The sequence below is a fragment of the Rissa tridactyla genome, chromosome W, assembly GCF_028500815.1.
Source record: "Rissa tridactyla isolate bRisTri1 chromosome W, bRisTri1.patW.cur.20221130, whole genome shotgun sequence".
Taxonomy (NCBI): Eukaryota; Metazoa; Chordata; class Aves; order Charadriiformes; family Laridae; genus Rissa; species Rissa tridactyla.
Genome location: NC_071496.1, coordinates 27,008,833 through 27,068,488, shown reverse-complemented (window position 1 = coordinate 27,068,488; position 59,656 = coordinate 27,008,833). Strand labels below are relative to the sequence as shown.

Below are 59,656 nucleotides of genomic sequence, written 5' to 3'. Positions count from 1 at the left end.
ATATCTCTTTTTCTGTTGGAGTGTAGCGGGCTTCGGATCCTCTGTATCCCCGACTCCAAAACCCCGGGGGCTGACCTCGAGTCTCCCCTGGTGCTTTCTGCCAGAGGCTCCAGGTAGGGCCGTTCTCCCCGGCTGCAGTGTAGAGCACATTTTTAACATCTTGTCCCGACCAGACTGGCCCCAGGGCCACTGCATGGACTATTTCCTGTTTGATTTGTTCAGAACTTGTCGTTGCTCAGGACCCCATTTAAAGTCCTTCTTCTTCCGGGTTACTTGATACAGAGGGCTTAGAATCAGACTGTAATCTGGGATATGCATCCTCCAAAAACCCATAATGCCTAAGAAAGCCTGTGTTTCCTTTTTACTAGTTGGTGGAGACATAGCTGCTATTTTGTTGATCACATTCATTGGGATCTGACTGCGTTCATCTTGCCATTTTATTCCTAAAAACTGGATCTCCTGCGCAGGTCCCTTGACCTTACTTCGTTTTATGGCAAAACCAGCTTTCAGAAGGATTCGGACTATTTTATTCCCTTTCTCAAAATCTTCTTCTGCTGTGTTTCCCCATACAATGATGTCATCAATGTATTGCAGATGTTCTGGAGCTTCACCCTGTTCCAGTGCAGTCTGGATCAGTCCATGGCAAATGGTGGGGCTGTGTTTCCACCCCTGGGGCAGTTGATTCTAGGTGTACTGGATGCCCCTCCAAGTGAAAGCAAACTGTGGCCTGCACTCAGCTGCCGAAGGGAGTGAGAGGAATCAAAAAAAACCCCATGGTTTGGGTTGGAAGGGACCTTAAAGATCATCTAGTTCCAACCCCCCCTGCCATGGGCAGGGACACCTCCCACTAGACCAGGCTGCTCAAAGCCCCATCCAGCCTGGCCTTGAACATCTCCAGGGAAGGGGCATCCGCAACCTCCCTGGGCAACCTGTTCCAGTGCCTTACCACCCTGACAGTAAAGAATTTCCTCCTAATATCTAGTCTAAATCTACCATCTTTCAGTTCAAAACCGTTGCCCCTCATCCTATCGTTACACTCCCCAATAAAGAGTCCCTCCACATCTCTTCTATAGGCCCCCTTTAGGTACTGGAAGGCTGCTATAAGGTCAGTTTTCCGAGCTGCGTGCACACATTGCTGGTTCATGTTGAGCTTCTTGTCCACCAACATCCCCAAGTCCTTCTTCTCAGGGCTGCTCTCAAGCCATTCTCCACCCAACCTGTATTTGTGCTTGGGATCACCATGACCCAGGTACAGGACCTTGCACTTGGCCTGGTTGAACTTCATGAGGTTCACACGGGCCTACCTCTCAAGCCTGTCCAGGTCCCTCTGGATGGCATCCCTTCTCTCCAGCATGTTGACTGTGCCACACAGCTTAGTGTCATTGATAAACTTGCTGAGGGTGCATGATGATGGTGCGCTTTGTACCAACTTCTGCCATATGGGCCTTGTGCATTGGACCTCATCGGGATCTGTGGGTAAATGTGCATTGTTCAGGTCATAATAAATCATCTCCCCCATGGCTAATTCTCTCAGGTACTGGATACCTCTTTCCATGGTAGTCCACTTGCTTGGGTGACACATCTTCACTGAAGGGGTACCTTTCCCTCACTCTTGACAGGAGTTGCCTCCAGAGGCTGAGGGCTTGGGTCTTTTTCCCAATCACCTTGTCAATGCCGCATTCTGTAGACAGGGATTCCAGCTGCCTGGCTTCCCTACCCTCTAATTCCAAGCTACTGTCCCCGTTATCCCAGCACTGGAGCAGCCACGTGAAAATGTGCTCGCCTGGAAGTTGACTGAAATCTTTTCGCATATCCTGCAGCCTGCTCATGGATAGGGATCGGGTAATTATCTCTGGCTCTGCCTCTTCCTCCTGCTCTTGCGATGGCCCTGGTTCATTGTCATCCCTTATTAAGCGAACTGATTTCTTTATGTGTTTCTTCTTCTGTATAGGGGCAACTGATACCGGCAAGGGTTGGTTTTCTGGTTCGGCTGCACTGCCTGCCACCAGGGTTGGAGTAGCTCCAGCGTCTGTTGCTCTGGTTTCCCTCTTTTTCCCCTGAGGGTGCTGCACAATATTGAGCAGTGCTTGGGCCTAGGACAGTGCAGTGAGTTGTGCCTCTCTGAAATAGCCACAGCATTTTTCTTTCAAATATTCTACCACTTTATCAGGGTCCTGTTGTTCAGGGGTGAAGACCCAAACCATTGGAGGTGAGAAGCTCTCTAGATACCTGCCCATATTTTCCCACATGCTATGCCACCCGTGATTATCCAGCCTCGGGGCAGATCTCTGGGTGGTAGTCTTAAATAGTTGTTTAACCCTAAACAAGACCTTTAACACATTCAGGACACATAACAATAGGACCAGGCTGATTTGAGCATCCCAAGGATATCCAGAATTCTCAAAAGCTGTTGTACCTGGCCCAAAGGAGAAAAGGGAGGTAAAAGAGCTGGGGAAAGTATCCCCTCCTGTTTCCCCCATAGACTGGGTGTGATTATTAATAAATTCTGCAAGACAGTGCCCAGGGAATGGTCAGGACCGCAATGCCACATAAACACCCCAACGTAACCACCTGAACAGTGATGTTATCATAACATAAGTTGATATCACACAGGACAGCAAAATGATGATCCTGATCCCTCTCCCAGAGGTGATAAACAGCATCGTGGGGAGTACATAAGCCATATAGGAATTTACATAACACAGCCACAAGAACAAACAAAGCAACATGGTGACCAGTGACTATTTAACTAATATAATAAATGCACACAACTGTGTAAGGGATAATAGAGGATGGTCCGAGTGAGACACGACGGACAATTACTAGTTGAACCAAACCCAGTATACGTGCCGAGAAAAAGGACCTCAGTACTGTTGCTGCAAAAACTATGTGCGTATCCATGAGAACCTGACCTTCGAAGAAGAAGATAACAAGAAGGGAGTACAACAATGTAGTCACATATCAGACAGCCGCTGTTAGCAAAGCTGGATCATGAGTCTGGTGAGGCTCGCTGCATACGCTGGCCACACGTGCAGTGACTCTAGCCTGTACTTCTCCACTCAATCCGGTGCAGGATTTAAGGGGGCTGTTTCGGGCCAGGGAGGGAGAGAGAGACATGAGCGCACTTTGAAGATACAGGGGATGCCCTGAACAAGTGCTGTGCCTGCCTTCCCTCTGCTGTACCAATGTAGCTCCTTGTTATCCTGCTGCTCAGCAGTGCTACTACGGTCTATAGGTTGGTAAGACTCTCTGAAGTAACTTTTGGGACATTTGGGAACTGCTTAGCAAGGCTTCACAATAAAGCTGAATTCACTGCTTTTTTTTCTCTGTAGCAAGGCTTCACAATAAAGCAGAGTTAACCCCTTTTTTTTCCCTTTGTGTGGGCTCCGGTTTGTACGTTGGAATCTTTAAAAAAGAACCAGTTACAACAACAAATTCGTTTTAACAAGCTCTGGTCAGATTTGTCATTATCTCAACCCTTCGAGGGCTATGTTGGGCACCAAAAGGGACTGTTGTGGTTTAGCCTCAGATGGCAACAAAGAACCACTCTCTTGCCCTGCCCCCCCAGGCATGGGGGGAGAATTGAAAGAAAAAGGCAAAACTCATGGGTTGAGACAAAGGCAGTTTAACAGAACAGCAAAGGGAACAAGAAAACAACAATAACGCTGATAGAGGAATGTATAAACAGAATTACTGTACCACTGCTCACTGATCAGACCTGGGACACCCAACCCGCTCCAAGCAGTGATTTTTCTGCCCCCTCCCCGGGTATGGAATACCCGTGTCCCCTGCCAGATCCTGGGGAAAATTAACCCTATCCCTGCTGGAACCGGGACATCCTGTCACTCCAGAGATCCAGGGGAGTTCCGTGCCCCTATACCCTGATAGCACCCACTTACGCTGTGCACCAGTGTCTACCAAAGCCTTATACTTCTGTGGGTCTGATGTGCCAGGACATCGAATCCACACAGTCCAGTATACCCGGTCTTCCCTTTCCTCCTCCTGGCCGAAGGTCCTGTTCCTGGTCTTGCAGTGCTGGACCAGAAGCCCCCTCACCAGGATCAAGGGATGCGATCTCAGTCCTTCTATGTCTGGGAGATCACTGACTACCTTCTTGTGTCTCTACAGCAACTATGCTGACAGCCTTCTTGTGTGGCCCCTTCTTAACAGCTATCTTCCCTCGGTTTGTGTACATAAGCTTCCAGCTTAAAGGTGGGGTCACCATCCCACTTCCTCATGTCCTGCCCCTGGTCACACAGGAAGAACCAGAGCACACCAGGCAGCATGAGCCTGGGGTTCCCTTTCCCTCTGACCAGGTGTGGAATAATTACTAAATTGGCCAAGAATACAGCATTGTTCACAAATTAAGGAAAAGTATAAAATCAAGAGGCTTCTGAGGTAGAAAACAGCTGTGGCTGGCATGCAAAAAAATGCAACATCTGCGGTTTCCTGTATGATGCTTGTGAAGCTACATGAGATACGAGACTGAAGATAATTATTCCGTGGCCTTGTCTTATGCAGATACAGGAACGGGATGGTACCATGAAACAGATAAGCTGCCAATTAGCTACCTGCTCGCTACCCTGAGCCAACATTTTGTCAAATTTTGATGAAATGCTGTCCTTTGTGTGAACTTTGCTCATTATAATGTCATTATAATACGAAAACACACCTCCATCCCAAAGGCTACCTGCCTCCAAGGTGCGACCACTCCTTCTCGAGTCTGCGCCCTGAATTTCTCATAAACTATACCTTTAGTTGTGAAGCGAGAGAATTTTACACCAATCATGATAAAAGTATGTATGACTAAAGTCACTCAAACTCCACCTTGAAGATAACAAATAGTATAAAAATAGCCCGAGAGAGGGAGGATACCCAGGGAAGACACCATCGCAAAGAATTACATCACTGACTTCTGGGGTCAGTCGACGGGCTGAGCCTCTCTTCCCCCCTCCATAGGGACGCCTTTGGGTAAGACTTAGATTATACCGAGTGCTTCCTCAGGAAACTTAGAAATTTCTCTAGAGAATCTCTCTCCTACATTTATAGCCAGGCTGTATCATTTATAACTTTGTCGTGCGTTTTGTATATGTAACAATACTTTCATTTGCACGTGCTTTGCAGACAGTGTATTTATCACTAGCAATCCTAAGAACCTGTATATCTGTTGTTTAAATAAACTGCACTTTTTTAAGTAGCTAGTCGTTTCGGTTTCTCACTGAACGCGACCAAAGACTCGAGAGTGGCCGTGGTAGTTCAGGAGCACGACTAGACTGAAGGTGCAGTCCACTATTAGTGTATCCAAATCGTCATAGTTTAATACATATTAAACGCGATTGGACTGATAGTGCTGAATTGGGCATCACTCAGAATTTAAACCTAGCCGCACCTAGCCTCCCACCTCGGTGAGGAGGGTTAGAACGCAAGGGGGTTTATTTTCTGCCAAAACCGCTTTGTCCCCTTCCATGCAACACCAGGGCAGGAGAGGACTGATTTCTTGGGGCACCCCTGACAGACGAGGCACTGGCCCATAGGGATGAGGAGGGACAGAGATTTTCTTCAAAGTTTTGGAGCCAAGATGACGCTCTCTCCACAATTGGTATATCCATATCTGGGCAATACATTGTTGCTAAGCTATTAGAATATAACACTAGGGCATTTTGAATCACCTTTCTCCACATGGCCTGTATGTACAGGACATAATCTGGATCTTTGGAGACCTTGTCGTTGTCTAGATCACCATAGATGACTTCCAGCACCGCTAATTCTCTCAGGTATTGGATGCCTTCATCTGCAGCAGTCCATTTTCCTGGGGAGTTCACAAGATCTTCCTTGAATGGATATCTTGCCTCATACTTGAGAGGAGCCATTTCCAGAGACTGCAAATTGCTGCCTCTTTTCCAATTCCTCTCTCAGTTCCCTGGTTTCTAGCAAGGGATCCCAGCTGTTTGGCTTCCTTACCTTCTAGTTACTGACTGTCAGCCCCATTATCCCAGCATTGGAGCAGCCAGGCAGCAGTCCACTCACCTGGCTGGCAGCTGTAATCTTTCCGCATGTCTCGAAGTTCCGATGAGGTCAGGGATCGGGTAGTTTCTGCTTCCTGTCTGAATTCTCTCACTCCTTCCTCCCATTTCTTTGTCAAAGGACCATCTTTTTGATCAAACCCTTCCTCTTCTTCCTCCTCCCTTACTAATTGATGATATGGACCTGTTGACCTTCTTGTCCACTCTTTCTTTTTCACTACTGGGGCAATTACTGTAGTTGTTGTTTGGATCCCTATCTCCACCATGGTGTCCTCAGATGCAGTTTGGGTCCCTGCCTTGTAGGAATGTGTCAGAGAGAAAATGGTCACGTGAGCCAGCCTCCCTACTATGAGAGATTCGATTAAGGGCAAAACAGGTGGTAGAAGATGGAATTAGTACATGGGAAAAACGGGAACTGAGAAGGTAGAAAACATGTTGTGCTAATGACTAAGCAATTTACTATGTGAATTCTTGTAACCAATCTGATGTGTGAATGAACTGCATGGACAGCGCGTGGACAGTGTAACTAGCTAATCAGAAATAAGCGAGTCGCGTGTACGGCTACAACGCAGGGTATAAAAGATGATGATCTGTGCTTAATAAACGGCTTCTGTTGATTCACATTGGATCGTCTGGAGTCCAGTTATTTCTCCTCAGATGGTGACCCCGACGTGATACCGATCGGCACTTGGCTTGAGCAACGGAACGCGAGGGGCGGAAGACCCAGAAGGAGATCCACCGGCTGGAGGACGGCTCAGCTGGACTGAGACCGGGCGGATTGGGCGGCAATCCGGAATAGAGGAAACAGACGACATGGCCACGGACACCCAGAGAGAGGTGAGCAGCCGGGGCAGGAGATGGGGCAACAAGTAACAAAAGAAGAAGGGGCTATATTAAGACTTCTCCTGCATATCCTCTCTAAGAGAGGGGTGAAATACGATGAGCATATGCTCCGAAGGTTGTTAACCTGGTGCAGAGAGAACGGATTCGCACCAGAGCCCCAGACAGCTTTTAAACCAGAAATATGGGAGGCTGTTGGGAAAAAACTGTGGGAAGTGATAAGTAAAGGAGACAAAGAGGCATCACCGTTGGCGACGACATGGTGGTTAGTGTTATTGACCTTACAAGATATGAAGGCGGAGCGAGCCACGGCAGCCGGGGCTTTTGCAGCATTACAACCCACGGGAGGGGGATCAAACAGGCCAGGTCCAAAGGTCTGGGACAATCCCCTGCTGATCCCCTCTGCTCCACCTGAGGCCGAGGGAGGAGGCAGAATGTCAGCAGAGAAGGACAGAGCCGGAGCTGTTTGCTCCTGCCATTGCCCGCCTCGCCCCCTCCCCTCCCCAGTCGTCTCCCTGAGATAGAAGTGCTGGTTTTGTATGTCTGCTGTGTAAGTGTGTGTGGGCGCCAGCTTATACCTGCTGATCAGCATGTGTGCTACTGTTTGCTTTTTGTTGTGTGCAGTGTCGTTAGGTGACTCCCCTTGAGCAGGTGTTCTGCCCGGTGTGGTACTGTTCTCGTATGCAACTAGGGCTGACACTCTGTCAAGTGAAGAAGTTTGTATATACACAATGTTTAGACGTAAGGCGAGCGCGCCCCAGGTAGATACACCAGGATGGGCTGTAGAACCGATGGAAGTCCTGAAATATTGGGGGAGTTTTCATGAGCCGACATGCTTACACTCTCGGGAACGGCTCGCCCGTGCAGGGCGTATCGCTGGTTGTTTGTTGTTTGTCTATAAGATCATGGTTGATTGGGAAAAGGAGTTGAGCCAAAATCTATAGGATGCTCTGTAGGAAAATGAGAAACTTAAGGAAAAATGAGAAACTGAGCTCTTGTTGCAAAGGCAGACTTTTATGTCAGTCGTAAGTGATGAGAAAGAAAAAAAAAAAAGAAATAAAAGAGAAAAGAAAAAAAGAAAAAATGAAAAAGAGAAAAAAAAGAGAAAAAAGAGAAAAAAAGAGAAAAAAAAAGAAAAAAAAAGAAAAAAAAAGAAACCAAACAGGAACAATTAGATGGGAAATGTGCCACGTTAGCACAAAAGTATGCCATACGCATTACGAGAAAGCATCAGAAAAAGAGAAATAGGACACCTGATTCAAAGCAGTACCATAGAGATATGTTTTTGGTTTTTTCCTATATGTGTATATGTTATTGCATGCCTTAGTAGATTGCTCTGTGTTATACCCTGCGAGACTAAAATGAACCCCAGCAGAAGCGGTCTCTTGAGCAAGGGGGTGGAATATGGGGAAGCAACGGCAGATTGGCGAGGAGGACTGTAAATACACTCAAGGGACTCGCACCTGGGTGCTGGAAAACACAGATATCACACCAATTGTTATTCAGTCTCGGGTGCTGGCAAGAAAAACATTTGGATGACATAAGCCTGTAATGGACTCACGGACACCTTATCCAGCTGCTTGAGAATCTTGGCCTGTTGTGGAAGAAGATCAAAGCACAGTACCAGCAAGAACAGGGAGTCCACATGCGCTCTTGCTAACAAGGACTCTTTTGCTGCCAAGGATTCGTGATAACAAGGACTCTCTTGCTGCCAAGGCTAAGTTTAACAATGCTACTAGTACCGCTATTTCTGAGTTATTGCTAGATGTAGATAGTATTCAATATACAATGTTGCAAAACAGAACTGCTACTGATTTTTTGCTTTCAGCTCACAGACAAGGACTGTATTGTATGAATCTAAGTGACCACTCCAAATCCATCCATGCCCAGTTGCAAGAACTGCACTGACCGAACCAGCAACTTGTGGAGACCACTGGGTGAAATCTCTTTGCTGGATGGACTTGGGGGTGGGGTTGGTTGAAGCAAATTATACTCATTGCCTGTGGGGAAGGAATTTGTCTGTTATGTTTAGTATGCTGTTTGCCGTGTTTAATAAGCATTATACGATCAGTTGTAGATGCCACTTTGCATCGTACCCTTGTACGAGTTGTAGAATATGTTGCTCTAAAAACTATGTGTGTATCCATGAGAACCTGACCTTCACAGAAGAAGATAACAAGAAGGGATTACAACAATGTAGTCACGTATCAGACAGCTGCTGTTAGCAAAGCTGGATCATGAGTTTGGTGGGACTCGCTGCGTGCGCTGGCCACGTGTGCAGCGACTCGAGCCTGTACTTCTCCACTCAATCCAGTGCAGGATATAGGGGGGCTGTCTCGGGTCAGAGAGGGGGAGAGAGACATGAGCACACTTTGAAGATACAGGGGATGCCCTGAAGCACTGTGTCTGCCCCTGCCCCCCCCCCCATAAGTTCTATGTTCATTAACCCCAACAGCTCAGAAGGCATTACAGCATGTTGAAAGATAAGATATAGTCTACTACTGCTGCAAGACGCACTGAACACCTTCCTACAAGAATTTCAACTTTATGCCCTGATAGGACAGTGGGATGATGCACTCGCAAAGAGCCTGACTGCATTAGAGTGGGTATTTTTGCCACATACCTTTTCAAAACCAGTAACTATGATGATTGAAATGTTACCACGATTGTTTTCCCAGGGTCGTTTGTGCTGTCACCAGCTTTCTGGAATGGATCCAAGCCACATACGTGTCCCCATCAAAAAGGATGACCTTGACCCTTGGTTATCACAATTTGACATGTTGTTGCAAAAAAAAAATATTCGTCCTTTACATGATCAGCTAAAAGCTCAAATACTAAAGATTCAAGACTTAATGAACCACAATGTATTTGAAATATTACAAAAGGATTTCTCATGGGTAAATCCAAAGAAATTGGCTTTCTGGGCTAAATTTAGGAATCTGGGTATTTATTGCCTTAGCAGGGTTCTTTTTGATTCTGTTTTTAATTGTGTTTAGTATATAACCCGCTAAGAGCGTCACAACGAGTAGAAGCACAAGTCATGGCGACCTTGTTAATAAATGGTCTGGTGTTAAACAAAAAAGGGGGAGATGTGGCAGATCTACGAGCAGAGGCCTGCGTACGGCCAAAGACACAGTGAGCAGAGCACACAGTAAACACAGAGCCAAGAGAACAGTTCATACCTTCACTCCATCCTGTGACGACCATATAACATTTTCGAATCTCAGACAAAGAATAGGGCTAAGTATTCTTCCTTCGCTAGGAACAGCAACGGCATTAAATGCGTTGAATAAGATAGGGTGTTGGGCAAGTAAACAGATAAACCTTACAACTAAAATCATATCTAGCTTGCTTACTGATGCTGATAGCATTCGGCATGCTACGTTGCAAAATCGAGCGGCTATTGACTTTTTGCTGTTAGCTCAGGGTCATGGGTGTGAAGATTTTGAAGGTATGTGTTGTATGAACCTTTCCGAACACTCATCATCCATTCATAAGCAGTTACGGGAGCTGAAGGATAACATGTCCAAATTAAAAGTGGTCAAAAATGGTTTCGATGGTTGGTTAAGCTCATGGGGTATAACGGGATGGTTATCAGACTTACTAAAGCAAGGGCTCATGCTATTGTTGGTTATATTATTATTGATTATGGTAGCCTCGTGTGTTCTCCGCAAAGTGACTGACATGATAGAAAATGCCATGCATAAGGTCTGGCTGGCTCAAGAAGAAAAAGGGGGTATTGTAGGAATGTGTCTGAGAGAAAATGGTCATGTGAGCCAGCCTCCCTACTATGAGAGATTCGATTAAGAGCAAAACAGGTGGTAGAAGATGGAATTAGTACATGGGAAAAACGGGGACTGAGAAGGTAGAAAACATGTTGTGCTAATGACTAAGCAATTTACTATGTGAATTCTTGTAACCAATCTGATCTGTGAATGAACTGCATGGACAGCGCGTGAACAGAGACTGTAAGCCAATCATATAGCTGCCGCTAGTGCGTGCTCTTATTGCCTGTCTATATCTACTCTGTGAAAACTGGAATAAAGGGAGAACGATCATACTCATATTGAGACTCCATCGTTACTCCGGGTCCGTCTCCCACTCCAACATGCAATGTCTTGGGATTTTTATGTTGTGAACATCTTATCCCTCGGTACATCGAGAGCAGGTATTTCTACATCTTAGGCTGCTGTGTAGTTCGGAGTTACGCAAACAGTTTATATATTGGAAGTAGACTAGACTCAGCAGTGCAGCATGTAACACAAGTTAATTTACTCTGTTTCTCAGAGCAACAGCAGAATAAATTAAATGGTATAGAGCTCCATTACTTAAGTACTGTTGGAAACTGAAGTTTTGCTTAGCATAAGTAGCTAGATTGGTGAAGCCTTCCTTAGGCCGCAAGATGTAACCTAGCAACATAGTGAACTTAGGCTGAACTCCTTAGTCCAATGGCTAGTAGTTTTGTATCACTTTGATACATTGTAACTTAACTAACATAATGAAATTGTATAAGTAATATTAATGAAGATTGTATGCTTGAACTATAATTCTTGGAAATTAAGAAAGGAACCATTGTACCTGGAGTCAGCAGGACAGATGAATTTCAGGTGTAGATAGTGAAGAAAGAGACCATTCTACCTGGATTCTGCTGGAAAGCTGCCTTTTGCTGGAAAGCTGCCCAGCAGAAAAGGACCTGGGGGTGCTGGTGGACGGCCACCTTAACATGAGCCAGCAGTGTGCCCAGGGGGCTAAGAAGGCCAACAGCATTCTGGCTTGTATCAGGAATAGCGTGGCCAGCAGGAGTAGGGAAGTGATCGTGCCTCTGTACTCAGCACTGGTGAGGCCTCACCTCGAGTGCTGTGTTCAGTTCTGGGCCCCGCTGTACAAGAGGGACCTTGAAGCGCTGGAGCGTGTCCAGAGGAGAGCTACCAGGCTGGTGAGGGGTCTGGAGACCAAGTCATATGAGGAGAGGCTGAGGGAGCTGGGGATGTTTAGCTTGGAGAAGAGGAGGCTGAGGGGAGACCTCATTGCCCTCTACAACTACCTGAAAGGAGGTTGGAGAGAGGTGGGTGTTGGCCTCTTCTCCCAGGTGAATAATGACAGGACCAGAGGAAATGGTCTGAAGTTGTGGCAGGGGAGGTTTAGGTTAGATATTAGGAGGAATTACTTTACTGAAAGAGTGGTCAGGCACTGGAACAGCCTGCCCAGGGAGGTGGTTGAGTCACCATCCCTAGAGGTATTTAAGAAATGTCTAAATTTGGCACTTCAGGGCATGCTCTAGTGGCAGAGATTGTAGGTTGTTTGGTTGGACTCGATGATCTCAAAGGTCCTTTCCAACCATGAAGATTCTATGATTCTATGATTCAGCAGGAGACAGATGAGATCCAGGTGCAGATGGGACAAAAGGATTATGAAACTGTGTAAGAAGGTAAAGGTACCTGCACCAAAACTCCAGTCATCAAAGAGGACATGTAACTGATGAACAATTTGATTGGACAAAAGGCACGCGCTTGTTGCGTGAACAGGTGCATGAACAGCTTATGTCATAGATTGTGAGGCTTTAAAAAGCACAGGAAAATAACCAAGGGGGTCCTTCTTCAGAGGCACCCAGCTCAAGATGTATTAAGCCAGCTCTGTGACAGAACCTAGGGTCCGAACTTTTCTTTACAGTCGGAGGCTAAGACTGGATCCAGCTGCACCTAGACTCCTCTCTGAGAAGGAGTTTAGAAAGCAAGGGGGTCCAGTCTGAACCTCACGACTCAACAGGAGGGTCTTCCCAGACTCTTCTTTAACAAGTACCTAAACTAGCTTGGGATCTCTGCACTGTCTGCAATCCCAATTTAGTACAAATCCAAAGAAACCATTCACTTCAGGATACAGTCTTTAGCCTCCTGAATTGTCAGGATGGGACAGTCTGGGGCACTATTGCAACTGAGTGTCACTGTGATGCACGACGCCCCTCCAGCAGATCAATATTTGATATAGCAAGTATGGCAGGCACTATTTTGGCCAGAAGTAGAAACATGTAATTCCAAAGTTAAAAGCATAAGTCTTTATAGCCTGGGATCAAGCTGAAAATGGCCAGATTCCCACTTCCCGTGTACCTGGACAAAAAAATACCACTAAAAAAAATGGAATAGATATTACTTCATACGTAAAATGCCTCAACTTTTAGATACAATATCCACTGCAAAGTAAATTTTACTTTCTCTGTTTAACCCACAGCAGGCAATCAACAACAGCAAGGTTTGAAAGCTTTGACATTTTGTTTCCTGCTTCAGACACTTAGAATGTAAGGTGCTAGCATAATTGCTAGCCCTCCTCCACATCAGCATCTAGGAAGGGGATCAATACGGAGTGAAGAGCAGGTCACACAACCGGGTACCACTCGGTCGTGGAGTAACGTTTCCGCACAGTATTCCCGGCCGCGAAACAGGACTGCAAGTCGCGGCAGTCACAGACAAGCTGATCCAGACGGGCGCGGCGTGGCGCCGAAGCCAGGGGGTGTCCGAGTTAACTGAGCTCCAGCCGGCCGCAGGGCCCCTGAGGCAGCACAGCGAGGGCCCCAGCGACTCCCCCTCGCCTCACCCCGGGACGAGCAGCCTCTACTAGCTGAGGCTTCCCCAGGCGGGGAAAGGGCGGCGGCCGGGGCCGCGCCCCTCAGGCCTGGGCTCCGCGGCGGGCACCGAGTGCCCTCTCCGGGCGTGCCAGGGCGGGATGCCACAGCGCCGTTGGAGGCGGGGTCCCGACACTGCCTCCTCCGCCCCAGCCCGGTCCCGCCGGCCCCTCCGCTCCCTTCCTCCCTGGCCGTCTCTAGCTGGAGCTCGGCAGCTGCTATTGGCTTAGCGGTCCCATCCGGGCACTCGGCGCAGCGTTGTTGCTCGGCCCGATCGTCCCAATATGGCGGAGGTGAGCGGGGAAAGCGGGCTGGGGTGTTAGGGTTTGGTCAGCTCCCCGTGAGGCCCCGCCGCCGGCAGGCCACCCGCGCCCGCCTCGCCATCTCCGTAAGGCGCTTCTGGGGTGGTGAGGCGGCGCGGAGTGGACGGCGAGGCGGCCGGCAGCGCCGAGGAAGTGGGAGCCTGTGTGACTAGGCCGCACGGCGAGTGCCGCGCAGCGCGGGTGCCGGGTTCGCAGCCTGCGGGCGGCCGACAAGCCGTAGCCGGGCACGGAGGGGGGCGCGGCCGCCGCACTGGGCCCTGGGGGGCGCGGAACGAGCCACTGCCGGCGGCACCGCCGCCGCAGCGCGGGCGATGGAGAAACGCCCGGTGGGAGGGAGGAAGAGCGAGCCCTGGGCTGAGAGCGGGGAATGGTTTAGTGATGGTTTTTTTTGTCAGTGTTAGGTTGATGGTTGGGCTAGATGATCTGAAAGGTCCCTTCCAACCTAGGCAATTCTATGATTCTAAGAGGCGGCTGGTCCGGCTCCCTCTGCCCCTGCCTGCCCCTGTCATGTCCCTCCAGGGCCGGAGGGAGTGGGAGTACCGGGCCGGGTGCGGCTCCTGGGGGACTTCTACCGGGGAGGAGGAAAGGAGGGAGTCAGATAGAGAGCGAGGGAAGGAGGGATGGGAGAGGGTGAACGGGATGGAGGGGCGAGCAGGGCGGGGGCCGGAGACGAGGCTGGCGGGGAGCGTGGAGCGGCCGAAAGGGGTGGGGAAAGGGGGCAGCTCCGGGGGTGGAGGGGAGAGGGCGTGAAATGGAGACCCACTACGTGCTGCTAGGCTGGAGGGAGCTTACGTCTCACCTCGCTCTCTCCTCTTCCCGCAGGCTTCCTTTGGGAGTTCGAGTCCAGGTTCGTCCTCGGTACCTAGCCTGCTGCCCGCACGCTGCTCTCCTTCCTGCTCCTTACCAAAGTTACCCCCTGTTGCCTTGTAGCTTTCCTAATGCTTCATGTTCACATAACTATCTGCCTGATTTTTAAGAGATGTGTGCTGTGGAGCTCTTCCCTTAACTCTGGTCGCAGTTAGTAATTGGCTGCTCGGAACCCAAAATGAAAACAAAGTTTTGTAGCACTTTTAAGTCAGCATCTAAGTAAAGCCATGTAGACTGGAGAGAGACTGCTTCTCTTGTTGCTGATATCTACAGGCTTGTGTAAATCTCTGACTTCTTAATAATATCACAAAATGTTTAAAACCATAATGATATGCAATTGTTAAGGCTTTAACTACTGTTAAAGTTCTTTGGAATGCTTTATACAAGCAAGCATATTTAACATCAGCAGGGCTATTCATGAAGAAGTATTCGGGGAATGCATTTGCTTCTGTGTAACTGCTTTCAAAATTGTCTGGTTTTAATCTTTTTAAACTATTCTTATTAGATTTATTGAGCTTGTATTATTTGAATATGATTTTAAATTAGATATTGAGTCTTCAGAGCTACTAAAGAAGTGGGACTTTTTTATCTAAAGTCTGTGAGTGGATTAGAACTTCCACTTGAGTTAAACATAAAATGAATTAGAACAGGGAATAGAAGCAGTAATCTTGAGCATACGTATATATAAATATATATTATATTAAGGCAGTTGACAGTTCTTTAAAAGCCATAGGATCAGGATGTGGTGGCCAATGGTAGAAAAATTCAACACATAATGTCATAATTGGAGTAGTATTATCAGCTATACTGAGAGCTCTATGAGACCACAATATGAATAGCATGTGAATAAAAAGCATTTTTGGCCTGAATGTTTCCCTACGGTATGGCGTTAGGAACTTTCACAGTATTGTCTTAAGCAAGCTAAACGGACAAAGTTTACTTTAATTACCTGCATATAAGGAATGAACACTTAGCATAATTGCTGAAAAATTAATTAGATGCTTTAAGACTCAGAAGTGTTAGTATATACAACTTTTTTTTTTTTTCTTAGAAAAGCATTGAAAATTTGTAGCTATTTCCTTCAAAACTTTTACTATTTCCACTATGTGGAAATAATTCTTAATAAAACTTTCCTTTGCTGCTTGTAAGCCAAAAATTGCAACAGAGCACTAGTATGTAAGAACTAGAAGGGGAAATCGGAAGTGAAAGAGAAATATCCTAATCTGTTTCTTTTCTCCATCCTGAAAGCTTTAAGAAAGTGAACGTTAAAGAACAAAACAACCCTGTATTTCAGTAATTTTCATTGTAGACCACTGACTTTGTCAACTGTTAGAAAGGTTATCAAAATGCACTTAAAATAATAACAGTACTTTTTTGATGACTTATGAATATCTCTTGAGTAATGAAAAAGCGTCTGTTGGAGTACAGAGCTGTCACAATGACTTGTTAATTAATGTGATTTATTAGAAGAGTTTTGTTATTTCTGGTATATTTTCCTCTACATTTATTGAAACTATGCTATGTTTGATCTTCCTTTTTAGATCAGGTGCTAAGAATTAAATTAGTTTTAATAAAAGATCTCATCTGTGAGGCTAAACTAATCTGAAACGAGTCTTGCTGCTTATTTTGCTGTTAGTAGGAAGCTGATTAGCAACCTGTTAGCTGTTTACCAGTGAAAAAACTATGCTAGTTACCATATAAATCATATAAATAAAATCAGAGTCTATAAATCAGTGTCTTGCAGCATCTGAAAACTTGTGATATGTGGACTTTATACCTTGATGATTTCAAGGATGTTTTGAACAATCTTTTATTCAGTAAAATATTAATTTGGGATTGTACTTTGTGAAACTTTGTTTCAGTAGTTTAGATACTTCTCCCAAGTACTCTGTACTACAAGAGAGAAAACTGCACCTATTGTTTACAAGTACAAAAAGGGAAGGCCAGCTAAAATAGCTGTATTTGTCAAGTAGTTAGGAATTTGTTCCAGTTATTCTATTGAGAGTTCTGACCCTGTATGTAAAAAAAATTCATGCAACCTTATTTTTTCTGTGATGTAATTTCATATGTCGGTATAGAGAAAAATATGACTCAAACTAGGGTTTTTTGATAGTTGGCTCTTTATCATCTGAGGATCATGACTTTGACCCTTCTGCTGAAATGCTGGTACATGATTATGATGATGAGCGAACTCTCGAAGAGGAGGAGGAAATGATGGAAGAAAACAAACATTTCAGCTCTGAAATCGAAGATTTAGAAAAGGTAAGAGTGACTTGCTCTGTCCTAAATGTTTGTATATGTTGTACCTTTTTTTAGTGAAAAGAACACTCAACCAGTTCTTTAGTTTGTATTGTATAATGCAGCTTCCTGCAAAATGTCTTTGCAGTTTGTTTAAAAAAGAAAAGAAAATCAGGTTTGGTTAGGATATAGCAGTGCATCCTCACAAAAAGGCTGAACTTAGCTTCTCAAAGATATTAGTGTTAAGTTCAGATTCTTCTTTTTCATTTAATAAACCTTTCACTTTGGAAGAGAAATTACTGAAGCAGGTTTGAGTTCTGTCATCTAATATCACTTATCACGTCTAAGTTTTATAAGTTGGAAATAAGTTGAAATTGTACGTTTTGCATACTATTAAGTGACAGCTAGCTATGTTTCATTCTGTTGGTCAGATTTTGTTTTTCCAATCTGGAAACACAGTCCTGTTTTAGACATGATGGATTGCGTTCATTTGCTACGTAAATTGTAGTTCTATGTCTCAGTTTCATCAGTTTGGCATTTGGTGGGTTTACAAAATGACCAGCATGCTCCTTGGCTTTTCCTGTTCCTTTTTACACTCTTTAATTACATGGTTTTCCTATTTATACCTCTTGTTCATCTGTGGCAGTACATCACCCATTTTAAATGCCTGCTGAATGCTGAACATCCACAAACTGATGCTACTTGCATTACCATTCAGTGACCCATTTACACCACTCAGCATAACTGCAGATTTTGGTCAACAGAATTCTAGGAAAGTGTAATTTTTAGCATTAAATATGAGGCTGTGTTTTTGTAGTCCATGTAAAAACAAATTTTCTAAATGTAGAGTTGACAGTATTTATACTCCTGGTGACTTTTTTTTTTTGTCCTGCTACCTTTACAATTATATATTTGTTGATTATGAACTTGCAATTATGATACCAAAGCAGCTTGCCAAGTCTGGTGGTTAAAATGGAGTTGTTACTCCACAAAATAATCTTATTGCTTCTATAACAGAAGGACAAAGAACTGAGACACACTCATCTTAAACACTTTATTACTTTATGTCCTGATCCTGGAAAGGCTTGGACGTGAGTTTACGTTGTGAAAAGTCTTTGCAGGACTAAGACCTTAGCTGACTAAAGAAAACAAGTAACTTAATCAATGTATGAGTTCAACAAGAAATTCTTAAAGGTATTATAACTTTTAAAGGTATAAATATTGGAAAGTATTTCTAATTCTTTGATGACTTGAATCGGGTAAGTAAAAAAAAAAAATCTCTATGGTTTGTTGTTTTATTAATCGTGTTAGGATGCAAGTATGATATTTAGTAAAATCATTTGATCAAAAGCTGTTGGAAAAAAACAAGTTATAAACCAAGCCTTTCTCTTGATTATTTTTTTTTTATTTCTTATTTTTCTTGCTTCTGTATCATTAGCTGTCTTTCTCCTATTGCCTTCTGTACTGGTTTTGGCTGGGATAGAGTTAAATTTCTTCATAGTAGCTTGTATGGGGCTATATTTTGGATTTGTGCTGAAAATAGTGTTGATAACGCACTGATGTTTTAGTTTCTGATGAACAGTGCTTCCACAGTGTCAAGGCCTTTTCTGCTCCTCACAGTGCCCTGCTGCTTGGGGACTGGCTGGGCATCCGTTGGTTGGTGGTGAGCAATTGTTTTCATTTGCATCACTTGTCTTTGTTGGGTTTTACTTCCCCCCATCTTTTTTTTTTTTTCTTTTCCTTAGAATTTTTATAAAAATTATTATTTCTTTTTAATTATCAAACTGTTTTTATCTCAACTCATGAGTTTCTTTTTCACCTTTACCCTTCCAATTCTCCCCCCATCCCATGGGGGGGAGGGGGTGCTGAGTGAGTGGCTGTGTGGTGTTTAGTTGCCGGCCAGGGTTAAGCCACAACAGTCCTTTTTGGTGCCCAATGTGGGGCACGAAGGGTTTGAGGTAACAGATGTGACCAGAGCGTATTAGAAGGAATTTATATCTGTTAATAGTTACTGGTCATGATACTGATTTATCTGTTCTTGATATTAGTTTATCTGATCTGTGCCGTGCTCCGTTTTTTGCTGTACATGTTAAAGACTGGGTTTGGCTTTTGCAGTTTGCTGTGCTTTGTAGTGCTTAGTGAGGTTTTGCCTGGGAAGATTTATTATTAAAACACTGGCCTTGAGCTTAATCTGGTATTGAGCTCTGTACTGAAGCCATTACTGTACTTTGGGTACCATTGCATGAAGACAATTAACAATTATACTTCTTCCTCTGAGAGTGTTTTTTTGTGGAGGAAATACAGAATGGCACCTTCACCACCACCTTCTGTGATGTTTTCTCCCTCATTACAGTAACTCTTCAGTATCTTGAACATCCTTGGGTAGTCAAAGTACTTCTGATGGTATTTCTTAGGAATATTGTTTTGGCTTTTTCTAAAGTTAACAAGCTGTTTAGGAATATCACCCAGGCCCTGCGGCTGTGTGGTTATGGGTGTATGGGTATGTGGGAGAATATGGACGGGTAGAAAGCTTCTCACCTCTGATGGTCTGGAACTTCACTCCTGAACAAGTGTGAAATCCTGATGAAGTGATAGAATGTTTTGGGCGGGGGGATGGGGGGGACGGACACAAATGCATGCCCTGGCTATTCCAAAGCAGCACAACTTTTTGCACTGTGCTGGGGTCTGGCCTGCACCTACCAAACACTGCTCAATACTTTTCAGCACCCTCAAGGAGAAGAGAGGGTCTCTGGATCTGAAAACATATCAACAGACACTATGGCTAAACCAGAGACCCAGCCTTCAACTATATCAGTCATCCCTATAACTAAAAAGAAACAATGGAAACAGAAGTCAACTTGTTTAGTAAGGGATGAAGAAGCTTCTCCTAAGAGGGAGCAGGAGAGAGAATCAGAAGAGGCAGCCTGTTCTGCAGCAGAGCAGTCACAAGAACAGGAGGAGGAAGATACTGAAATCATAAATGAGAGAAACCACCCTATTCCTGAGTGAGCTGCGAGATATGCAAAAAGATTTCAGCTGTCAACCAGGCAAGCAAATTCTCAGCTCGTTACTCTGATGCTGGGATATTGGGGTAAATAGACAGAAACTAGAAGATAAGGCCATTGACAAAGGGATTAGAAAAGGGCAGGATTCCTCAGTCTTTGGTGGCGACTCCTGTCAAGTGTGAAGGACAGGTATCCCTTCAAGGAAGATCTTGCAAATTCCTGAAGCAAATGGACCACCGTTGGTGGTGGAGGTGATCTATAACAACCTGGATGACAACCAGGTATCCAAAGACCTGGATGAAATCTGGTGCACGTGGTCCATGTGGTGAAAGTTTGTATGAAGTGCACTGATGTCATATGCCAACACCCTGGTGATAATGAGCTGGACAGACACAGAGGTACTAACTATGGAGGGACTGGCCAGACAACTCCTAGAATAAGAAGATAATCTTACTTCTTCCCTACGGGCCTGTGTCTCTGCTGTGGAGAAACTGACCCAAAAATTATCCCAGCACTTCAAGAAGGATAGATCTTCCTCACCCACACCTACCAATGTCTCAGCTATTAAGAGTCAGCCTTTTTCTGCTGAAGGGAGAGGGTACCGGTGGCACACAACGTGTGCAACCCTGTGGTTCTATCTGCGTGACCGGGGGAGGACATGAGGAAGTAGGATGGTGAACCTACCTGGAGACTAGAAGCTTGTGTACAGGAACTGCAAGGTAAAACAACAGCCAAAAAGCATCCATCCAGGAAAATTACTGCTCCAGTGTCTGTTGGGCAGAGTAGAAGGTCTGATTGTACTTTTGACCCTGATGAAGAGACTTCTGGTTTGCAGTTACAAAAAATCAAGTAATGAATACTCCAACCAGGAATAGAGGGGCCCTGCCTTTGGCCAGGCAGAGGAAAGGGACAACCAGATTTACTGGACTGTGTGGGTTTGATGGCCTGGCACATCAGCCCCATGGGAGTATAAAGCTCTAGTGGACACCGGTGCACAGTGTACCCTAATACCATCAGATTAGAAAGGGGCAGAGTCCATCTGTATTTCTGGAGTGAAACGAGGATCCCAACAGCTGTCTTTGTTGGAGGCTTAGGTAAGCCTAACTGGGAATGAGTGGCCTAAGCATCCTATTGCGAGTGGTCCAGAGGCTCCATGTATCCTTGGCATAGACTACCTCAGGAGAGGGTACTTCAAGGACCCAAAAGGATACTGGTGGGCTTTTGGCATAGCTGCCTTGAGTATGGAGAAGATTAAGCAGCTGTCTGGCTTGTCTGGCCTCTCAGAGGATCCTTCTGTGGTGGGGTTGAGGGCCAAGGAGCATTGCATTGAGTGGGTGTATCAAATCCCCTATCATGCACCAGCCTCTGGGAAAATTGAATGATACAATGGACTGTTAAAAGCTACTCTGAGAGCAATGGGTGCTGGGACATTCAAGCATTGGTATATATGTTTAGCAGAAGCCGCTTGGCTAGTTAACACTAGAGGATCTGCCAGTCGACCTGGCCCTGTCCAGTCAAAATCCCTGCAGACCATGGAATGAGATAAGATCCCCATAGTACATATAAGGAACTGGTTGGGGAAAACAGCCTGGGCTATTCCTTCCTCAGGAAAGGGCAAACCTATTTGTGGGATTATTTTTTGCTCAAGGACCTGGGTGCACTTGGTGGGTAATGCAGAAGGATGGGGGAGTCCAATGTGTACCTCAAGGTGATTTAATCCTGGGTAAAAATAATCCATGATTTGAGTTTTATGATGGCAGTGTTACATGATGCTGTACGTCACCACTGCTGTGGCTGTCATATGTCAAAGGTATTATAGCAGGAACCTCTCGCTGCTAGCCAGGCTAGAGGCAAGAGGAGGAATTTGTTGCAATGTTAAACTTTATGGCCTAGTCCAAAGGGACCGGGGTGGATAATGTAATGGAAATACCTTTAAATTGTTGTAACCCATGATTTGAGTTGCATGTTATAGGAAGGACTACAGCAGAAGCCACCTGAACCATTGAAGGAATGAATCTCACAAGAAGCAGAGCAAGTGCTGCAGTGACCTGACTTGAGCTGGTTTTGGTGCCCAGTAACTCCACGCAACACACCACCTCTCCTGTCCTGAGTGAATACCATAACAGATAAAGCCCAAAATCATAGAAGAAATGAACTCAATTAACATTTTATAGATATTTATGGACATTTTACAGACATTTTATGGGGGGAAGGGGTGGTTAATGAGGATGTATTGCGATAGGGTGGTGCCTGAACATGACATAAATGATATGGAATAAGGAGCGGAGAATGTGCTGGTTTTGACTGGGATAGAGTTGAATTTCTCCCTAGTAGTTTGTATGGGGCTGTATTTTGGATTTGTGCTGAAGATAGCGTTGATAACACAGGGATGTTTTAGTTATCGCTGAGCAGTGCTTACACGGACTCAAGGCCTTTTCTGCTCCTCACGCTGCCTCGCCAGGGGCTGGGGGTGCACAAGAAGTTGGGAGGGGACACGGCTGTGACAACTGACCCCAACTGACCAAAGGGATATTCCATACAATATGATGTCATGCTCAGCAATAAAAGCTGGGGGGAGGCTGGTGAGGGAGCCACTGCTTGAGGACTGGCTGGGCATTGGTTAGTTGGTGGTAAGCAATTGTTTTCTTTTGCATCGCTTGTCTTTCTTGGGGTTTTTTTTTTTTCCTCTGTCTCTTTGTTGTTTTGGTTTTTGTTTTTTTCCCCCTCCTCTTTTCCTTAAATTTTTAAAAAAAAATTGTTTCCTTTTAATTATTGAACTGTTTTTATCTCAACCCACGAGTTTCTTTCTCACTTCTACCCTTCCAATTCTTCCCTCCATCCCACTGGGGGGGCTGGTGAGCAAGCGGCTGTGTGGTGCCTAGTTACTGGGCAGGATTAAACCACAACACCTTCTCAGCAGTCATTATAAAATATATTATGTGGAAGATGGAAAGGAGAGATAAGAAGTTGCTATATTAGTTTGCTTTTTTGGTGTTTTGCACACTCGTAGCTGTATTATATAGGACTAAAGTCTTCAAGTTTTTCTGTATTTCTTTCTTGTAGGGGGATTGTTAGTGTTTCTAGTATATCTTCTGTCTTGAAGAAATATAGTCAGATCATGTTCAACAGTATGAATCAGATAAGGAGCAGATTTTTAATAATTACTCTTTAGTTTCATCCGGTGAATGGGTTTCTTCAATAGCTTGATGGGTCTTCATTATATGCCAAGAGAAATGATTATGAATTATTTCAGTCCTGTGCCTGAAAATACTTTAGATCTTTAATCAAGATTCCTGCTTGTAATTAAGGGTTTTTCTGTTTGTTTTTCACTTTTTTTTTTTTCCCAAATATGTCTTATCCTTTTAGGCCCAAACTGTTTATAAGTATTTGGCAGTATATTGAAATGTTTGTAAATCTTCTTGTATTAGGAAGGAAACATGCCATTGGAAGATTTACTGGCATTCTATGGCTATGAACCCGTGATTCCAGTTATGGTCAGTTCCAGTGCAGATAGCTCTCCAAGTGAACTTGCAGATGAACTTCCAGATATGACTCTAGATAAAGTAAGTCAGAACTATTTTCCCCTGTATTATGGTTTAAAAGCAGAAATCCAGGTGACCTTAAATTATATTTCACTATCTCTTGATGTTACAAAATACATATCTTTGTCAATTTCAATATACAATTAAGAGTTACTGTACTAGTGGTGAACTCAATGATCTTAAAGGTCTTTTCCAACCTAAATGATTCTATGATTCTACTCTGAATTCATTCTTTTTTCAAGGATATTGAGGATCTGAATCTAATTATTATTATCACACTTGCACATGCACAGCAACTTTAGTGGCACTATATTACTACAAATGAGAAATGAGTAAGTTAATGGTTCTTCTAAAATGCATCCAGAGAACTTTAAATAAATTTCCTTTTTTTTTTTTTTAATAGAAGTGGAATTTTTCTGAAAAGATCTACATTTTATTTTAATGTATGTAATGTCCAGAAATGATAATTCTGGCTTCCAACATACATGTCATGTTATCAAAACTTTGTGGGTAACTTGAAAATGCACTCCTGAATGCTTTGGAATGTTCCTTTCAAATGCATATAATTTGGAAAGGTCCCCCAAAGTCGGGGAGTGAGAGAGAGATTATGTGTAATGACTAGATGTGTTGCATTGTTGAATATAAAAACATGAAACTTCAGTTTTTGTGATTCACAGGCTAACTTTGAATTCTGAATATGCAGCTAGTAGTTTGTATTGTAAAATCTGTAGGTAGTAAGTATGTGTCTTTTTTTTTTTTTTTTAATTTCTGTAAGTATGATGAAATGATAAACTCCACAGAAAGTAGGGTATAATGATGGCTCTGCACATCTGATTCTCATTAGGAGTCACAATTGTGTTAAGGCTACAGAAATGTAGTTGGCCTGTTGTATAATATAGTTCTTTCCCTCCCTAATCTATACGTGTCTGCTAGTGGAGGAAGTGTGCTTTTTCTTTCTTCCTTTTTTCTTTTTTTAACATACAGAAACATAATTTTTTTGTGGGGGATTTGGGAGAAAACAGGTTGTCTATTATCTGTAACTCTTCTCAGCAAAAGTCTACAAAAGTGCCTGGCTACTTTGTTTTTTTGGTGTGTGTTTTGTGGTTTTGTTTTGTTTGTTGTTGGTTTTTTTGTTGGTTGTTTCCCCCCCCCCCCCCCCCCCCCCCCCCCCCCAGAGTTTAAGGACTAACAGCCTGTTAAAGCTTTAGTATATCTGTGATACAAAGAATGGCAGAATCCTAAAGATTTCCACTGGCATTTTTCATTGGAGGAACATCTGAGATTTTGATGCTTGCAGAGGTTACTGCTTGTGCGTTTATTTTAATAGAAGACAAGGGGGAAATGAACCCCTGTGTTCAACTTTGAAATGAATGGTTATATTTGTTCTGAGATTTGGGAGTGAACTAGCTTTTTAATTGAGAGAGGATGATCTGCTAAAATTACTTATGGTAAAAGAATTCATTTTAATTAATGGGACTTACAATTTGCTGAATCTAAATGCTCACCAGTTTATACTTAATAGTCAGTCTGAGGTTTTATTTTTTTATTTTAATGATACAGGAGGAAATAGCTAAAGACCTCTTGTCGGGTGATGATGAAGAAACGCAGTCCTCGGCTGATGACTTGACACCATCAGTTACCTCACATGAGGCTACTGACTTCTTTCCTCGGCCGTTAAGATGTAGGAAACCTGATTTAATAATAGTACTTAAAGAGTCTTAGCATTATATATATATAGCTTCCTAGTTTAAAATATCAAAATTGCAGAGTAGTGCTGACTTTACCAGGGATTGAGAAACAGTACTTCGCAGGATGTTGCACATGAACGTTGTCTTTGTTTGATATTATTGATTACCTAAAAGACCTATATTACTGTGCTCCAAGCACAAGTACAATTAATTTTTCTACAAATGCAGTAACTTTTCATAATTAATAGTTAATGTGTTGAGGAACACTCTTCATGATTTTCAATATGTTGGTGAATGACATGAATATGTAACCCATTCTTTCAAATTAATGTTTCTCTACTGAAATTTTTCCTGCTGCTTTTAAATCAGTGGCTCCTCCATTCAGCCTGTGGATGTGAACTGGGACATGGTTTCTTTGTGATTATTTCCCTTCACACATTCAACAGTTTTCCATAGGACTTCCTGAGCTGAAGTGGTTTTATATGGGATGGGGTCTATGAACCCACGACCACCAAAATTTCACTACCCATGGAGCTATCATGGGAAAGATCTGAGAACCAGTGGTTCAGTTATCCAACCTGGACAAGATATTCCTCATTGCTCCAACTCTAGTACGCCATTGAACAAATGAACTGCAATAGACAATGTGGAGGATTTTTATCACAGTTTTAATTTAGCAAGCATCTGTTTCTGGGGGATTTCATCCCTCTAGAGAAGAGGGATGATAAAGGGGATGTGCTGTCGCAGTCATCATCAGTTGTAGCCCTTTGCATGCTGCTGACTGTGTAACATAAGATATTTGTATTGAGAGAGATATGCAAAAACCTTAAAAATTATAATGCCCTCTTTTAGTTAAGCAAACCCCAACCTTGCTGGCACTTAAACATTGCTTGTGAACTGTTAATGAATATGACACTGAAAGTGTGTCAGCTTTATGGAAAAAATTATTAGCCCCTCATCTTACTCAAGATTAAGAAATTGTCATCTTTGCTTTCAGCTATCATGGCTTTCTATCAGAATGTTACTCTTTCTCTATTAGAACTTTTGGTTGGACATTTTAAAATCGAATATCCACCATTTCAGGGAGAGAAATGTCGGTTTTCAGTGCTGTTGACAGCTTCATCTTTTTTTTTTTTTTTCTGATCCCTGTCTATTTCTCTAAGATAACATTCAATTTTAAGATAAACATGACTAACATATAGACTATTTTAATAAATTTGGATTAATTTGAAAAAATAGTTGCATATTATTATCCAGGCATATTGTCGTTTCATGCATTCATGTTATCTTCTTACCTGCTACTTCTAACAGCAAAAAGAGATAGACTGGTGATTGTAGTAATGACTACAGAAGAGGATCCTCAGTCCAATACAGTCTTGGATATTGTCTCTGATGTTGATGATTCTATTTAGTTGTGATGCAGCTAAAATTGCAACCCTATTTATGAACATGTTGTTACTGAAAATTGAGAATACAAAATAATTGAGAATACAAAAATAATTTAATCTTATCAGAACTGCAGATTCCATTCTGCTGGGGATAAAACAAAAAATAGAGTTACTTCAGAACCCAGGACCACAGTGTTCCAGATTCTAAAATGTGTTATTCTGTAGAGCACTGTATTTTAATTACTTGGAGTGCTCTGCTGTATTTCTTCCCAAGGAAAAAACCACAAACATTAAAGAGGAATAAGCAGCCTTTTGCTTGTTCTATTTTGTGTATATCTAATATATCTTCACTCCATGCTGAGGCAGCCTTGTTTAAAGTAATGTTTTGAATGCCCATTAAAACTTCTGATGTAAGGCTTTAGTAGGTAGTAAAGACTTGTCTTCAACTTTACTTCCTTTGTGATTAACCTGGGGCTAAGTCATAGCCCTGGAAGTTTTCTGTTTTTATCATACCTTTTCTATAAGGTGTAAGCCTTTATTGAAGAAAAAATTATCTCATTTCCTTTTGACTGTTAGAAATATAGTAGATTTATCATCACTGCAACTGAGACAATGTTTCAGTTCTGCAATATACAAGTACCAGTGCTTTCTGACTTCATGCTGGTTTGGTAGAAATGTAGATCAACAGACTCATCATGAGTGTCTTTCAGAATGAAAGCAGGGGCTCCTTTCAAAAGTAAAGGATATCTTGTAGTTCTGTGTTTGAACTGAAAAGTCTTCCTAGCTTAAATTGAACTTCTTTGTGTCTGAAGCAAACACTACGTGTGATGGAGATAAGGAATCAGATGGTGAAGACATAGAGGCAGACAATGGTAATTCATCTGAAGATTTGAGAAAGGTAATAAAGATATATTTAAAAAAAAAGTTAAGAAAAACTTTGCTATTAAGAAAAATGCGTTAAGATTTGTAGTACATATCTAAAATAATATCTTAATTCTGGAATTCTTTGCAAAATGCCATGTTAATGTACTTTGTAATGCTTCCATGCACAAAATATTAAGATCATACCTTTGGTGATTTTTGTTACATCTTCAGGAAATAATGATTGGTTCACAATATCAGGCTGAGATTCCACCTTACCTTGGCAGATACAGTGATAATGAAAAGGGTAAGTTCTTCTGTTTTACTTTTTATCTTATATTTATACATAACAGTTGATGGAAAATTGTTATTTAAATTTATAAGATAAATTCAATGGATTAATTAAAGTCTGAGACTTTTAAAAAAAAAAAACAAACAAACAAAACCTAGTCAACTGAAGTAACACAGCTGTATAATTATATCTCAGAAGTGTGATTCTACAACTTCGAGAGGAGATTCTCAAGAAGACATAGGAGGGTGGATTACAGTGTTAATTCTGAAGTATCTCGTAATATTAGGAGGCAACAAACTGGGTCAAGAAGGAAATATTTTCATCAGAGTATCATTAACTTAGTTTACATTGAAGATCTTCAAAACAGTATTTTTCTTTGCTTGTTTTTTGTCAAGCACAACAGTGTGGGTTACAAAATGGATATGAAAAACAAAGCAATAAACTATTTTAAATTTCCATAGCGTGAGTAGATGATGTAGGTCCTGATACACCTTGTCTTTTAAAAAAATATGATGTTTTAAGTATGATGTTATTTCTGTGTAAATTTAGGTTAAAAACTGCAATTGTACTAGAGTAGAAAAAATAGCTTATTTAATAGTTTTATTTGGTACATTTAGAAACCTTCACTATGAGAAAAGTATAGCACATATAGCTGTGGAATTCAAAAAGCAAATATTGAAAGAAATTTGCTCATGGGTGGAACAGCTGTGAAATTAAGGAACAGTTTAGGGGATATGTTAATAAATGGAGGGCATCCCGTTTTTTTTCTTCAGTAAGTTACTTGTGTTTGAACTGTAACGTTTCATGGAAATATCATTCTAGTGAAGTATATCAAGTCTTTTCACCATTGCCAACTGTTTTTTGAAGAACGATCCTTTGCAATAGAGTTGCAATGTTTAGTATGGATGGAAGTGTAAGCATTAGCAAGTGAACATCTCTTGTGTTGCTTAAGAGACCTAGGAAAGGTTCATATTTTCTGAGATTCAAGCATGATGCTTACTGGTTGTAAGATACGGAGGAGTAAGAACCAGATTTATCTGGATAGTCCTTTTACTATTTACACATTTTGACTTCTCCTTGTCCGAGAACTAGAGAAGGGCCAATAGCCAGAAGATGATCAGGAAGGCGTTAATCATGGAATCATGGAATTTCAGAGTTGGAAGGGACCTCTAGAGATCATCTAGTCCAACTCCCCTGCTAAAGCAGGATTGCCTAGAGCACATTACTCAGGACCGCATCCAGGCGAGTCTTGAAAGTCTCCAGAGAAGGGGACTCCACAACCTCCCTGGGCAGCCTGTTCCAGTGCTCTGTCACCCTCACCGTAAAGAAGTTTTTTCTCATGTCTGATCGGAACTTCCTATGTTCCAGCTTGTGCCCATTACCCCTCGTCCTGTTACTGGGAACCACTGAAAAGAGTCTGGCTCCATCCTCCTTAAACCCCCCCTTTAGATACTTGTAAATATTAATAAGGTCTCCCCTCAGCCTTCTCTCCTCCAGGCTAAAGAGTCCCAGCTCTCTCAGCCTTTCCTCATAAGGGAGATGCTCCAGTCCCTCAATCATCTTTGTTGCCCTGCGCTGGACTCTCTCCAGTAGTTCCCTGTCTCTCTTGAACTGGGGAGCCCAGAACTGGACACAGTATTCCAGGTGCGGCCTCACCAGTGCAGAGTAGAGGGGGAGAATGACCTCCCTCGACCTACTGGCCACGCTCTTCCCTATGCAGCCCAGAATTCCGTTGGCCTTCTTGGCGACAAGGGCACATTGCTTGCTCATGGATAATTTACTGTCTACCAAGACCCCCAGATCCTTTTCTTCAGAGCTGCTTTCCAGCAGGTCCACCCCTAACCTATACTGGTGCCTGACATTCTTCCTCCCCAGGCGCAGGACCCTACACTTGTCCTTGTTGAACCTCATTAGGTTCTTCTCTGCCCAGCTCTCCAGCCTGTCTAGGTCACGCTGGATGTCAGCATGGCCCTCTGGGGTGTCAGCCACCCCACCCAGTTTGGTATCATCAGCGAACTTGCTGAGCATACGCTCTGTCCCCTCGTCCAGGTCGTTGATGAATATGTTAAACAATACTGGTCCAAGTATTGACCCCTGGGGGACACCACTGGTTACAGGCCTCCAACTGCTCCGTTAATCACAATCCTGAGTCCTGTCACACAGCCAACTCCCAATCCACCTCACTGTCCCCTCATCTAGTCCACACTTCCTCAGTTTCCTAAGGAGGATGTTATGAGAGAGACAGTGTCAAAAGCCTTGCTGAAGTCAAGGTAGATGACATCTGCTGCTCTGCCCTCATCCAGCCAACCAGTTATAACATCATAGAAGGCTATGAGATTGGTCAAGCATGATTTACCCTTGGTAAATCCATGTTGACCACTTCCAATATCTTCCTGCTCTTGAACGTGCTTGGATATGGCATCCAGAACGAGTCGCTCCATTACCTTCCCAGGGACGGAGGTGAGACTAACTGGTCTGTAGTTCCCTGGGTCCTCCTTCTTGCCCTTTTTGAAGACTGGAGTGACATTGGCCTTCCTCCAGTCCTCAGGCACCTCTCCTGTTCTCCATGACCTTTCAAAGATGATGGAGAGTGGCCAAGCAATAACATCTGCCAGCTCTCTCAGCACTCGCAGGTACATCTCGTCAGGACCCATGGACTTATGGATGTCCAGTTTAGCCAAGTGGTCTCTAACCTGATCTTCCTCTACTGGGGAAAACTCTTCCTCTCTCCAGACCTTCCCCCTTGCCTCCAGGGCCTGGGATTCATGAGGGACAGCTTTAGCAGTGAAGACTGAAGCAAAGAAGGCATTCAGTAGCTCTGCCTTCTCTACGTCTTCCACCACTAGGGCGCCCATCTCATTCGTTAGTGGGCCTACGTTTTCCCTAGTCTTCCTTTTTTCTATTGATATACTGAAATAACCTCTTCTTGTTATCTTTAACCGTGGTGGCCAAGATGAGTTCTGCTTGAGCTTTGGCCCTTCTAATTTTCACCCTGTGTAGCTTCACTACATCTTGGTATTTTTCATAAGTAGCCAACCCCCTTTTCCAAAGATCATAAACTTTCCTTTTTTTCCTGAGGTCCAGCCAAAGCTCTCTATTTAGCCAGGCTGGTCTACTTCCCTGTCTGATTGTTTTTTGGGACTTGGGGATGGCCTTCTCCTGAGCTTTAAAGAGTTACTCCTTTGAAGTAAGACTAGCCTTCCTGGGCACCTTTGCCCTTCAGGACTGTCCCCCAAGGGACACTCTCAACCATGCTCCTAAGCAGGCCAAAGTTCGCCCTTCGGAATCCTAAGGTGGCAGTTCTGCTGGCTCCCCGCCTTGCTTCACCAAGAATCGAAAATCCCATCATTTCATGATCACTCTGCCCAAGATGACCTCCAATCTTTACATCCCCTACAAGACCTTCTCTGTTAACAAGCAGCAGGTCCAGTAGGGCACTTCCCCTAGTTGGTTCCTTCACCAGCTGTGTTAGGAAGTTGTCTTCCACACACTCCAGGAACCTCCGGGATTGTTCCCTCTCTGCTGTGTTATATTTCCAGCAGACATCTGGGATGTTGAAGTCCCCCACATGAACAAGGGCGAGTGATAGCGAGTTCTCTGCCAGCTGCTTATAGAATATTTCATCGGCCTCTACATCCTGGTTGGGGGGGTCTATAACAAACTCCCACCATGATGTCTGGCTTATTGGCCTTCCCCTTGATTCTTATCCATAAACACTCAACAATGGCGTCACGCATATTGTTAAGTTCTTGGCATTCAAAACTGTCCCTGACATAGAGGGCCACCCCACCACCTCTCCTTCCTTGCCTATCCCTTCTGAAGAGTTGGTAGCCGTCAATCACCGCACTCCGGTTGTGCGTGTCTTCCCACCACGTTTCTGTGATGGCAACTATATCATAGTTTCCCTGCTGTACAATGGCCTCCAACTCTTCCTGTTTGTTGCCCATGCTGTGTGCATTCATATAGATGCACTTCCGCTGGGCTCATTGCCTTGCCAGTCTGACAACTTTATCTGGAATGAGCTGGTGCTAGAGATAACCAGTGAGAGTATTGTCTGCTGGCATTGCTAAGAGCAAAGGGGTAGCTCCCAGATGGGAGAGCCTGAGGAGCTCCTCTTGAGAATATCAGGTATGGACTCCAGCAAGAAGTGCTGGGTTGTCTTGGTTGATAATGGAGGTTGAAGCTGAGCATCAGCTGTGCTCGGAGAGGTTGGACCTGGCTGTATGGGTGGAGAATTCTGTGAAAGCCTCTTCTGTACTCCCTGAAGAGCTTGTGATGGCAAACAGGGGCTTACATTTCTGCTATGTAGTCACAGCTACGGGAATTGTCTTAGGAGGTAGTTCTGCTCTTCTATAAACCTTACACTTGTAACATGTCTGTTTGAAAGCTTTCCGTGTTCTTAAGCCATAATAGAACTTTTAAAGGAGATGTAATTTTATTCTTCACCTTAGCTTAATATTCTTTCCTGCAGTTTTATGAGAGATTTGAGAATCTTCTTCATCTCTTCTACTGTAACTGCCATTATGCTTCTGTGTTTGAATTTAATAACTCTAATTTTGTATTGCTAAGAGAGTACATGAAGCATTGTGTGTACCGTTAATCACATCTATTGATCAGAGTAAAGGATCTATAGTTTAATATAGAATTTAAATGTGTGCACAGACAAAGGTTCAGGCCAACTCTTGAATATTTCCAATATATCGTCTTTCAAATAAGCTACTTAAGAGGTGCATTTTGGTATACTATGAAGGAGGACTATACATCCTGATCGCTTGTAAAATATGGAACGTACAAGTTGTTAACAGCATTTGGTTATTAGTGAATGGAAAAAGAAATTACCACACTGAGACCTAGATTTCCATTCTGTTAAGTAAGTTTTGGCAAACTTTAGTTGAAAAAGACTAGTTAGCCACTGCCTTTTTTTTTTTTGGCGTGATATTTGAAATATTAAAGTAATATCCTGCACTCTTTTACTGTAAACTATAGCTTATTTGTTGAAAACAGATGAGTAAAACTGAGTTGTTTTGCTAGTTTGTTTATATGAAGATGATGAATACATATGCATAATTTGACTTGAATCATCTAGCTGTCAACAATCTGCTCCTCTGTAAAGACTCTGTCTCAAGAGTTCAGTCCCTTATCTTGTCCTCATGGAACCTGAATCTCTTCGCCATACCACACTGCAGAGTCTGTCTCTTAACTGAGGCTTTTGGGTAAAAAGCGAGCTGCAATTTAAAAGTGGCATGATGGTGCTTGATTTTGATTACTTCTGTATTCCTGTTCTTTGTGAAATAGCTTTTTATGTTATAGCCTTAAAAATGTCATACCTGGCATTAATGGGTTTCTGTTTTAACAGCCTATGAAAATGAAGACCATTTACTTTGGAAACCTGATGTGATCTCAGAAAGTAAAGTTAAAGAATACCTTTTTGAAATGTCCTTAAGAACAAGAAATGAAAACATGATTGGCAGAATTCCTGAAGGACTACATACACGGGACAATGAACAAGTATGTTTTATATCCTGTTCCATTCGTGACACATTGCTTTGTAATTAATATGTTTTCTCTTTCTCTGCCTTGTATTATAAAGGCAGCAATATTCAATTTCTTTTTTTTTTTTTTTATTAGATGTTATCGGGGTCAGGATCTTATTTGCAATTTTAAGCACATGCCTTAAAATGATGAGTATTTGAATGTTGGTAGTGTTGTGATCTGTGATGTTTCCAATTGCCATGCTGTTGACAAATCCACCTTTTCTAATAATTGCATATGATGGTTTACATTTGTTTAATTAAACCTTGCTTCAACTTTTGAATGATTTTGCTTTTGGTGGTTGTTTTAAAATTTTCATCCTGCATAAAGATAAATCCTTTCTTTTTATGTTAAATATGCTCACTGAAAGGCTAATTTAAGAAGTTTAGATTGGATATTGCAAACTCTGACTCTTTCTAAAGACTTCTTCTATTTTATAGGCACTATATGAACTTCTCAAAAGTAGCCATAATGTTAAAGAAGCAATTGAGAGATACTGCTCAAATGGAAAGGCATCTCAGGGTAAGAGAGAGTACCTGCTTTTTAAGAAATGTGTGTTTGGAGGAAAAAAAAAGAATAATAATAATAAAAAACAAAAGGTTGCATAGAAAAACCTTGAGTAAGATTCAGATTGATGAGCACATCCCTTTCCATGATATCTTGTGCACAGATTAGGTATAATGTGACTGTTAGCCAGATTTCTGCTAGAGAAGTTTGCAAATTGTATAAAGGTTGCAGGATCAGCTTTTACACCTTTTCTTCCCTTCTTTCCTTCATTGCCATTTTAAGAATGGCACAGACTGAGGAGAAGGATGGGGAGAGTCCTGATTTTGCTCCCAAAAGGCAGTTCTCACCCACATTACAGTACCTTTTTGAGATCATGATCAATTATAATCTGATGGCACTTATACCAGAATCAGGAGAACATAGCTGGCTATGTGAGTGAGCCCCACTCTCTTTATCACTGTGCTAACAACCCTATGTGTTATGTCAACCCTAAACTGGTTCTACTGTATAGTTCTATAGAACTTTGGTAGAGTGTGGAGAGATTAGCTTGAGTTCACAGTGGAAAAGGAGTTTCCATCTTGTTTGTCCCTAACTTTATTACTTCCTTAAATAAAAATCAGAGTTTATCATTTAGCAAAGACAGTTCTTTATCCTGTATATGTGTTGCATAAAGCAGAAATGGACTATGAGCCTTGGTATAAATTGGTATTCTGGCAGATATTCCCTACTTAGAACTGGATCCAAAGGGAATTTGAGTGTTTATGAATTAGGTGCTGTGAAAGCTAAGTATCTAAGGTAAAGCTGAAGGGAACAATAAGGAATATCAGAGCAGTGCTTCAGAAAGCTCTCCTACAAGAAGAGATGGTGTAGAGCTAAATGATAAGGAAGTATCAATTGCAGAGCTGTATCCTAAACTCCACACCTCTCTAGGATTTAGATTCTTGTTTTAGGACTGAAAAATACCTCTGCCCATATGTGGGTCAGAGCCCCAAATTCTGTCCTAAGAACTAGTACCCACCCTCTCCCCCACCCCAAGTCAGGTGGGATTTCTACCCTCATTAAAAATGGTAAAGGATGATAATACTGTTAGTGTCTATCTCTTAGAGTAAACATGGTGCTATGATCTACTCTACACACTGATGTTCACTGCTATTCTCAAGATGAAAGTTAAAAATTCACATCTCCCAAGATAATTTCTTAACAGTGAGACTTTGTGGAGATCTCTTTTCTTTGGAGCTTGAGAACTCTGTAGTAAGGAGTGCAAAATTAATGGTGTGAGAGAGAAAGAAAATGGCCTTGTAGTGGAATGATTATCACTTTCACCTGGGAGCAGAAAGATCTTGATTCCAGTGTCTGCTTCCAGAAATGTTTTGAAATGTGTTATGTGGTTGTTTTTTGTTGGTTTTGTTTGGTTTTTTTTTCCATTGGCTTTAAATGACACCTGAACAGATCACCATTATGAATGTAAGATGCCCTGAAATGTCCCTCCTTTATTATATATAGACACAAAGCTATAATCAAGATAGGGAAACAACAATACTTAAGATAAAACTAACCTACTTGAATAGCTTGAGCTACTTTGTTTTAAAACTCGTTCTTTTTTTAGTGATTTTCTTTTGTTTAATTTGTAAAACTAAAATTCAGTTTTATATTTAAAAAAAAAAAAGAGAGATGCTATTCCTTTTTATGGTTTGAGAAACCCACAGCAATTTATTGTTGTTCAGACAATTATTGTATCACCCGATAACCCCTCCCTACCTGGGAAGGGGAATCGGGGGAAAAAAACAAGGAAACCCGAGGAGGGTTGAAATACAAACAGATTTAATAGAATAAGACTAGATAATTAACATTAATAACACTAAAGAACCAATATTGATCCCAGTACCAAGATAAAATATACAAGGATTATACTCAGCCAATCATATCAGTAGGAAGCTGTGCACTCCCAGCAGTGGACAGTGAATGTCGGACACTGCGAGCACTATGGCTTTGGGAGGAAGGGAAGGCCTCAGGATTCCGTCACTGTGACAAAAAGTTCTCAGGATCACAGCTAACAAGGAAGAGAGAGAACTTTTGCAGCAAACTTTCTAATTTATATTGAAAGTGACATTCATGGTACGAAATAATCCTGTTGGCCAGCCTGAGTCAAGTGCCCAGGTCTCACTCCTCCTCATCCCTGCACCTTGCACCTGTCTAACTCGAAAACACTGAGACCTTGAAACCGACATAGCCTAGCTGGCTATAAAGTAAATATTGTCATGAACTCAGACACCAGAGCCTTCCAAAAGTGGAGTTTTCCCCAGCATTAGCAGAGAAATTAGTCCTGTGTTGCTCAAACCAGGACATTCCTTCACTCTTCCCCCCCTCCCCCCCCCAACAGCCACTGTTCTTTGTATCTGATGCAAGAAATATTCAGAGAAACACTGATATCTCAGTGCTGTTATCAAATCTTGTTATTTTTTTTGAATGACGAACTTCGTAAGAAATAATAAATCAAGTCTTTTGAATGTCCTTTGTCCTCTAGGATAAAAGACTTCAGAAATCAGACTTTTATTATGAGTCTCTATAAACAAGAATGTTAGATTTCAGGTAGGATATCTGTAGAGTAGAGGAAACAACATGGGTCTAAATAACAATTATTGGGTTTCTTATAGTGTGTTTGGATATTCATGCATTAGCAACAAGAATATTTTTTTCTCTGTAAAAGGTTAGTGAGTGAAAATAACTTTATCATGCTACTTTTGCAATTGTCTAGAAGAGATGACAGCATGGACAGAAGAAGAATGCAGAAGCTTTGAACATGCACTTCTGATTTATGGAAAAGACTTTCATCTCATACAGAAAAACAAGGTTAGTATTTTAGTTAAATGGAAGAATTGGTAGATGATAAGATGCTGAAAATTTGTAAAAGCAATGCGTTTTTCAGAAGTCATGCATAAGAATGAAATAAGAACCAATATATTAAAAACAGCTTGGCATTTTTGTGCTGATTTTACCTCCGATGTCATTGGAAAAGCTAGGTGTTGCAAGATGAGTCAATATATTATCTCTGAAATCAACTTATGTTGACAGTACTTCCATTTATGCATTTATATTATAATTTAGTTTAAATGCCTGCCTCTCCTAGAAGTATAATATTTCCATAACAATGGAAATGCATCTTTGTTATTTTTGTCACCAGGAAGGTGTAATTCTACAGAAACAGGCTTAGCTCTTTGTGTTTTCAGAAAGTGTAGTCATCCATCAGTACTCTGGTTTCTGGCAAACGAAGGAGTTATAGTCTTGATCTGGATTTCTTCTGGTTGACTCCTCTCTGCCTGAAGAATAGGAATTTAGTTTTTCATGTGTGTGTTTGGGTTTTTTTGTTTGTTTTTTTTTTTTTTAATCATGTATCATTTGATACAGTTGACAATATGGATGTTTCCAAACTTTCTGTACATCTCTATATTTTGATACCACTTTGAGGTTTTGTAGTGGTTTTGGCTGGGATAGAGTTAAATTTCTTCATAGTAGCTTGTATGGGGCTATGTTTTGGATTTGTGCTGAAAATAGTGTTGATAATGCAGGGATGTTTTTGTTACTGCTGAGCAGTGCTTACACAGACTCGGGCCTCTTCTGCTTTTCACACTGCCCTACCAGCAAGTAGGTTGGAGGTGTGCAAGAAGTTGGGAGGCGGAGACAGCTGGGACAGTTGACCCCAACTGACCAATGAGATATTCCATACCATTTGACATCATGCTCAGCAATAAAACTGGGGGGTGAAGGTTGGTGGGGCTGCTGCTGTTTGGGGACTTGGTGGGGCATTGGTTGGTGGTGAGCAATTCTTTTAGTTTGTGTCGCTTGTTTTTCTTGGTTTTTATTTTCTTTCCTTTTTTTTTTAACAATGTAAACTTTTTTTTCTTTAATTATTAAACTGTCTTTATCTCATCCCACGAGTTTCTTTCTCACTCTTATACTTCCAATTCTTCCCCCACTCCTGGGGAGTGAACAAGCAGCTTTGTGGTGCTTAGTTGCTGGTCGGGGTTAAACCACAAGTTGTTTCTTTAGGAGACCAGTGTTTTTGTTGTATTTCAGGTACTTTATAGGGTTGTGGTTGCTGTTCAACAACAGATAGTCCTGCTGTTGTGGTTTGGCCTCAGATGGCAACAAAGAACCATGTGCCGATCTCTCGAGCTTCCCCCAACATGGGGAAGAATCGGAAGAAAAAGGCAAAACTCATGGGTTGAGACAAACGCAGTTTAACAGAACAGCAAAGGGAACAAAAAGCAACAGTAATAACACGAATAGAGGAATATACAAACATGATTATGGAACCACCGCTCACCAACTGGACCTGGGACGCCCCCTTCCCCAGCAGCTCTGAGGGATGGAATACCTGTGTCTCTGCCGAAGCCTGCGGAAAATTAACCCTATCCCTGCTGGAACCAGGACATTATCCACCCCTTATTCCATACCATCTATGTCATGCCCAGATCTTACAGGTTCCAATGAATTGCCACCACTTTCCCCTGTCTTATATAAAATATATATATATATATATATATATACACACACACACACACACACGTACATATACATACAGATATAATGCCCTTAGTCTGTGGGCTATCCCTCTAAAATGTCCGTTGGGTTCATTTAATCCATGACTTTGGGCTCCATCTGTTAGAACAGTCTCTCGGGGCAGGTGAGATGCTGCGTGGTGCTGGCCTGTTGCATGCTGTATTTTTGGAGCTTGTGGCTGGTGTACCTGGTGCGGCTCATGCCCACAGTCCATGGGCTGAAGATGTAGATCTTGAGGAGGTTGCTGGGTGCCAGCTGCTGAGGTCAGTTCTGATCCCATCATTGCTGTGCTTTACTCAATTTTTATTTTTTTTTTTATCAAGGTCCTTAATTTGGGTGATTCTTACTGTAGTACAACTGATAGCAATTATAGTAATGAGGGACATACAGTGACAGGGTTATTTAGCAATTAACAACACCCAATTTGATTCATTGGCTATTCTCACCCAAAATCAGATCCCCATGAGGTACACATCGGACCTTCCCATCCTTCCACATCACCCACCAAGTGCACCCAGGTCCTTGGGCAAAAGCAATCCCACGGATGGGTTTGCCTTTGCCTGAGGCAGGACTAACCCAGACTGTCTTCCCTAACATATTCTTCATGTGCACTATGGGGACTTTATCCCCTTCTACGGTATGTGGAAGTTTTGATTGGGCAGGGCCAGCCCGATTGGTAGATCCCCTGGTGTTAATTAGCCAGGTAGCCTTTGCTAAATGTGTATCCCAGTGTTTGAAAGTCCCACCACCCATTGCTCTCAGTGTAGTTTTTAACAGTCCATTGTATCGTTCTATCTTCCCAGAGGCTGGTGCATGACAGGGGATGTGATACACCCACTCGATACCATGCTCTTTGGCCCAGGTGTCTATGAGGCTGTTTCGGAAATGAGTCCTGTTGTCCGACTCAATTCTCTCTGGGGTGCCATGTTGCCACAGGACTTGCTTTTTCAAGGCCCAGGATAGTGTTCCGGGCAGTGGCATGGGGCACAGGGTATGTTTTCAGCCATCCGGTGGTTGCTTCCACCATTGTGAGCACATAGTGCTTGCCTTGACGGGTTTGTGGCAGTGTGATATAATCAATCTGCCAGGCCTCCCCATATTTATATTTCGGCCATCGTCCTCCATACCAAAGAGGCTTTAACTGCTTGGCTTGCTTGACTGCAACGCATGTCATGGGCCCATCAAGCTATGAATAGTTCACCCTTATGTTGCCAGTCCAGATCCACCTGAGCCACTTCAATCCTAGCAGCCCGATCCACCTGCTGGTTGTTCTGATGTTCCTCTGTGGCCCGATTCTTGGGCACATGGGCATCTACGTGGCGTACTTTCACAACCAGATTCTCTATCCGGGCAGCAATATCTTGCCATAGCTCAGCAGCCCAGATGGGTTTGCCTCTGCGCTGCCAGTTGCCCTGCTTCCACTGCTGTAACCACCCCCACAGAGCATTTGCCACCATCCATGAGTCAGTGTAGAGATAAAGTACTGGCCATTTTTCTCGCTCAGCAATGTCCAAAGCCAGCTGAATGGCTTTCACCTCTGCAAACTGGCTCGATTCACCCTGTCCCTCACTGGCTTCTGCAACTTGTCGTGTAGGACTCCACACAGCAGCCTTCCACTTTCGATGCTTTCCCACAATACGGCAGGACCCATCAGTGAACAGGGCATATTTCTTCTCATTTTCTGGCAGTTTATTATATGGTGGGGCCTCTTCTGCACGCATCACCTCCTCCTCTGGTGCCATTCCGAAATCCTTGCCTTCTGGCCAGTCCATGATCACTTCCAGAATTCCTGGGCGACTGGGGTTTCCCATTCGAGTTCGCTGTGTGATCAGTGCAATCCACTTGCTCCATGTAGCATCGGTTGCATGATGTGTGGTGGGAACCCTTTCTTTGAACATCCAACCCAGCACCGGCAGTCGAGGTGCCAAGAGGAGCTGTGCTTCCATACCAACCACTTCCGAAGCAGCTCGAACCCCTTCATATGCTGCCAATATCTCTTTTTCTGTTGGAGTGTAGCGGGCTTCGGATCCTCTGTATCCCCGACTCCAAAACCCCGGGGGCTGACCTCGAGTCTCCCCTGGTGCTTTCTGCCAGAGGCTGCAGGTAGGGCCGTTCTCCCCGGCTGCGGTGTAGAGCACATTTTTAACATCTTGTCCTGCCCGGACTGGCCCCAGGGCCACTGCATGGACTGTTTCCTGTTTGATTTGTTCAAAAGCTTGTCGTTGCTCAGGACCCCATTTAAAATCATTCTTCTTCCGGGTTACTTGATACAGAGGGCTTACAATTTGACTGTAATCTGGGATATGCATCCTCCAAAAACCCACAATGCCTAAGAAAGCTTGTGTTTCCTTTTTACTAGTTGGTGGAGACATAGCTGCTATTTTGTTGATCACATCCATTGGGATGTGACGGTGTCCATCTTGCCGTTTTATTCCTAAAAACTGGATCTCCTGCACAGGTCCCTTGACCTTACTTCGTTTTATGGCAAAACCAGCGTTCAGAAGGATTCGGACTATTTTATTCCCTTTCTCAAAAACTTCTTCCGCTGTGTTTCCCCATACGATGATGTCATCAATGTATTGCAGATGTTCTGGAGCTTCACCCTGTTCCAGTGCAGTCTGGATCAGTCCATGGCAAATGGTGGGGCTGTGTTTCCACCCCTGGGGCAGTCGATTCCAGGTGTACTGGATGCCCCTCCAAGTGAAAGCAAACTGTGGCCTGCACTCTGCTGCCAAAGGGATTGAGAAGAATGCATTCGCTATATCAATTGTAGCATACCACTTGGCTGCCTTGGACTCCAGTTCATACTGCAGTTCTAGCATGTCCAGCAGTGGCATGACTTCATTCAGACCACGATAGTCTACAGTTAGCCTCCACTCTCCATTAGATTTTCGCACCGGCCATATGGGACTGTTAAAGGGTGAGCGAGTCTTGCTGATCACTCCTTGAACCTCTAGTTGACGGATCAGCTGATGGATGGGAATCAGAGAGTCTCGGTTGGTGCGATATTGCTGCCGATGCACCGTTGTGGTAGCAATCGGCACCTGTTGTTCTTCGACCCTCAACAACCCCACGACAGAAGAGTCCTCCGAGAGACCAGGCAAGGTAGACAACTGTTTAACTTCCTCCATCTCCAAGGCAGCTATGCCAAAGGCCCACCAGTACCCTTTTGGGTCCTTAAAATACCCTCTCCTGAGGTAACCTATACCACGGATGCATGGAGCCTCTGGGCCAGTCACAATGGGATGCTTTTGCCACTCATTCCCAGTTAGGCTCACTTCTGCCTCCAGTACAGTCGACTCTTGGGATCCCCCTGTCACCCCAGAAATACAAATGGGTTCTGCCCCTCTATAGCTTGATGGTATTAAAGTACACTGCGCACCCGTGTCCACTAGAGCCTTATACTCCTGTGGGTCTGATGTGCCAGGCCATCGAATCCACACCGTCCAATAAACCCGGTTGTCCCTTTCCCCCACCTGGCCGGAGGCAGGGCCCCCCTAATCCTGGTCATAGTATCCGTTACTCACTTCTTGCAGAAATGACTTGGAAGTTCCTTCAGGAGGATCAGCAGCAAGATCAGGCCTTCTGCTCTGTCTGGGGAACTGCCCGCTGGAAACTGGGGCGGCACTTTTCCTGGAGGGATCCCCTTTTGTGGTTGTCCTTCCTTGCAACTCCTGTACCCGTGTCGGCAGGATCAAAGTAGGTTGTCCATCCCACTTCCTCATGTCCTCTCCGTGGTCCCGCAGGTAGAACCACAGGGTGCCTCGTGGTGTGTACCCTCTGTACTCTCTCTCTTGAGTGGGGAAATGCCTGCTTCTAATAGCCGAGATGCTGGCCCGTGCAGGTGGGGAGTAGGATATATTCTCTTCAAGTTGCTGGACCTTCCGCGACAGTTTCTCCACAGCTGAGACAAGGGGGGAAAAGAGACTTTCTTCATATCGCCGGAGCCGGCCAGCTACCTCATCCACCGTTGGTCCCTCTTCGCCTTTCCATTCCATTACTGCCAGGGAGTTGGCATATGATGATGGTGCGCTCCGTACAAACTTCCGCCACATGGGCCTTGTGCATTGCACCTCATCAGGCTCTGTGGGTAAGTCTGCATTGTCCAAGTCATAATAAATCATCTCCCGCACGGCTAATTCTCTCAGGTACTGGATACCTCTTTCCATGGTAGTCCACTTGCTTGGCTGACATACAACATCCTCGCTGAAGGGGTACCTCTCCCTCACGCCTAACAGGAGTTGCCTCCAGAGGCTGAGGGCTTGGGTCTTTTTCCCAATTGCCTTGTCAATGTCGCCTTCCCTAGACAGGGATCCCAGCTGCCTGGCCTCCCTACCCTCTAATTCCAGGCTACTGGCCCCATTATCCCAGCACCGGAGCAGCCAGGTGACAATGTGCTCGCCCAAAAGTCAGCTAAAATCTTTTCGTGTATCCCGCAGCTCACTCAAGGATAGAGATCAGGTGATTATCTCTGGTTCTGCCTCTTCCTCCTGCTCTCGTGATGACCCTGGTTCATTGTCATCCCTTACTAAGCGAACTGATTTCTTCATGTACTTCTTCTTCTGTATGGGGGCAACTGATACTGGCACGGGTTGGTTCCCTGGTTCAGCCGCAGTGTCTGTCGCAGGGGTTGCAGTAGTCGCAGTGTCTGTTGGTCTGGTTTCCCTCTCTTTCCCCTGAGGGTGCTGCATAATACTGGGCAGTGCTTGGTAGCTACTGTCCAGGGCCCAGCACAGTCTGGTGAGTTGTGCCTCTCTGGAATAGCCACAGCATTTTTCCCTTCAGATATTCTACCACTCTGTTAGGGTCCTGTAATTGTTCAGGGGTGAAGTTCTCTAGGTACCTGCCCATGTTCTCCCACGTGCCATGCCACCCCTGACTATCCAGCCTCAGGGCAGATCTCTGGGTGGTAGTCTTAAATAGCTGTTTAACCCTAAACAGGACCTGGAACGCATTCAGGAGACATAACAATAGGAACATGCTGGTTTGAGCATCCCAAGGTTATTCAAAATTCTCAAAAGCTGTCATACCTGACCCGAAGGAGAAAAGGGAGGCAAAAGAGCTGGGGGAAGCGTGTCATTGGCCTGTTCCCCCCCCCCTTCCTCCCTAGACTGGGTGTGATTAATAAATTCTGAGAGACGGTGCCCAAGGTATGGGCAGGACAGCAACACCACATAAACACCCTAAAATAACTGTCTAACAAGTGATGTTATCATATCATAAGCTGATCTTGCACAGGACAGCAGAATGATAATCCTGATCCCTCTTCCAGAGGTGATAAACAGCATTACAGGGAGTATATAAACCATATAGGAATTTACATAGCACAGCCATGAGAACAAACATGGTGACCAGTGACTATTTACCAAATACAATAAATGCACACAACAAATTTGTCTTTACAAGCTCTAGTTGGATTTGTCATTATCTCAACTCTTTGAGCCCCATGTTAGGCGCCAAAAAGGCCTGTCGTGGTTTAGCCTCAGCAACAAGGAACCACGTGCTGCTCTGTCGAGCTTCCCCCAACACAGGGAGGAATCGTAAGAAAAAGGCAAAACTCGTGTGTTGTGACAAAGGCAGTTTAACAGAACAGCAAAGGGAACAAAAAAACGACAGCAATAACACAGATAGAGGAATATACAAACATGATTACGGAACCGCTGCTTACCAACCGGACCCAGGAGGCCCAAACCTGCTCCAAGCAGCGACTTCCTGCCCCCTCCCCCTGCAGCTCAGGGTGGGCACGGCTCATGTGGAGTGGAATACCCTGTCCCTGCCTCCCTGACAGAGTCTAGGGAAAATTAACCCTATTCCTGCTGGAACCAGGACACCTGCTCAGCACTTGGCTTAACCTGCCCTATGATAAATGTTTGGGTGGTTCAAATTTTATATGGACCTTACCATTAAACAGTAATTCACCAGAGATACAAAGAAATAATTAAAAAAATTTTTTCCAATATGCAACAAAGCACATGAGTTGATTTATCTGTCACTATGGACCAGAATTTGTCTAAGTACCCAAAGTCTTTTCTGCTTCACTTCTCTTAGGTTATTGATTTGCTCAGCTTTTTCCATCTTAAGAGAGAGTCTGTCTTATAGTTTAACAAATTGTTATGTAGGTTATGAACTGAAGTTCTTCAGATAAAAGATACAGTTTCAATCTAGTTTAAAAAAAAAAACCCAACAAATAAAACCAAACAACAATAATGCATACAATAAAACAGATGTAATACTTATTTAGAATAGAATCGAATATTTCGGTTGGAAGGGACCTACAGTGATCATCTAGTCCAACTGCCTGACCACTTCAGGGCTGACCAAAAGTTACAGCGTGTTGTTAAGGGCATCGTCCAGACGCCTCTTAAACACTGATAGGTATGGGGCATCGACCACCTCTCTAGGAAGCCTGTTCCAGTGTTTGACCACTTTCTCCGTAAAGAAATTTGAAACTGTAGATCTGTTTTCAAGTCTCCTGATTTAATTGGTTTGTTCCAGATACTAGAACAGTAAAACTAACAATATTGCAGGAATATGGGGACTGGGGAGATGACAAAACATAATTCTTTGTATTAGTCTTCTCAGTTATTCTTGTCTTCTTTTAGGTAAGAACCAGAACAGTTGCTGAGTGTGTGGCTTTCTATTACATGTGGAAAAAGTCAGAACGTTATGATTACTTTGCTCAGCAAACAAGATTTGGAAAGAAGAGATATAACCATCATCCAGGAGTTACGTAAGTAAAACATTCTTGGAATATGTTTTCTGTGGCAAATCATAAATGTAGAAGGCTTTTGTTTTTTTTTTTCTTCCCATCGTTGCAGTGTAATGCTGCAGTGTCTATGGCAACTGAAATTAAATCCATCATCATTTTTAGGCCTTGTTTTCCTGTTAAATAACCCATTATGAATGCTATGTTCTTTAAGGGACTACATGGATCGTTTGGTAGATGAAGCAGAAGCCCTTGGTGGAGCAGTACATTCTTCAGCCTCTAATACTCGAACAGAAACCATTCCTGATCAACAGCTAAGCATTCTGAACTCTATCACTGCCAATGAGTTGACAGGTAAATCAAGGGAAGGAGGAGAGACAAAAAAAAAAAAAAACCAACCAAAAAACCCACCACCACCAAAAAGACCCCAAAACAAATAAAGCCCCTTTTTGTTGTAACTATATAAACTACTATTTCATTTACACTTTGTGTTCATCTCTTTTTCCAGCATTGACAAACAGTGTAGCTACAGTCTGCCACACTTCGGATATGAACTGCCTGGATGATGCCTTTCCTCCTATGGACAGCTTACCCCGAGCACCAGTTAATCATGTGCCTGTTGGAACAGAAGAATTACTTAACTTGCCTAGCAATGGTGAAAGTGATTGTTTTAATTTATTTGAGACTGGCTTTTATCATTCAGAGCTAAACCCAATGAACATGTGCAGTGAGGAGACAGAAAGACCTGCGAAGAGACTGAAAATGGGAATTGCTGTCCCAGAATCTTTCATGAATGATGTCTCTGTAAATAACCTTGGTGTGGACTTTGAGAACCGCACACACCATATTACCAGTGCTAAAATGGCTGTTTCAGTGGCTGACTTTAGCAGTCTATCTGCAAATGAGACAAATGATTTTATCAACACCCATGCTCATGCTCTTCACCAACATACTGCCCTTCACTCAGAATGACTGTGGAAAACTAAACAAATAGTGTGTACTTTATGCAGTAGTAGTAAACTTGATGGGAGCTATCAGGTTTGCTTAGTCTTTCACTGGAAGTTTGAACTCTGACATCAGTGATGTCTTTTTATGTATAGAACTATATCTTGATTTATCAAGAGTAATTTCTTTTTTCAGTCCATAAATGTGGAAATGTTTAGGGGAGTTTGGGACTAAGATAACTCTGTGGTGCAGCTTTAAGCTCTGCTTCAGTTTTGTTTTGTTTTTTTAAAGCCTGTAGACAGAGGCCACCATTTTAAAACCAGCACAGAAGTTCTGAACTGATTGGAGTGGCTTTTTGGTCTAAGTTACTTTTGCCATAACAGATGCATTGTAATAACAATGTTTACAGGTACTGATCCTGATCCCTGCTCAATGTAGCTTTTTTCTTTTCTTATAAAGGCAGGGATGGGTTTCTTTAACTTAAACTGCACAAACATGCAAGGATGTTTTTTAAATGGAATCTTCTCTCACGTGATACTAAACTAGAGCACTTCAGTTTAAAAACCAGCAAGTTCATCTTGGTGGAAGCTAGCATAAGGGACTTAACATGAGTAAAGTATGAAGACCTACACTTGGATGCTGTTGCAAAATTATAGGCCATGTCTACCTTACACAGAAGTAATTATGCTGCCAGAGGTATAGAATCATAGAATGGTTTGGGTTGTAAGGGACCTTAAAGATCGTCTAGTTCCAACCCCCCTGCCATGGGCAGGGACACCTCCCACTAGACCAGGCTGATAAAAGCCTCATACAGCCTGGCCTTGAACACCTCCAGGGATGGGGCCTCCACAACTTCTCTGGGCAACCTGTTCCACTGCCTCATCACCCTTACAGTAAAGAATTTCTTCCTGATATCCAATATAAATCTACCCTCCTTCAGTTTGAAACTGTTACCCCATGTCCTATCATTACACTCCCTGATAAAGAGTCCCTCCCCATCCTTCCTGTAGGGCCCCTTTAGGTACTTTAAACTTACTGGCTTAAACAGATGCATTTTAAGCTATTGTATTCAGATGGGTTTTGTCCACAACTTTGGAGATTAATGCACCTGTGTAACTTAACTGTCCTAAGGCAGCTGATGTTGTATAAAGCTACAGTCTGCACAGTCTAGGATTAGCCACTAAACAAACAGTCTACATTTTGGAAGACATCTTAAATTGTTTGGAGCACTGCAGTTCAAAGTGTTACGGTTTTGAGGAAATATCTAGTTTATATAGAAGTAGTAGAACCTTGAAGTATGTATTTGAAAGTTTTTCTTCAGTGTGGATTGCGTTTATTTGTTTTGGCAAGGCATTGGCTCAAAAATGGCACTTCGCTACCTTGGTCAATTAGGAAAGGACAAGTAAAAACATTTTCCATAAAAACAATATTTAACTTCAGTAAACTTTAATTTTGAACACTGAATGCAATTTAGCCATCCACAAAGTTTGTCTTGCAAATGTTTGTTCTAATTCTTGCAGGAGAACATTACTTCAGTAGAATTACTCCTTTCCCTCCATACTTTTTCTTTGCACTGTTTGTATTACAAATTGAATACTAACTTGTTCTCATTATTGAAGTGATTAAGCTTGCATTGTTGATATTTGTAATATTTGCTTCAAGGTTATGCTGAGTAATTAGAAAGTAGTGACTTTAATATTTGAAAGGGAAGAGGGTATTTATTATGCATACTGTGAACTGCATTGACATCTTGAGTTTTGGATGCAGCATATGGAGTTTTCATTACAGCATTGTAATGAAGATTGCTTTGAAGTATTTATGCAATAGCACATTTACCATATTAAAGCAAATTAGTTTAGCACAGTGGACAAAAGTAAAGATAATCTTGTAATCAGTTCTTAACTTATACATCTGAAATATGTAATTCTAGTAAGTACACAGTAAATAATGGGTAGCCTTGGCCCTGTGTTGTACTCTGACATTTTTAGCCAAGTTGTCAGCTTCTTGTTGCTGTGTTTTGTGCTGAACTGTGTACCTTGTTTCTTTTGTTTATGAATCAACATATTTTATGTAACTTTGTAAAATACTGGCCATAATCTTTCATTGTTATACATTCAAGTATATGGGTTTACAGTGAGTGGCTGGTCTGTATAAAAATCATTATACAAAGATGACTGAATGCTTATACCAGTTGCACTTAAATGAACATGCCCATTCTCATTAGCTGATGCGGTAATATATTCAATTTATCTATGCATTGCTGGGCTCTTAATGTAGACAGAGACTTGTCTAAGGTTTGGGTTGTCAGCAAGTTGAATGGACACTTTAGTTATTTAATAAAGACTTTTGACCAAAATTCAGAAAATGATGAGAGAAAAATGAATTCCAGCTAGTCTGATAGATTTATTTTTTTTATTTTTTTTAAATGCTGATCTTATTTAGCCTGTTGGCTAGCTAGGTGATATAATTTACTTTTAATTCCTTGTTAAAATGAGGCAATAATTTGCAAGATTTTGTAAATATGTAAATTCTTCATATCTTTTTAGATATCTATTTCAATATTTTCTGACTACTTCTGTGTATAGCAACATTTTTGTGCATGCTTGATGTGACATTTATAAATTTGTACCACTATGACTTTATCCATGTAAAATAGCTATTTATTGAATTTTTCTTTTAGAAGCTGGACTTAATTATTTTTCTCTCAGTTTAAACATTTAAAATGGAGAACTTGTTACTGTTTATTAAAAGAATTGTGTTTTGAAAGTCAGCATGAAGATAACTGAATTGCAACCATGTGAAGAAATTATATTGCCTTGGTTCTTTGATGGTGAAGCACAATTCTTATAACAAACTGTGATGAATTCTTTGTCCTCTGCCATACTTTTTCTTCATACAAACAAACCAAAAATCCATAATGGGCAATTGCAGCGTTGGTAAATGTATCCTTTTTATTTACAGGGAATCTGAAGAGGATAGCTGATTCATTTAGAAGTGTAACTTGGTGCTGTGATTATAGCAATACTTTGGTTACTCATATGTCATCATCTCATGATAGGTTTTTAAATGTTTAGTTTTCCTCTTGTCATGGTCAAACTGCTGAATTTACTTGAAGGATACTAAATTGTGTACTATTAGGTCAATGAATTGTGCAATTGTTTCCTGTTTTTAATTTTTAAAACTGAGGGTCAAAAATGTATGGAAACTCCAGATCAAGTAGAACATAGTAATACTACTTAATTTAACCAAAGTTTTTAGGTGAATATTTCAACTTTGAATGTAAACTAATGGATAAACTGACCAACAGGGACACTATTAGCCCAGCACTACAAGCACATTGTCTACAGATGGGGAAACTAAATACAGTAATTTATAAAATGACAAGGTTACTATTTTTTTATTCCTATTTTTCATTGGAAAAACAAAAATACTATCAATTGTAAAATACAGTAGGTATGGTTATAGTCCTCTTAATAAAACAGAGATTCCAGTTATTCAAAGTACCCTGTGCATAACAACAAATTTAGTGACAATCAGAACATGTTTATAATATCAGATGTTCAAGAGAAAGTCACTATTGTTGCATTGATTTTAATATTTGTACATAAACACTGAGGGTTTTTTTTTAGCATTATTTTGTATTTGTTGTACTTTAATACCTGGTGTACAATTCCAGAAATAAATCTGGAAATCTTTCTTCACTTGTAAAGCTTTTCATGCATCTGAATTATGTTTGCTACTTCCTTTTCAGAATTATTTAGCAATAACTGAACACATTTTAAGATACTCTGGGTACTGCTGAAGTGCACACTACCACTTGTCACGTCCCACTCTTAGGAAAGAGGGGGGGATAAGTGACTCAAATTCGTAAATCCCCAGTGGCGCAGACGGAGGTGAGACAAATCTCAAGGTCCATATACAAACATTTATTAGGTTAGTAACCAGGTCTACGATAATTGGTTAAGTATGTAACAAATTATGGCAAGTGGTAAGGTATGCATTGCGTTAATTAGCAACAGGTATACAACAGAGAGGGAGAGGCAGAATGAGAGAGGGAGAGGCAGAGAGATCACCAGTCCTGGTTCCAGCATTAAGTGCTCCTCTGTGTAAAATCTCTTCAGGGAAAAATCTTCCCAGGCAAAAATCTTCTTTCTTCAGGGAAAGTCTTCCCCCTTTTATGTTCGCCCGCTCCTAGGGGCAGTTTCGTCTCTGGTTTCTCCCCCCTCCAGGTGTAAGAAAGGCAGGTATTGCTTTTGCAGAGGAGAAAAGCCGTTTCCATCAGAGGTGGCATGATAAGGGAATGACTAAGACAAAGAGGCTCCAGCAAAGGCTTGTAGAACATCTCTCATCACACAGACAAAAGGACAAACTGATTCCTACTGGATTAGTGTCTAGAAGGGTAGTCAAACATTTAACCAGGGCTAATGACATTGAGCAATTTTTTTTTTACCAAAAAGGAAAGAAATAAACTAGTCAGGTAATCCCTTTAGGTGTAGCATAAAGAGAAGTAAACAGAGGCAAGACATCTGGGAAGAATTTTAGGCGCCTTGGAGAGACTGTGAACCTTGGAGTACCTAACCAATGGGAAACAGGGGAGGGGAAAATTCAGCCGGGATTAGGAAGTGGAGAGGTGTGTTTCAAGAACTGGAAGTGTGCCTACTTGCTAGGTCACCCGCTCTTGCAAGAACGTGAATAAAAATGCGCTTCACAGAGGATTCTGCCTGAGCCTATTTCATTCGGACCGGAACTTATTTCTCACAATTTGGGGGCTCGTCCGGGATCAGAAGTCATCTTCTTGGGAGTCCCTGTCGCCGAAGGATGGGAAGACGCATCCCGTTGATTTCAACGGTCTCGTGGATCGTCGGCGGGGATTCCGGGAGGAATCGACTAAGATCTCGAGACCCAGTTGGACGGCAGACTCTGTGAACCACAGGGGGAAAAGGGATAGGTGCAGTAGGCACAGAGAGTATGACCAGGCAACTCCGTGCACGGACCAAGGTAAGAAAAATCAGACTGTTAAAGTATTGCCTTGGTGGTCGGGACATTCTAAGAGACTTGTGTGTGAGTGACTGAGACGTACTGCAGTACGAAGCGAGTGTGGAGTCTGGATCCGCGGTTCTGTAGTCCCGCGAGGGGCGCAGCCAGAGAAGGACGAAGCGAAAGGAAGGGGTGTAAGAAAAGTCTCTGTTCAGAATGGGAAATAAGGATTCTAGGCCTAGAGATGAAAAAGGGGATAATAAGAAAGACCCCAGGAACATTCCCCCAGACAGTCCTTTAGGGGAGAATGTCGAGGTTTTGGAATGATTCTTCTTGTACAAGGGATAAAGATAAAAAGAAAATGATTTGTTTTGTTCGGACCGCATCCCAGAGGGGCCAGGGGCAGACGGGGGGGCCGTGGACATCCTGGGAAGGGTCCCAGGGGTGTCCTAGGGGTCCTGTGTCTGTCTTAGAGGATCCCAGAGGTGTCCCAGGGGGGACATGTTTGCATTTGCATTTGAATTTGTTTGGACCAAAGAACCCATAAGACCTCCTAGTGTATTTTGGCCCAAATTTGGATCTGATGAAGACTAGGTCTGTCAGACTTTAAACATGTATGTGAATAATAAGGAATAATAAGGAATTAGAAGAAGGTGAATATGCTTTTTGCTGGGTCAAGATGAATAGATTCAGGATTCGGGGACGCCCAAATCCATTTCATATGTTCCCAGCCCAGACTGTCGGTGATGTTTCAATCGACAAAGAAATTGAATCCCCAAAGTGGGACCCCCTAGACTGTTACTTGGGGGCGAGGAAGAGGGGTGAATAACAGGGGAAGAGGACTGCCCCAACCACTCCTACCAGCAGCTCAAGGTTCACCAGTAGGGTGTTATCATTGTGGGATTTACAGAATCCCCTAATTTGTTTGGGCAAGTGTTAGAACAAGTGCTTGAACAATTCAAACCTCCATCGGGAGTAGCCCTGCTTCAGTATGTGGGTGACTTATTGCTATCTGGGGAGGAAGAAGGCAAAGTAAAAGAAGCCACGAATAAGTTATTGAACTTTTTGGGACAGTAAGGTTTGAGGGTCTCAAAAAAAAAATAAAATAAAATTGCAATATGTGGAAACAGAAGTGAAGTACTTGGGACATCTAGTCAGTGAAGGGAGTCAAAAAATAAATCCTATAAATCCTGAGAGGATCAAAGGAATAGTAGACTTACCTCTGCCAAAGACCAAGAGGGAATTGAGAAAATTTTGGGGGCTGACTGGGTACTGTAGACTGTGGATAGAGGGGTATGCTCAAAAGACTAAAGGACTATATTCTCAACTGTTAGCTGAAGAACCAAATGTATCAGTTTGGACAGAAGAGGAGGAGGATTTAGTGGAAGATTTAAAACAGAGCCTAACCAGAGCTCCAGTTTTAGCCTTATCTTCTTTGGAGAAATCTTTTCAACTATTTGTAACTGTAGACAAAGGGGCTGCGTTAGGAACTCAAGAGTGGGGGGGGATAAGCGGCAGCCAGTGGCCTATTATCTAAACTCTTAGATACGGTCTCCCGAGGGTGGCCAGGGGAATGATAGAAGGTAGCACCCCTCACCAAGTAAAAACCATTTTAGCCCAAACCATGGGAAAACAGCTAACCAATTCAAGAATACTGAAGTATGAAGGAATTTTAATTGAAAAGGATGATTCGATTTTAACTACCAGCCCTTGCCTTAACCCAGCGAGCTTTTTGTGGAAAAATAGAGGCAAAGGATGAAGAATTTACACACGAATACATAGATGTAATTGAGTACCAGACTAAGATATGACCTGACTTAAGGGAAGAACCCCTATCTGGGGGTCTTCATTTGTTCATAGATGGTTCTTCAAGAGTGATAGAAGGAAAGAGGCGTAATGGATATGTGGTGGTGCATGGAGTGAGTCAACTGTGGAATTTGGATAATGAGGTGAAGTCTCTGTGCTCAAAGAGCAATTAAGACTGGCTTTGCTATCTCTTGTGCAACCCAGGGGAGTGAAGGCTTGTCTGGCTATCACAGGATACATAAATGACGGGGTAGTCTTGGGGAGCCAGGACAGCCCTGCTTTTTGTCAACAGAGACAGTAAAATCAAGATAACAGAGACCTTGTGTAGCTCTTTGTTTCCTTGAGAGGCTACCATGCCCGGTAATTGACCTTTGCCTCATTACCTGTGAAATGCATATTAAAGTTGACACCCCTGTATATGCTAATGAAGATTTTAGAGATCATGCTAAACATATATGACTATAGCACTCGTCTCTCCACCCAAATCATACTACACGTCACCTAGGGGAGGGAAACCTCGTAATTTTGGGGATAAAAGGATGGAGAAAATGACTGTTAAATTGGGAGAGAAGAAACTTGATACCTGATGGACCAGTCGACGGGCTGTGTTCTCTTCCTCCACCCCAGGCAGGGACGCCTTTCTGAGTAAGCGCTGCGCCTTTCACCCTCTGGTGAATGTTACCCCGGGTTTTTGTACTATCATTATTTTTGCTAGCAATATTAACCTTAAGTAATTAGCGCTATTGTAGTTAGTGAATTTATCTCAAATAAATCTCAAATCTGCAACTGTCACTCTCAATAAATTAACTAATTTCAATTATTTGTGAATCTGATTCAGTGAAAGTCCTTTGGTGGGACTCTGATAGTAAATCAGTGAAAGTCCTGGGACTCTAACAGACAAATATCGAAACTAGTCCTTTTAACGCGACACCAACAAGTAAAAGCATCTGAAAAATTACCTAGTGCATGGTCCGCTCAAACATGAGAGATGTATGCCTTAAACCAGGCACTTAAATTAATTGGAGAAAGGGGAAGGAACAATATATACAGACTCTCGTTATGCCTTTGGGGTAGTGCATACCTTTGGTAAAATTTGGGAAGAACGAGGACTAGTAAATAGCAAAGGGAAAGAACTTTTACACGAAGAGCTTACAAAGCAGGTGTTAGCTAATATATTAATACCAAGTGAAATAGCAGTTGTACACATTAAAGGTCACCAGAGAGGCAATTCAATTACCGCAAGGGGAAACAGATTAGCGGACAAGGTGGCAAAAGTGGCAGCCTTGGGGCAGGAGAAGCAATGACAGAAGCAGGGGCAGTGGAGAAATGTGGTAAATGGATTCTGCCTGATGGAAGGGAAATGGTCAACGAACAATGAGAGAAATAGTGACAGTGTTGTTACAACAGGGAAGCCATTGGGGAACGCATGCAATGTGCGAATAGTTTTGTGGAAGTACAGATGCTTTCACATATACACAATAGCCAAACAAATTTGTGAGGGATGTATCATTTGTAAGAAAGCCTTGAGAAAGCAATCTTCAGGAGGAGGAGAGCCCGGCTTGAGACCGTTCCAAAGTATACAGGTAGACTTCACTGAACTACCACCAATAGGCAGGCTAAAATATCTTTTAGTCCTAGTGGACCGTCTTACTGGATGGGTGGAAGCCTACCCCTTGGTGTCAGCTACTGCAGCAGGGGTAATTAACATAATACTAGAACAAATTATTCCCAGATACGGGTTAGTGGAGAATATAAACTCAGATCAGGGCAGTCATTTTACTTCTAAAATCCTTCAAGGAATTCTGGAAAGTTTAAGCATAGTGTGGGAATTTCATGTCCCCTAGCATCCCCCATCATCAGGAAAAGCTGAGGATGAACCAGACCATTAAGAGACAATTGTTGAAACTAATTTTAGAAACCAAATTACCATGGACTAAATGTTTACCAATAGCATTGTTGAGGATCCAGACTTCTCCTAGAAAAGATACAGGTCTCTCGCCCTATGAGATGCTTTTTGAACTACCTTATATGGGTAACAGAGAAGACTTGCTCACTTTTGAAACTAAAGATGTGTTTCTTAAGAACTATATTCTGGGGTTGTCGTCTTCTTTCTCTCTCCTCAGAAATAAAGGACTTCTTGCCCAAACTCCACCACTGGAATTTGCAGTCCATGCCTTCCGACCAGGAGATTGGGTCTTGATCAAATCCTGGAAGGAAATCAAGCTCCAACCAGAATGGGAAGGCCCGTTCCAAGTGTTACTGACCACTGAGACTGCAGTGAGGATGGCCGACAGGGGTTGGACTCACTACACTCAGCTAAAAGGACCAGTTGAACCCCCGCCAACAGATCCGGTAGAACAGTGGACTGTACATTCTACTGACAGCCTGCTGCGAGTAACCCTAAAGAGACAATAAGCCATGGGTTGGGGCGGGATGATCCAGTTGGGTCTGTGTACGCCATGAATTTTAAGAAGCATTTTGCGATGATACTTGTCGTAGGGGTGGTGTTGTGCTTCCCACTAGGAAGCTGGAGTGTACGCTTAGATCACATACGAAGCGCGCACCCAGATTACCCAGTTAGGCTTATCATAAATATCACTAAACGAAATACCCCACAGACTGTACGCTTTGATGCCTGTCAAGTACTGAAGTGTGGGAATCTAGAGGCCCAAAGATGGTTGAGTGGTGAAAACAGTTACCTGTTCCCAGAAATTTGGAGGGTCGCAGAGGGATATCACGAGGCTGCACCTTGTGACCGATGGAGTGAAGTGTGGTGGACCACCCAAATTGGAGGGTGGACCGTTGATGACAAGTGGATTAAGTCTTCTTATTATTACTCTCTCAAAAAGAAAATACATTTTTACAAAGGATCACCTTCCCCAGAGTGTGGCCTTTTAGAATGTAATCCTCTGTTGATAACTATAACCCAAGTGGATGATACAGCTAACCTAATATATGGAATAGGAGCAGATGTGTCTGGAAGAGATCCAAGGGGAAGATTTAGAATAGACATACTGGAAAACAGCAGTTAAGCAGAAGGGACAACTATGACTACTAAACTCCCAGTAATACAACAGCGGGAACCACTGAATGATCCAGCTTTGGTAACGGTTACCGAGATTAAAGACCTTAGACAAACATTTGGGATTGAGACAGGGTACGGTGAGACAAATGCTTGGGTAGAATGGGTAAAATATACTGTTAATAGTTTGAACCAAAGCAATTGCTCTGCTTGTGCCACAGGAAGGCCCACAGCACACATTGTCCCTTTTCCCTTAGGGTGGACGAAAGATTCCGTAGGGATGTGGTGTATGATAGCATTATACCAAGAAAAGACCGCCTGGGGAAATGAGACTTGTCATTAACTTTCCTTACTGTTTCCTGCCTTGGAGTCTAGGGATGTTAAAGTGCCACCAGCATTTTCCACAGCAATTGGTAACCATCCAGCGTGCCTCTCACGGCAGGGTGTGAATGCTACCAAACCTGTGGGGGAATTCACCCTATGCACTGAAACTCTGAATGTGACCAAGGATGTGAAAGGAAACTACTCAGCGATACGAGTGCCTCGGGCGGATCTCTGGTGGTATTGTGGAGGGAAGACCTTGTGATCTGTGTTGCCGGCTAACTGGAAAGGTCCATGTGGAATGGTACAATTGGCAATACCATTCACCCTAGCATTTGAGAAAGGAACAGGATCCCTGAGCTCAGGCAATAGAGTAAAAAGAAGTTTAGGTGTATCCTTTGATGAACAGATATAAATTCCATTGGAGTCCCTAGAGGAGTCCCAGATGAACACAAAGCAAGGAATCAGATAGGAGCAGGATTCGAGTCTGTCTTTTTCTGGTGGGTAACTATAAACAAAAATGTAGATTGGATAAATTAGATTTACTATAACCAACAGAGGTTTATTAATTATACCAGGGATGCATTAAAAGGAATAGCTGAACAATTGGATGCAACCAGCCGAATGGCATGGGAAAATAGGATCGCCCTGGACATGATCTTAGCAGAGAAGGGAGGTGTGTGTGTAATGTTAAGGAATCGGTGCTGTACCTTCATCCCAGACAGTACAGCTCCAGATGGTACTATAACTAAAGCCCTTCAAGGGCTCACCACTCTAGCTGACGAGTTAGCTGAGAACTCCAGAATAGACACCTCACTGACAGGTTGGCTGGATTCCTGGTTTGGGAAATGGAAAGGTATGGTGGTATCAATATTGACTTCTCTTATAATGGTAGCGGGAATGTTAGTGGCTGTAGGATGCTGTATCATTCCCTGTGTGCGAGGATTAGTCCAACGATTAATTGAAACTGCCTTAACGAAACGAATGGAAGTAGACCCTCTCCCATACCCTGGGAAAATGCTTCATCTAGAAGAAAATAAAAACTCTCGAGAAGAAGAAGAATGTAACATCATGCTGTCGGCCCTAGAGGCCTCATATGGAACCATGCCCTAGAAATGCATAAGACAATAAGATTATGAAAAAGGAAAGGGGGAAGTTGTAAGAAAGGCAGGTATTGCTTTTGCAGAGGAGAAAAGCCGTTTCCATCAGAGGTGACATGATAAGGGAATGACTAAGACAAAGAGGCTCCAGCAAAGGCTTGTAGAACATCTCTCATCACACAGACAAAAGGACAAACTGATTCCTACTGGATTAGTGTCTAGAAGGGTAGTCAAACATTTAACCAGGGCTAATGACATTGAGCAATTTTTTTTTTACCAAAAAGGAAAGAAATAAACTAGTCAGGTAATCCCTTTAGGTGTAGCATAAAGAGAAGTAAACAGAGGCAAGACATCTGGGAAGAATTTTAGGCGCCTTGGAGAGACTGTGAACCTTGGAGTACCTAACCAATGGGAAACAGGGGAGGGAAAAATTCGGCCGGGATTAGGGAATAAAAAGGTGTGTTTCAAGAACTGGAAGTGTGCCTACTTGCTAGGTCACCCACTCTTGCAAGAACGTGAATAAAAATGTGCTTCACAGAGGATTCTGCCTGAGCCTATTTCATTCGGACCGGAACTTATTTCTCACACAGGTGACGTGTAGCATGATTTGGGCAGGGAGACGAGAGCTACAGTCATATATGTTTAGCATGATCTCGATATTCTTCATTAGCATATGCAGGGGTGTCAACTTTAATATACATTTCACGGATAATGAGACAAAGGTTACACTGGGTTACGTCTTTTTTGAAGAAACAGCTCATCCTTCACGGGAGAAAAAACAGCGCTGTTCTGTTCTGTTTCTTTAAAACTGGTCATTCATGCGCCAGTTTTCTTTCACACGAGATAAGCAGGTGTTAGCTTGTCGTGGTTTAGCCTCAGACAGCAACAAAGAACCACGCGGCTGCTCTCTCACCCCCCCCCCCCCCCCATCCAAGCCGTGGGGGAAGAATCCGAAGAAAAAGGCAAAACTCGTGGGTTGAGACAAAGGCGGTTTAACAGAACAGCAAAGGAAACAAGAAAACAACACCACCACAGATAGAGGAATGTACAAACACGATTACGGTACCACCGCTCACCGACCGGACCCGGAAACCCCCAGCCCCCTCCCAAGCCACGACTTCCTGTCCCCTCCCCCGGCAGCTCCCGGCTATCGACTGGGCATGGCTCACATGGGATGGAATATCTGCGTCTTTGTCGTAGCCTGGGGGAAAATTAATCCTGTCCTCACCGGAACCAGTTCTTTGAGCAGAAGGCCTGGTACTTGCGAGTATTTGAGACATTAAAAGTCTTTTCAGGCTGCTTTGTTTAGGAAAAATTACGAGCGGTCCCTTACATCACAGGTCGTCTCTTACACCACACCGTGGCGATCTGAACATAGTGGACAGGTACAGAGGAAACAGAAGACAGAAAGCGAGAGATTTTGCATCTAACTGCTACAAGGCCTAGCATCAGAAACAAAATCCACACGATATCATAAGGGCAATATTTACAAGCCATCTTCCCCACCCCGTGAGTCTGAGAGACTTCAATATTGATGCAATTCATGATCCAGGGCTAAGTCCATCAAACCAATCTGCTGGCTGCATTGCCTGGAAAGGTTTTCTGGTCTGCGCTGCTACCTCCTTCATCTTTGCGTGTGCTTCTTCTATAGTGGTGGAGGCATTGTAGATGGTGATACAGCATTCTCCTCCTGTCAAATTTAACATTCCGCATACCCCATGTCCTTTTAATAGCAGCATAGCTAATACATATTTAACTGGGAATACAATTTACTAGAACTATTGGTTAAAGACTGATAACAAGTTTGGGTCCATAAATTTTCCCAAATGGAATTGCTCAGGAGTTGATACAAAGGCCTTGGGAGTTAAATCCATGTCCTGGTACTTTTCCATGATTGGCCCTCCTTCTGGTCAAGAAAAGGGGACTCAATTATTCCCCATGTGGTGTTTTTCTCTGGTTAAGATTGTTTAAATCACTTTTCAATATTTTCATAACCCTTCTGATGCAGAACTGGGGAGGGTGATACATATCCCTTGGTCCGTATGGTTCAAAATACGCATAAACCTTTGTATCAACTCCCAAGCATGTTGGGCTGCTTATTCAAATTTTCAGTTGACTGAGACAAGCTTATACATACATTAAGTAAGAATACAACTTCCTCCCACACCATTTTTCCCTAATAAAGTACAAAAACAAGCATAACAGAATCAGACAAGCAATAACCCCTTCAATGGTTGAAAACATAAGTCCCATGATGGTTGTTTATAACCTGCAAAATATATATAAAGCAGAAAATAATTAAAAAGATGGGATGATCCATCTAATGTGGATCCTATGGTCCTTCCTGTGAGCATCAGTGGCTGCGCATGCATATATGTTGACGGAAGTCTTCAGGATTTGTATCACAAGCCTTTTTCAGAGACAAAGCTGATCGTGCCCTCTGGGGCTCCAGGGGCCAGCTATTATAACTTGAGCAGGCTGTTTCACTGTGAGCATT

General features: G+C 42.9%; 1 protein-coding gene across 1 annotated transcript; it reads left to right on the top strand.

Annotated features, from left to right (window-relative positions):
* The first annotated feature begins 13,681 nt into the window (after window positions 1-13,681).
* LOC128902091 (mesoderm induction early response protein 3-like) lies at window positions 13,682-46,948 on the top strand. Its single transcript, XM_054184445.1, has 13 exons — window positions 13,682-13,772; window positions 14,625-14,649; window positions 16,783-16,931; window positions 23,341-23,475; window positions 25,015-25,135; window positions 27,343-27,428; window positions 27,626-27,698; window positions 33,040-33,191; window positions 33,656-33,737; window positions 36,478-36,572; window positions 44,885-45,012; window positions 45,203-45,342; window positions 45,497-46,948. The coding sequence occupies exons 1-13, from the start codon at window positions 13,764-13,766 to the stop codon at window positions 45,958-45,960; spliced, it is 1,659 nt and encodes a 552-aa protein (XP_054040420.1). The 5' UTR covers window positions 13,682-13,763; the 3' UTR covers window positions 45,961-46,948.
* The last annotated feature ends 12,708 nt before the right edge of the window (window positions 46,949-59,656 follow it).

What these genes read in the sequence shown, in the direction of transcription:
- LOC128902091 (XM_054184445.1), top strand. An exon ending in ATCTCATACAGAAAAACAAG is followed by an intron (nt 36,573 to 44,884) that starts GTTAGTATTTTA and finishes GTCTTCTTTTAG; the next exon opens with GTAAGAACCAGAACAGTTGC. An exon ending in CACTGCCAATGAGTTGACAG is followed by an intron (nt 45,343 to 45,496) that starts GTAAATCAAGGG and finishes CTCTTTTTCCAG; the next exon opens with CATTGACAAACAGTGTAGCT.